Source organism: Planococcus citri, chromosome 4 (genome assembly GCF_950023065.1).
Source record: "Planococcus citri chromosome 4, ihPlaCitr1.1, whole genome shotgun sequence".
NCBI classification, from domain to species: domain Eukaryota; kingdom Metazoa; phylum Arthropoda; class Insecta; order Hemiptera; family Pseudococcidae; genus Planococcus; species Planococcus citri.
Window position 1 is genome coordinate 7,076,758 of NC_088680.1, and position 72,089 is coordinate 7,148,846.

Genomic DNA, 72,089 nt, shown 5'->3' on the forward strand with positions numbered 1-72,089 from the left:
TCTCACCTTTGGAAATTTTTCTCGAAGGGTACAGGGAGTGGCTTTTTTCTGGTAAAAAGGCCACCCTCTCGACACTTCGATGAAGAAACCAAAAATTCAAAACCTGAAAGGAGTTGAAAAAATTCACAAATATTTATTGTATTTAAGAAATCACATTAAATATGCATAGGGATGGAAAAATTTCGTACCTCAAACCCTCAACCCTCCAGATCAAAAATCAAGGAAGTTAGAGCAATTTTTGGGGAAAGTAAAAATCCAAAAATTTGACAAAAATTGGTATATGTTGAAATCACGAAACCTAGGGAAGAATGGAAAATATCCAATCCCTACATACCCCTATACTTGTAAAAAATCTAAAATTTTTTTGCAAAAACTCATTTTTCAAAAAATCAAAATTTAAAAAAAAAAAAAAAAAAAAAAAAATGAAAATATTCAAAATTGATCGAAACGTAGAAATTCATTACGATCCAACATAATGTGAACAGTCAGGAAGATAAAAAGCCTTCAAAACATTAAAATTTGAAAAATTGAAAATTTTTCCAAAAAATGAAAATTATAAAAAAGGGCTAAAATGGACGGATATGGGCTAAAAATTAAAAACGATCGACCATAAAGTTGAAGAAATAAATCCTCTTCGATTTCCTTTCCTCTACCCATACCAAAAATGCACTCTAAAGGGGTCAAAAAACCACTTTTTGCTTGTAAGCTCACCAAAAAATTGAACTTTCATGGGAAAATAATTACTTTAAAAATCTCCCCTGAAATTAACACCAATAGTCAATCATATTGACATTGCAAAAAGACACCTGCCTAAAAGCAAAATGAGAGGAAGAATCAAAAGTAGATTATCAATTTGTCTACTAGCCATCCGACGACAATGTTATCTGCAACGTCGCCGAGGCACGATAATTTCCTCGAATTTCGCAACATTCTAAGGCAGATATCTGAAGATAAGGAAAAAACTTAGCCAAAACCGGACGGGTTGAAACCTAATCACAATAAATAAAATAATAATACCCCCGACTGATACAATAATGAAAATAGATCTGAATGATTTCTGTTTGACGAACGTATGAGATTATTGTGCTACAGTGTATCTAATAAAGCAAATTTCTAAGCTACGAAACGCGTTTTGAAGTGAAAAAGGTGTATTTTCGAGTATTAAGCATAATTGTGAAGCATTTTTTACGTCATTGGTATCTTGAAGAATTTAATAGCATCCCTACTTCGCCGAGGATTGTTGTCATTGACATTTACTGTAAGTAACAATATCATTCATGCATCATGTATATTTTGACCTATACATTTATGTACTTTCATTTTGCATCTTATGTATATAAACGTGTATGTAATAGCATAGATAAGGTGGAGGATGAAAGAATCACAAGCCAGTTGGTAGTATTTGATCATCCTACTAAACCAAAATTGAATTCCATTCCTCTTGGCACTAGGTAATTTTTCTGTTCATTAACACGAACAGAAAGATTTTCAACAATTTAGAATTCTCAAAAAAGTTTCAAAAATGAAATTGAGAAACACTTCTAAAATGGGAAATTATGGTTGGTTTACCCCCCACCATAACAAAACATTTCCCAAGTACTCTACTGAAGTACAAAATTTCTGATATAATTTCGAAAAACGACATAAAAACCTAGTAGGTTCGATCAATAAAAATTAACCAATTTGGAAAAGTCGTCACTTAGCATTTACGACACAAAAGTGATATGGTCCCTAAAAGTATTCTAACAATTTCAAATTAGATCCAAATTCAACTTTTGTGTTTTGAAAATGATTCGGTTTAGTAAAAAACCATCTAAAAAGGCTATTGGCCAAAAATAAAAATGAAAATTTAGAAAAATAACTAAAAAATCAGTTGAATCTGAATAAATAGGTAGATACCTACCAAACCAAAATTATCTCTCAAAGTAGAAAATTTGTCTTCGAAAAAATAAATTAATCTAATCTCAATCAAATTTAGTATTAAATTACCCACAAATAATCCTATTTTGAACCTCAGAATAAAAACCAAAAATCCAAATAGGTACCTATCAAACAAATTTTGTGAAGATTTCGTAGAAATTCTCCTTTTCTTTGGCTTGAATACGACAAAAATACCTAATAGGTAAAGTTTTGAAATGAGAAACTCAAAAATTCACGCACAAATAGGTACCTACTAATTTACCCAAATTTTCTATTCAGTTTTCTTCAAATGAAATAAAAATTAGAATTTCCTTAAAAATGAAAATTCTACACGCACGAAGAAAATTTTTTAACAAGAGTTCTGAAATAAAGTAATTTTTCATCAGATAGGGACCTATCAGAATGAATTTTGAAACTGTTTCAAAACCATTATTTTCACACTAAAATGAAAATTCCCAATAATTCTGAGAAAACTTTATAACATAAATCCTAATCTAAATTTCAGTTTGGTAGGTATACCTATTTACATCAATAAAACTTTTTCTGTTTGTTTCATCGATCTAAATGATAAAATTTCGTGGAACATTTTTCAACAACATGAACTTTGGAAATTAAAATGATCTAAATAGATAAAAAACTGAAAAACCAAATAATAGGTACCTACTTACTATAAAAATTTCAATTTTTACGATTTTTTTTTGTGTTTTGTTTAATCCAAAACTGATGTTAAATTTGAACAAAATTCGATGACAAAAAATTATAATTTTTTCAGAATCAAAAGAAATAGGTATACGTACCTACCTATTTCTTAAATCAAAATTAAATATTCTTAAAATGAATAAAATGGGACCACAAAACTTTAAGTCAATAAAGTTAAAGTCATAATGAACTGACAACAATAATTAAAATCCCTCGATTTTTTCCCCTTTTTTGTCCTCCCTTCTGTCTGCAGATGCCGAAAGGAGATGAAAACTCGAAAAATCAAACGAGCGACTGGGAGGTGAGGGTAAACATACCGCCAACGAAGAAAAATCCGATAATGGTAAAGGGACGCCCTACCTCCAGATTCATGGGCCTCGTAATAGCCGGCTATTGGCTGTATGACTTGGGGAAAACATATTTAAGTACCAAAAGAGAAGACAAAAAAGAATAATTTCTTATATATTTTTTTTTTTTTTGTTTTTGTTTTTTGTTTCTCGATGACTTCGTACCATATCATGTACATTCGTATCTAGTACTTTTTCCTAAGTTAATATTAAAAATATGTTAAAGATGTAAAATGTGTCGCCTAATATTTTTTTTTATAAACTTAAAAGGTAACTCATAATATCATACATACACTCAGCGTAAAAAATAATGCCTATAGGCTAAATTACTCCAGACTACGAGAACATGGACAACGTATTTGGTCCACACTTGTGTAGGTATAAATCTGTCAAACTAAAACACTGTCGAAAATAAATCCTTCGACACCTCGAATATTCACACTGTAAAAATCGATAGGTACCAGACTTTCCAATACGAGAGTCTGGACCTTACAAAGATTAGCTCTTTGGGAAGAGAACTCAGGGAGTAAAAAACACATTCGGAATAAAAACTCGAAAATCGAAACTAAATTCAGTTCAAATCTTAGTTCGAAGGCAGCAACTTCTAAATTTTTACTTAATTGAAATTCTCATCCAGTTTAGTGATTTTAAAATTCGAACACCGTTGTTTCTAAAAGAATTTATGCATTGTGCGGGGATAAAGTTAACCCAAAGTGAGAAGTGCTTTTTATAATTCGATTTGTTCAAAACTACACCGATCTAAAAGTGTTTACTCGCTCCGTGAATAAAATATTACATAAAAAACTCAACCAAATAACTTTTCTTTCTTTTCGCGAAAAATAAATTAATTAAAAATTAACACGCGGCTAATTAATTAAAAAGAAAAGTTACCGTACGCCACCCACGGTGTGAATCGAACGTCAACTGGTTCGGTAAATTTTGAGTGAATCGAGCTGAACGCGATTGATAATTATTATCAATTTTCGATCAAAACAGTTGTATTTTTTACTTTCAAAACATTGTGTTTTTCGATTGCAAAAATTGAGCGAAACAATTATAAGTTATACCTGAAACGCCTAAACCTAGTATTGAAGAAAGTGGATTATTCCAAAAACTGGATGTACGAATTATTGGAAGATTTCTACAGAACCGAAGTAAGTACAAGTGCACTTAGCTCACTAATAAAGTATCCCGGTTCGAACAAGAAAAATCCCAAATACCATATGGATCAAAATTATTCAATGTTGAGTTAGTTCAAACACCACACAAAATTCTCAAACCCACATTAAAACGTTTAGAATGGAAAGTGCAACAAACTCTAATTTTGAAAACCGAACACCAGAAATGGTACTAAAACTAAAACTATTACCAAAATCTGTTTCAGAAAAATTTATAAACAGCAATCAAAATTCTACAGTCAAAAGTATACAAATCTCACTAAATGAACATGAAATTCAACGCTTTGTAAAGATTCGTGAAAAGAAAGAATTCCCTAAAAAACGAACAAATGTTCAGACAAATAGTTGAAAATAGTTTCGTGAAGTATTTTTCCTTCGAATACTTATTATCAACGCGCAATTTTAATGATCACTGTAAAACGGTGAAATTTTTGGACAATAATTTTGAAAAAACGGTCTTTTTGAAAATATTAAGAAAATGATTTTCTCAAAAAATTATACAAAACTGCTCAATGAACCGAACTCAGTGTTAATTTAGAAAGCCACAAAATATTATAGCAAATTCAGTGTCATTTCGAGTTCACCCCCATTTTTACTGACGATCAAAATTATCAAAACAAAAACCCTGAAAAATTGTACCAAATAATCAAATCTTGATCAGGTTAAAATTTTCTTTTAGAAAAAAGTTGATTTACTCAAAAATCACCTATAAATTTTCTAATTATACCCATAGACAAAGCTAAAGTACGAATTTAAAAATTCACCACTCAAGTTTGGTTTAATGCCTAGAATTTTCAATTCACAACACAAACTAAAAGTTTAAAAAATTCTACTCGAGCTTAGAACCCAAAAAACACCATACAATACTCAAAGTAAAAATCTTTTTGGAACTTTCTTCGCAAACTAAAAATGAGAGAATTGAAAAAAGTTAGCGCAGATCTGAAACCAAACTTCAAATTTTTTGAATACCCACCAAATCAGTCATGAAAATAGAAAAGCTGGTAATTTAATGAAAAATAACTCGATTCATGCCAAAGCAGAAGAAAATCGAATACTTAGAAATTAGCAAATTTGTCCCATAAAATTCACAAAAAATTGAACCATTTTCAATTTTTGTTAGAAAATAATTCAGCATTTCTGACAACATAGGATACAGGTCATTTCAAAATTTGGAAAATCATATCTCAACTAAACTGAGATTAAAAATTACATTTTTTCAAAACAATGTGAACCCCAACAAGTACTCTCAGGTACTAAAAACAAAAAATCATATCATTCTAGCATTTTTTCGCCTATCACCAAAACTCGAAATTGAATTAAGTACACGATAAAATTTTCAAAAATATTCTTCAGAAAAATAGCAATAAAATCTCTAACTTTTAACTTGACCAATCCTATGTACTTTGAGAATATTATTTTTTATCTTATAAGAAAAATAGAAAAATTTAACAAAAAACACCTAAGATAAAAATAAACCAACAAAAATGTTAAAACAATTTAAAAACATAAATCTTTGGCAATTAAATGACTAGAAAAAATGATAAAAACCGAAAAAATCACATTTTCAGAAAAAAGTAAAACATTTTTGGTAACTAAATAATAGCCTAAAAAACTAGAAAATTAATATTTTGATAAAAATAAAAATCTTTGGCTTAGTAAAACTAAAACTAACAAAAAATTGAAAAAATTATCGAAATAAATCACAGCTTTCAAAATAATTAATAAAAATTAAAAATTTGCAAAATATTTTACTCTTTGGCCAATCTTTTGAACATTCGAAACAAAATATAAATAATAACCCCTTACTGACCAAGTAACCCAAAAAATCACTAATTTCGACTGGTTTCGAATCGTTTAAAAAGTTTAAAACATTCCTAAAAGGAATAATTAAAACCCAATAAGCGGTATTTCAATCGAAAAAACTACAAGTTGAATACAACTTTTAGTTGTAGAATAAATTCATTTTTGAAAAAGATGAAAAAATAATTTTTCCTTAATAAATTACTAATTGTAAAAATTTCTTGTAAATTTTATTTTTTCAGACGGAAATGAAGATCTTATTGTGCGACGAGTGTACGGAACCGTTAGCTGAGCCAGGGGAGCACGCTCCAAAGGACGAGAATGGGGTGAAAAAGGAGGATCCACCATACGTAACGGTTTGTAAGCATGCGTACCATTGGGGATGTATCCACTATCTTTTCAACACGACTACGACCCCCTCTCGCATCATTTGCCGCCATCCCATGTGCAATCGAAGTCTAACTAACTTTGACTTTGTGCAGTTAGAATGTCCAACGAGGACACAGGTGATAAACCAACCTCCTAACAATGAGCACATAAGGCAAATGAGATCGACAATTGGACAGCTCCAAAAAGAAATGGAAGTTCTGAAAGAACTAATCAAAAACCTACAATCGAAAAATGAGAAACAGGCAGCCGAATTGAAAGAAAAAATCGATGCAAATGCCGTGCTTTCGAGTTCATTGACCGATTTAGAGCGACGATTCAATCTTCTAATGGAGCAAAAATTGAATCAATACGTTCAAGCTTCCGCCTCCTCGTCTTCAATTGCATCAGGCTCGTATACGAAGATTCCAGCTTTAATGGAACTAGGTACCTCATACGTGGGACCGCCGGAATACGATCTCACCCACGAACCCCAGCGTCAAATTCGATTCGACGCACCGGGCGTTGAACCTATGGATACGATGAGCTCGCAAATTTCGATTCCTCAAAAAATTGAGTACTCAACCCCCCTGAATCAACTTTACCCCACGCAAGAATACTATAGAGATCGAAGTTCCTCCCTCCCTTCAGCAAACCGAGCGAGACGCGGGATCAACGAACGGCGAATCTTCAGGATGCCGCGAGGTACGACGAAACGAGGCCCGTCACCGAGAGCGCAATCTCCGCGCAACAACGATGAAACCGAAGAACGCAAGGAGAAGATAAACCCATCGGCCGACCAGCCCCGGTACCATAAAAAATACCTGTCGCGTTTTGGCAGATCTTCAAACGAACTCGAGCCCTATTATCCAATGAACGCGTACCCCTTTTATTTCACCGCTGCGGGTAGACAAGACAAAGCTGGGAATATTCACATGGTACTTTTTATGAACCAAGCGATGATGATAGGGGACGGCCATGTTTATTCGATGGTGCAGTGTATGATTGATGAGCAAAAATATGGCCAATATCTCGATAATACCATCTATCGGCGAGACCTCTTAGCGTCTGATCTCTTTCGATTACTTGAATCAATGATAATATTACCGAAAAAACTATTTATCTCGATCGGTAATTTCGACGTAGTCTGCAACACCCCCTACGACGACTTCACCGAAGAAATGAAGAAAATTGCAGACCTCCTTAAAGAGAAGAAAGTCCAGGAGCTAATTTTGGCACCATTAGTCCACACTCCTCAGCACAACAACATTGCGTTCGACCATATTAAATTGGCGTTAGAAACAGACTGGGGACTGATAGCGGGCGCTAAAACGACGCGAGTAGATAAATTTTTCGAGCAATTGGATAAAATCCCACCGCCCAGAGATGAATTTGGTCCATATCACAACATCAAGCGTTACGAAGAAATTTTGGATCAATTGGCCGAAAAATTCATCCCCCTACCACTTTCTCTACAAGAAAAAATCAAAAAAGGGAAAGTACTTCAGCCACCGAGTAAAGATCGACGACGCATTGAAATGCTCCGAAAGGGCCTAATTTCAAAAGACACAGAATCGAAGCCGACCATGTCAGTCCAGCCAACCATCAAACAGGAAAAAATGGAAACTGACGATAAACCTTACACTCCGGATCAGTTGGCCGAATTAAAACGGATCGAAATAAGGAAAAAATTAATCGAACAACAAACAGCTGAAAATGCCCAATTAGGCAAATCCGATGAGCACCCTGTACGAACTTCGACCAACCCAGAATTGGCACCCGAAGATGCGCAAAATACGTCACCGCAAATGCCAATTTTGACCCCTCGTACCGATCTAAATTCGACCACGTTGAACATGTCATCGACCTCCGCTCAGGCTATTAACCTGCCAGAAGTGACGCTCACCACTATTAACGGTCAACAGGTGATACCACCCCTCACCTTCGGGATGAACTGGCAAACGCTATTTGACCAGCATGCGCAGAGTTGGACCCAGGAAATGGAACACCAAACCAGCGCAACAACAGACGACGCCGAAAAGGCACCAAAAACACCGAACGTGTCGCTCACTGAAGAGCCCATCGTCATCTCTAGTGACGAAGAGAAAAAAGAGGGCTAATGGCTCATATTTCAATGCTCTATCGACTCAAGGTAAATTGCACAGAGTTTTTTGAATTTTACATATCGCGTAAAAACACCCAAATATTTGAACTACTTTTTCAAAAAAAACTCAAATTTTGGAAAAAATACCATCCAAAAAATTACCTAGGTACAGATACGACTAAAAAACAAAAAATAAAAATAAAAACTCGAACTAAAGTACCAAAATCACCAGAAAAAACCCCAAAACATGTCGATACGAGCAAAACGACCCTCTTAAAAATGTAAAAATCAATCACGATATTTTTCCTCCAATTTTTGTTATTTTTTAATTTCACATCAGCTTCGAAAGCTTTTATTTATTTATTTTTTTTTAGTTTGAACAAAATTTCTCTGGAATAAACAGGAAAAAGTCAAAACTTATAATTTTTCGTTTTTTAGATTTTCTGAAGTTTTGAATAATTTTCTTTATCGTTTAAAAGTGATTGATTACTAAATTTACCCTCTAAATTCTTTTTTTGAAAAAATCAGAATGATTTTTTAATGGAAAAAGGTGTGAATTAAAATAAATGAAAACTCGAAATATTTACAAATTATCCACCGTTTGACTCAGTATAAAAAGCACAATTTTGGCTTTATAAGTGCTTAGGTAGTCTTCAAAAAATAAAAACACGTTGCAAAAAAGACCACCCAGCTGGAAGACAACATCCACCTTCCCACAATTGGTACCGTTACGTTCACGACCTTCACCAGTAACCTAGTAATACCGCCAAGCTGCCTAAAAACTGTGCCAACCCATATTCCATTTTTTCATTCATCGTTCCAACCATTAAAACAACCCGTAGAGCAGAGAAAATAAACAACCAAAAATGTAAATAAAATTAAGATGTAATGTATTAAATATTTATTGATATTTTTTTTTTCTTTATAAAAACTCTACGCATTAATTTTTTTTCTATTATGTTACAAAATAGCATAAAATTTTTTTTACAAAAATACAAAATTTGTACTCTAAAAACTACGATACAATAGTACATGTATGTATAAAATTTTTTTTTTTTTTACAAACTTAAAATAAATTCATTTATTTTTCAAATTTTTTTTACAATTTTTAACTTAAATAACGTAAAATACGTTTACAAAAACAAAAATTCAAACTCAAAAAGTTCTGTTCCAAAAAGTTTACAAAAATTTCGATTTTTTTTATTTTTTATTTTTAGAAATTTTTTTCTTTTAAGTAAAGATATTATATTCAGGGCACAGAAGGCCATGTTGACTCAGACCGTAGACGGATAACATTCCTTTCAAAAATCTAGCTGTTTTTGTCTTCCTGTGGAACAAAAATGGCATAAGTTTACTCAAATTTTATTTTTAAATTTTATTCTAAATTATTTTCTATGAAAAAATACAACCTGGAAAAGAAGTCCATGAGCCAAGAAAAAGGATCTGTGCATTATTATTTAAGGAAATCTTCTTTGTCTTCTTACTGGAACAAAAAGAATTAGGTTAGAATTTTCTAATTTTAAAATTAAAATTAAAATTATCATTTTAACCATCATTTTTTCCTATTATTTTTTATAATAACTAATTTTAAACTACGTAATAGTAAATACTCTATAAAATTAAGCCAAATTTTTAGATTTACTCACCTCATTGTAAATACGAAAAATATCCCAACAGACTGGTTCAACTTTGGCTCAATCGTATTTTAAGTTTCACCCATCTTTCTCAGAACTGGTCCTAAACAAAATCAACATTTTTTTATTTAATTTACAACATCAAAAAAATTTTTTTTAGAAATAAAAATTGTACAGATATTTTAAATCGATCATGTGTTTAAATTAGACTGATTATTCATAAGTAACAGAAATGCTCTTAAATTTTACACTATTTTAATAAAAATGTAAATATGTTTTTGTACTTATCTTTAGTTTTGATAAACAAAGCAATTCTCTTGTCATCGTCGTTGACCAAAATACACCTGTAAAAAAAGAAGAAAAAACTTGAAATTAATTATGAGAAATAAGACTGACTAGAAATTAATTTATTTATAATTAACTATAAAACAACGTTAAACACAAATAAAGAAGAACAACGTTGATTAGAATTAAGTGTGTTTAACTAGATTCCTATTTATTTCTATAATTTATCTGAAAATTTAATTTTTCTAAATTTTTTTAAAATTAATTTTTTTTACTGTTTTTCATCGAATAGTGGTGGTAAGTAGTTTCGCCTTCAACCGAACTCCGTGTACACAAAAAACAATCAAATAGAAAGATATTGTAATTTTTTCAAAAACTTAGCCCCCTATCATAAAACTCAAATTTTAAAATGAACATTTTTCCAATAGAAAAATAATTCATTTTTCTTCAATTTTTTTTACTTTTTCTTTCACCAATTTACCTAAATTTCTTTGAAGAAATGACAACTTTTCTAATAGAAAAATTATCTACTTTCTTCAAACTTTTTCAAATTTTTTTTATTATTCCTTATCAATGATTAGTTTTGAACATTTTAAAGTGCATCAAAAATTACATCAAACCTTGATAAAAATTTTTTTTTCTTTTGATTTTTTAATTTTTTTTTTTAACTTTTTCTTTTTTCAAATTTTTTTTTTTTTTAACTCTAAAAACTCTACCCAAATTATTCAATGAATGATTTTCCAATAGAAAATCATCCATTTTTTCAAAATTTTTAGTAAAAACAATAGCTATACTCAAGCCAACCGTACCAGCAATTTTTCTTCAAAAATTCTTGGTCAGACTATCCAAAGACAACAAAGCCAAACAACCACGAACTTCTTGAGCTTTTTCCATCTTCTCCTGAAAACACAAAATTGAGGAAGGGTACCTTTTAGATTTACCCTCCCCCTCAAAAATTAAATCGTACTTAAATACTTACCATTTCGGCCATGACCCTGCTGTGGAGTGACCAGATCAAAGGTAGCTTCTTGATTGATTTATTGACATATTGACTTCGGTCAAATATTGATGGTCAATTGTAGTTACTCTTTGTCAGTAAGAGTCAACTCACCAGCACACTCAAAATCCACCTCACTTTTGGAATTATAATAAAAACCAAAGAGTTTCAAAATTTATTTTGGGATTACTATTCCCCGCATCACTCAAGCAAAGTACGGGGGGCAATAGGGTCACATCCAGTGAAGCACAATGTCACCTTTTTTCAAAATTTCCGTGCTTTCCTCTACATTTCCTCAGGGGATACTTTAGAAGTAAACCCACGTTAGGGGCAAATGTAAGGGGACAATATGCCTTCACTGGCTAGACAGGGATATTCATCGTATCTCTCTCAGTGGGATTATAAATCTTTCATCATTAAAGGAAGTACTGGAGAATCCAATCAATAGTTCGATTCTACAGTACTTTACTTAGATGAAAGTATATATTCGATGCACTTAGGTAAGGTGTTAAGTACGTGGGAACCACCCAAGAGGTATTTTCACATCGTTCCATTAAGGGCAGATGTGAAAAGCTCACAAGTTCGTAAAGCTCAATTCCTTCTCAACTCGAGGCTAGAAGCCAAGTTGAAATGGAATTGATCTTCACTTGTCGATTCGCGCTTCGTCTGGTAGGTCTGACCGCGGAAAAGTAATAAGGCCACTCACTCCTACGTAAGAGTTGTGCTTGAGTCCCAGGTCCTCTGCCTTAACGTTCGTGTTTAAGGGAGAGTATTCGCGTTTAAACTTAAGTCTTCTAAATTCGCTACCCAACGCGGGCAATTTGATAGTTACACGTAGGTGGGTAAAAGCGATCCTACTTACGCCACTATTCGGTGGAATATTTATTGGTTATACGCGTAGAGTTTTAAATGTTTTAGACTTAAGTATCGTTTTATAATTTATTTCAAATTATAATACACAGTTCGTGTTTATCGTGTGTTCTTATTTCGCGTGCGGTTCGAATTAATACAAGGTAAACTCGACTAAATCTGTTTAAATTTATACATATTGGTGTTGAAAGAGCTGAGCTAGCAGCGGGTAAGTACTGTTTTAAAAGGTGATATATTACATCTCTTAGGGAGTTAGATTCATCCTGACCTATTAGGGAAATATTCTTATCCTCCCAACGTACGCAACGCCTCTACGTAGCTATTTAACACATCAGCTCCAAGTCTCGAAACAGCGCTACAATGAACGTACAAAAAATAGTTTACGTGTTTACACTCGTAGGGTTGGTCATATTGGCACTAAGTTCCGAAGTCCGATCAGGTGGAGACGAGCCAACCAATAAAGCTGCGCCAACAGAAGGAGGGTCATCAAGCGATACAGATCAAAAACCAACAACGAACCCGGATCCATCGAGCAACAGCGAAGAACGCAAGGAATATTATGATGGGTTAATAGGCGAAATCAACGCATTCGTTGAACAATATAAGGCCGAACACCCAGACAAAGCAGATGGTAGCACCCCCGCGACCGGCGGCAATGACACTTCCGGCAACAGTAACACCACCTCAACTCCTACCGAAATTTGAGCACTACAAGGCCAGTATAAGTCTGATAAAAAAGGTATGGATTTTTGATTTATGGAGGAAAAGTGCATAGTCTAGCTTTCCAAAATTCTAAAAATGAGTAAGCACAAGAGAGGGTTTTTCAGTCACTAAATCACTATTTTTCGAGTTAGATTTTGCTGCAAACATGCACTTGAAATTTTACCTGTGGAGAGTTGGGATAAAGAGCGTACGGGTTAGAAGGGCAAATAGCTCCCTGACGTGATTTTGAAATTATTAGGTAGAAATTAGTCCATACGGTGGGGTCCGAAACCCTCGTGATAGATTTTTCAGATCACTAGTTCATCTTCATAATCGCACCGAAAAGAGTAAAATTGGCATTTATGACACAAATTTCCATTTATTGGCAGTTTCCAACCGAATTTTTTCAAACTTGCGGGAATGCTAGATGTAACTTTAGCTTGGTACCATTTCAGAAAATATCTCTCGTTTATTTGTTGATTCAAACTTTTCACCTCCCTTCGTCCCCCTTTCCACTTTCGAACCATTTCGAGGAGCACTGTTTTCGTCAGAGTCGAGGTGACAATTTGAAAAAATTTAACAATATTTGATTACGATTCTTTAAGAATTTTCAGAGACATACTCGTAGGTATCCAGGTAAAATCATCATAAATACGGTGTCTAATCATTTTCTGGTTTTGTTCGAATTACAGCACTTCATTGAACACGGTGAAAAGTTCCACTTTCATTGCTATATATACTTCAACACGACGATTTATTAATAGGTACCCTAACACTTCAGAGCTGTTCTGCATTGGATCATACTAAAGCATACACATTAATTTAAAATTTTAAAACTTATATATTTTAATATATTATTAACAGGTTTTGAGTGGCGATAGTTTAGAAATTAATTTTAGTTACCTACTTAAGTATAACAGGTCATATTCTAAAGAAAACTCGCAGCTGCGCAAGTAAATTCCCCTCAACAAATTTTTCTTACGATATTATGCTGCAAATTCGTTACTCTAACCTTTTCTGCTTTTTCATGCACTATAATGCTCATACTAATTTTTTGTGGACGACGAACAGGGAATAAACTAGAAAGCTTTTTCGAGGGAGGAGGGGGATGCCCACCAGGGTGGGCAGTCTTTTACTTTTTTTGTTGGAAATTTGGTGAGACGGTTGACTATGGAAGTTGAGGGAGTGAGGGAGGCGAAGGGTCATTTCAACTCATATAGTGGCAAAAAGCATCCTATAGACTTCAAATAAAATAACAAATTTGTAAAAATCAAAATGAATCGCGAATTATCTTGAAAAATGGCTGTTTTTGCGTACCTTTCAATGTGAGATAAAATCTCCAACGAAGAAAAAAAATCGATCGAAAATTGCTTTTTACTTCTATGTAATTAGGCATAATGCGACCAATTACCATAAAAAAATCAAAAATACCTATTTTTTTTTAAAAAATTGATTTTTTCGAAAATTTTGAAATTTTGAACCCCGACTGCAAAGTGCTGGGTGGAGCCTGAGACGTTAAATGTTTCCTACAGTCTTTCGAGGTCCTCCCCCCACAACTTTTTATCTCCCTTTCTCACCAAATTTCCAACAAAAAAAAAAGTCAAAGACATCCCACCCTAGTGTCCACTGTCCAGTTAAAATTTTAATACGAATTTTGCTGTATAAAATAACAATGAATAAGAGATGGAATACCTAACAATTTTGCCAATTGATTCATGCATTCCCAGTCAAATAGCGGGAAAAAATGGGTGAACCCGGACATAATTGGGATCAAAGTTTTTTTTTGCGAATATTGTCTAGGATGGTGTAGTGAACAACATACTAAAAGCCCCCGCCCCTACCCCTAGAGCTAATCCCCCCACAGTGGATCAAAGCCCCCCAAAATCAGTTTTTTGTCAAAAAATTACTTTTGAGTAAAATGGGCACTGATTATTTAATCTCAAATTCAAATTCAAATTCAAATTCTTTATTTGGGATACATGCGGCATCATTGCTGCCATCGTATTGGTCAGTACTCCCATTGTGATCAACATATCCAAATTTCAGCTTCCTAGGTCATCCCCACTTCTTTTAAGGAGGAAAAACCCGAAAATAGGGGTAAAATGAGGGGGTTTCCACCTTAATTCCGCCTTAAATGGGGTGGGAATGACCTAGGAAGCTGAAATTTGGATATGTTGATCACAATGGGAGTACTGACCAATGATATGATTTTGGACCATTTTCATTCATTTGGGACCATATTATGGCCCTCCGAAAAAATGACCTTACCGTAATTTTCGAATTTGACCCTCCCCCACCCTAGGGGTCGACTTTAGGTCCCAAAGTAATCTCATTCCCCAAGTTTGACTTTATTTGATCGATTAGAACAGGTTTCAAGGCCCAAAGTCATGAAATTGAAATCACATCACTTTGAGGGGTCGTAGCGCCCCCCTTGGGGCTAGGGAGTTGGTTGATAGCTCATTTGATAGGTATTTGAGGAGAGATTAAATAATCAGTGCTCATTTTACTCAAAAGTAATTTTTTGACAAAAAACGGATTTTGGGGGGCTTTGATCCACTGTGGGGGGATTAGCTCTAGGGGTAGGGACGGGGGCTTTTAGTATGTTGTTCACTACACCATCCTAGACAATATTCGCAAAAAAAAAACCTTTGATCCCAATTATGTCCGGGTCAAATCGTGATTTGACTGGGCTAGCAGAAATAGAAAAATGGACAAAAGCTCTCAGAAGTGTATAACTAAGTTATTGGTAAATAAATGTCTCATAACCGATTTGCAAAATGTAAATTCTCGGATTTGAAATTTAAAAATGTTTCTTCGAATGTTTGGAACTGCGCAAGTTTTTTGGAACTTTGCAAAATATGCGAAACTAAGTAGGTAAGCCTTAGAATATGGCCTGAAGTACAGTACCTAAGTATATTGTGTATTAATCCTAATTTGTGTATCTTCAATAAAGGACTACTGCAATATAAAATCGTTTCATTTACCCAAAAACAGTTATTTACATATAATTTTATTACGAGATGAAATTCAACTTTTCCATCTATTGCTTCTGAAATACGTTGAAAATTTCACCAGTTTTCTTATCAGCATAATCCAGCTCCTCTGATTTGAAAGCTGGGCGAATATTCCTACTTGTGCTTGGCCTACACTTACCGAATACAAATGGAGGGAGTAACTTACCTTCCTTTGAATCATAATTATATCAGAAAAAAATAATACAGCAAAGTTCTACGATTCCATTGCGAGCCTCTCTTTTTTTTTTTTTTTTTTTGGATAACTCGAAACCTTACAGGTAAAACACAGCAAAGGTTATCTTAGTAAATTTTTTGAATAGTAAAAGTATTTCATGAAGTATATTCCTCCTGTTATTCATACACTATCTGGGCTTGTATGATGACAACAACATTTTATCATGTTTCAGTAGCTGCACCCATCACAAATGTAGTTTTTTTAATTTAATTGGTATTTTTTAAAAAAGTGATTGCATTTTTTTTTTTCAATTTCATGATTTTTTTGTGGCTTACTTCTGCAAATTTATGAAAATGTTCATACCTATCAGTAGGGATAGGATTTTCTTTGCGATTCATTCCATTCTGAGGCAAATGGTGAAAGTTCATAGTGCTTTTCTTTTGCTTTTTTGGGACGTGTTAATGTTTTAAAACGTCTATTTTTGTTCAAAAAGGCAGAAATTTTGCTTATTTTGTGTTTCTTTTTTCATTGTTAACACTTTTTTGGATAAAAAATTGGTAAATATTGCAGCGATTTTACTTCCAAAAATACTAAAATTTTTCAACTTTTACTTTTTGCACATTTTTGAAAAAAAAATCTGAATGAATTATTTCAAACAAACAAGAGAAGAAAAACTGAAAAATAAAAATTTTAATTGGTTTTCAATTGTCAGTTTGTATAATTTTTTTTAAACTTTGAGTTTTAGTTTCAGTTTCAGTTTTTCTTCATTTTTTTCCATTTTCTTCTTCTTAGTTTATTTTGGTTCAAGTTGTGCATATATTTAAGGGAGGTATTTTACTGGGTTTGAAAATAAAACCTTCATTTCGATATGAAACATAGTAAAGATTTAAAAGCAGCTTTCTTTTTGCTTTTTTCTTGCATTTTTCTTGCATTTTTATAGCGCTTGAAACGTGTCTAATGGCGCTTTAAAATCCTATAGCCCTACCTATCACCCACATTCTACTACCAAATAAATAGAATTGATTGATTCATTCATTCATTTTCTGTAAAATAAATGAATAATAAGAAGGGAGAATCTGCTGACATTAAGAACTGATAAGAACTGGTAGTTGAAAAGTAACAACTAGTAGTGATCCAGCACGAACTAGTAATCAGTACTGATAAATCAGCAGTGACTCAGTATGAACTAGTAGTGATTCAGTATTAATTAGTAGTAAATACTGATCAATTAGTAGTGAACCAGTATGAACTGGTAGCGATGTAGTACACACTAGTAATAAATACTGATAAACTATCAGTTAACCAGTATGCACTAGTGGTAAAGCAGTACTTACTAGTAATAACTGGTAAGAAACTAGTAGTATTTTCACCTACTACTAGTATTTTTTCTATTAGGGTAACTTTTAATTTTTGAAGATAGAAATCCAGTGAGCAGTTTTTTTTGTTGTTGAAAAAATGCATTCTAAACCCAACTCAAAAATTCAAACCAGACACCTGTTTGTGGCAAAGTTTAGACAAATTATGACGTAAGGAAATGCATCGTGGCTGAAGAGTACCCCCCCCCCCCTCCTTCACTATTAATATAGGCGAAATGACCTCAACCTCGGATTTCGATATTGCTCACAGGATATGTTTAGCCTCAAAAAAATTCGTTTGGGCCCAAAGCCAACCCCCACTTCAGCCCCTCAGTCAGGGTGGCCAGAAACGCTTTTTTCAGGGGAAAAATTCTGTAATGTATTATCTCATCCTCATTCTAGGTACTGAGATTATCTGACTTCATGTTTGTCATCAGCATGGTCGTTCAGCCCTACCTAAAGATATTATCTTCAATGAAGAGGGGGAACGAGAAGTGCTGTATCAATGTTCTATACTTTAAGTAACTATGATTTTGGCTGCTTTTGACTGTGTAGGAAGGCTACCATTTCGCCAACTCGCCAGACCGTTATTTTTAAAAAATGGATGAAGGGGGGCTGTTCTAAATGTCGAGACCTGATGCTATAACTCGCTCTAACCATGCTCCATCCCTTCAAGGGGGTCCCCCTCGCCTTTTGCTGACAGGCTGGTGAAATCTATCTAGACAACGCTTTTGATTGAAGTTTTTCTTTTTTTGTTGTTGTTGTTTTTTTAAAAATAATCCAACAATGTATACTCTTCCCCAAGTAGTAAAAACCAATACACGTGCCCATATCATCGAAATATTTGGTGAATTTTTACTTCAGCCATAAATTTCAACGCAATAATGTAAAAAAATACTTCGACTTAAATATTTCGCAAACGTTCGGTAAGTAGATTAGGATTTTTGAGGAAAATTACGAAATTTCTTGACAAAAGTTACGAATAACGTGATAGGTTATCTGACAGCAGCGTAAATCACAATTTCTGGCCATATAAGGTAAACAGAACGGTATCGTTGAAGCACAGTACAAAAGTGTGCATGGCAAGCAAACATTGCATCAGCTACAAGTCTCGAAACAGCACTACAATGACCGTACAAAAAATAGTTTATGTTCAACTCATAGGGTTGGTCATATTGGCACTAAATTCCGATGTCCGATCAGCTGAAGACGACCCACCCAATAATGTAGAGCCAACAAAAGAAGAGTCATCGAGCGATACGCCAACAGATAAAGACTTATTCCAAGAACAAGACTCCACGTATCAAGACCCAGAAACGGATTCATCGAACAGCAGAGCTGACTTGAGCGATTTTGGAGGTTTCAAAGCTATATTAAACAAGATCAAAGAAACAGGTGTAATTAATTACCCCGATACTGACTACCCCGGCACCGAATCTATGTAGCACCAGCGGAAGTAACAGATCACAGCACCAAATAGTGGCCAAAACAAAGGTGACGACGAAAGCAGTGCTGAAAATAGTTGTGAGTGGAACTCATTATTTTACTATGCAATTACCTAATAAATACACTTACAAATAAGTATATTTTTCCTCAACCGTGATTCCCTGGATTTGGGGAATCGGATACTTTATGATGTAAATTTCCCAACTTCAGCATGAAACAGAATCTGTTACGATTCCGCTTATCTCACGATCCTTTTCGCGATTCCAATTTTTTTTTCATTTTTCTTCTGTAGAATAAAAAACGTTGTATTTTCCTACTCATTTCATACGAGTGTCTCCAAAACATCAATACAAGTTCCTAAGCAAGTGAAAAATCTAGTTTGAGCACTACAAGGGCAAAAAAAGTTTGATGAAAAATGTATGGATTTAAGATTCATGGAGGAAAGGTGCACAGTGAGAGGTGAGAGATTCTATAGCGTTCCAAAATTCCAAAATTTTAAAAATGGGTAAGTACAGAAAAGGTTTTTTGATCAGTTTTTCGAGTAGATTTCGTTCCAAACTTGAAAATTGAGTCCTATGTAGAAGTGAAAAAGAGAGTATGTAATCTAATGATTTTCAAAAATATGGATTTGACTTCTGGAGGGTCCTCTGCTGGGATTTTGAAATTGAAATGTACGAACGATTTATCAATACTTTAATACATCACAACAACTGCTCCGAATTGGATCATATTTATACTTACCTATGCACATATTTCAAATTTTAAAACTTATATTTCAACATTTTTAACAGGTGTTGTTGCGTGATGACTGATGATGGTTTAGAAATTAATTGTCGTTACTTAAGTATACGTAATTACGTATAGTAATTAGTAGGTATGTGTATCAACCATAATTTGTGTATAGTACATAGTACATACTTCAATGAAGGACTACTGCAATATAAAATCGTTTCATTTAACCAAAAACAGATATTGAACTGTAGGTACAATACAAACATTAATTTTATAGTGAGATGAAATTCAACGTTTCCATCCATTGCTTCTGAAATACGTAACTACGTTTAAAATTGCACTATTTTTCATATCAGCATAACCCAGCTCATCTTTAATTCGAAACCTAGGCGAATATTCCAGCTTGTGCTTGGCCTACTCATCAGATAAAAATGGAGAGAGTAAGTTACCTACCATTGAACCATCTATCAGAAAGAAATAATGCAACAAAGTTCTACGATTTTATTGCAAGCCCCCCCCTTTTTTTGGGATCAATCGAAATCTTTCAACGAGCACTTTTGACAAGTAAACACACAACCATACAAGGTGAAATTTTAATTTTCAGAAAGTCTTGTTTTTTTCCACCAAAAATCTGTTAACCATAATTATATTCTCCAAAATTGCGAAAAATCCTGTTTTTGTACCGAAATTTTCCAGAGAAAATCTGCAGTTTGTAGTAAACACTGTCAAAATGATTGGTTATTTTCTGGTCAAAATTACCAAATATTCTAGTTACCTACTTGTTTTTCGTCAAAATTGCAGAAAAAACTTCCATTTTCCATGCAATCTTTTTTTTTTTGGGTCAAAGAAATGTGTTTTTTTTTCCTGAAAAATTATACCTGTTTTTTTCATTAATTTTTTTAACCATTAAATTCTCAAATTCAATTTCCCAAATCAACGTTCCCCAAATAACTATTCGTCGAATAAATTCACCTTGAAACTTGACTTCAAAATGTAAGAATTTTTTGAAATTTTACTAGGTACCTACTTAACAATATTAGAAAATTTGAGCTATCTACTTCGACAAAAAACGAATCTTCCCTTCAGCGAATGAAAAGTCAGACTTTTACGGGAATCGCGACAATTTGAGAGGGAGAGGGGATTTGACAATAGACTTCCCTGGCAAATTTTAAAAAAGTGATTTTTTTATAGTTTCTACAAAATAAGTAGGACGTTTTGCAATTCTGAGAAAATTAGGATTTTTTAGTAATTTTGATAGAAAACTTTTTTTTTTTGCAATTTATACTTACAGAACAAATATTTTTTTGAGGACATAAAAAACCAAGAATAAACAAGGCTGTTGACAAATAATGGAGATTTTCAACAATTTTTACAAAAAACCCTGATTTTTCTGAATTTTGGGAAAAAAGCAAGATTTTTTGGTAGGCAATGTTTGATGAAAAAAAATTTCTTTTATAGTAAATTTAACAGCAAAATAGACTTTTTGTGATCACAAACAAGACATTCAGAGAACTTTGAATTAAAAGAAGAAAATCTCCGAATTTTCGGTGAAAAGCAAGAACTTTTTATTCGCTTTTTTATACAAACAAACAGATTTTTCTTTTGAATTTTGATATACAAGTAGAATTGTTGTGCAATTGGAAAAAATAAGACTTATTGGCAATTCTAATGAAAAAAAGATACATTTTTACAGAGTTTTCTGTAATATTGGCCAGAAAATTGAGATTTTTTTTGGTAATTTTGGTTTTGAAGTTTTGAAGAAAAAAAAAACAAGATTTTTCTGTAGTTTCGACTAAAAAAAAAATTTTACAACAAAAAAGTAAGGATTTTTGGAAAAATTTTTGCAATGGGGAAAAAAAGACTTTTTGCCAAAAATGACCATTAATTTTGTTGGCTAAAAAGTTTTTTTTATGGTGTTGCTGTTTTTGTCACAAAAAACTGTTTTGTTGTCAATTTTTTTTATAATGTGTTTAATTACCGAATTACTTACTTATGCAAAAAAAATCGCTTTAAAATATTTTCTTTTTTAAAAATTACATACAAAAAATCCAACTTTTTAATTATTATTATATTTTTTTTTGTGATTATTTACATCTCTGATGAAAATTACCGAAAGTACCCATGGACACTTCTATAATGTACGTAGATTTTGCTCACAGAAGATACTCGACTACTCGTTCGAAAATTCCCTACACAAATAACCCATGGTAGGATGTCTAAGTCATTTCAAGTTATGTGAATTATATATCTACATTAATTTTCAATATTTATGTAAGTAGATAAAAAAAAAATCTACGAACACTTTCCACATACGTAAATATTGTGTAATCATTTCAAGTCAACAAAAATTTCATTACAACAGAAGTGTTGAAATCTGACGTACCTGCCTAAATATTTCGCAAACAATTTGTTTACTTGAATTTTCGACATGAAAAATCACAAAATTTGATGAAAATACGAAAATAAAGCGACAACTTGACAGCAGTTTTATCACAATTTCTTAATATATAAGCCGCCAAATATCGTTATAAATTCACAGTAAACGAGTCGAGAAGATTGCGCGACGAAAACAAATACCTACTGCAGCAGCGCGGAGTCGCAGGGCAGCTCAAAGATGAAACCAATTCATTTATTATTGATGCTTTTAGCAGCTGGGATATTTGCGTTGAGTTCCGCCCAGGATGACGAAGAGGGATCCGAACCCGAAGATTCCTCCGAGGAATCCAAAGGAGAGCCGGAAGATTTGGTGAAAGAAGTTGTCAAGGGTGTCCCAGGAGTCAACGTCGAAAAGGAAGGTGACACCCCACCCCCTGACGAAAGTGGCGCCCCACCTCCTGACGAACGTTGAGCACTACAAGAAGTGCAAAACAAATCTGATAAAAAAGGTATGGATTTTTCATTTAGGTACCTATGGAGGGCAAAGGTGCATAATGAGAGGTGAGAAATTCTAGCTTTCCAAAATTCTGAAAATTAGTAAGCATAAGAGAGGTTTTTTGAGTCACTATGAATCAATTTTTCGAGTTGATTTCGCTGTAAACTTGAAAATGAAGTCCTAAAAGTGAAGAGGGAGGGCTCTAAAGATTTTCAAAAATATAGTGCGTGAGGTGTCCGAATATACGAAATTAAACCTCCTAAAGAAATTTCTTATGTTTTTTTTTTTTTACAAAAATATGCACTTGAAATTTGATCTGTGGAGAGTTGGGATGAAGAGCAAATCCGGGTTAGAAGGGCAAATGGGCCCCCTTGCCGGTATTTCGAAATTAACAGGTATTGAAATTAGTCCAGTGTGTAGGGTCCAAAGTCCTCGTGAAGAATGTTTCATAACTTTAGCTACCATTCCAGATAATATTTCTTGTTCATTTGATGGTTCGAATTTTTCACCATATCTCCCCTTCATCTACCCTTATCACTTTTGAACCATTTAGAAGAACTGTTTTCATCAAAGTGGAAGTGACAATTTGGAAAAATATAATGAAATCAACAGGGATCCTTCTTTTCAGAATTTTGATGTAAAATTCTCTCGAAAATGTGTTACTACTGACAGGTTGTTTTCAAAACATTAGAACACCAAATAGGAAATTAGTATTTAACCTAAGTAAACATGTTTGCCTTACTGATTTAGAGAGATAGGTATATGCAAAAATCATCATAAATACGGTACCTATAATCATTTTCTGGTTTTGTTCGAATTACAGCATTCGTTAATTCCACTTCATTAAGCATAATGAAACAATATTTCACCTTCATTGCAACATTTCAACACCACGATTTATTTTACACCTCAGGACTGCTCTATATTGGATCATATTTTTACACATTTTCAATTTTAACACTTGGACTAATATTTTAACATTTTTAACCGGTGTTGGGGGTGGTGATGGTTGAGAAATTAATTTTCATTAGGTACTTAAGTATAATAGATAATTGTATTAAGGACAATTTGTGCACATTGCTTCAATAAAGGACTACTGCAATATAAAATTGTTTCATTGAACCACAAACGGTTATTGAACTGTACACAATTTCACGACGAGACAAAATTCAAATTTTCCATTGCGTCTGAAATACGTTGAAAATTTCACTACATGTTGAAGAAAAATTCGACAAAAATTGTTTTAAAATTACTTGTTCTACTTATTATCTTTTCGATAAAAATCGCAAACCAGCTTATAGTAGGGGTACCAAAGAGAAAATTATCAAAACAATGGCATCGGAAAGATATACAATTTTTGCGATATTCCTTCGAAAGGGGACCATTTCCCGACCCCGAAACCACCATTACATTTTTGAGATCGAATTGCAAAACCGATCCAGGGGTTCCCAAAGTTGTGAAAATTGGGCACCTCCGTTGTCATCTGTTTTGGCCAATAAATCCTAACCAAAAGGGGGTAGAGGGGTGCTTGTGGTCTCAAATAACTCGTATTGAATCACTCTTGAAATATTTACCCATGACCGTTCTCATTTAGTAATACCCAACATTTCAGTGGTTCCCAAAGTTGAATTTTTGTATTCCAAGTTTTTGAAGTCACGCATTCAAACGAATATTGTCAGTAAATGAATTTTGCAATCAAAAAATGTTTCAGATGAAAAATTTGAAAAATTGTATGACGATTTCAAAAATGTGTCATTTTTTTCCTTAGCATTGATAGGGGCCGAGGTGAGGGGGCTGGAACGTCAAAAAACGTGATCTAACAAAGTTGCATCCAACCCTGAATTTGAATTTCTCACGAGGTCTTACCGTTGAACTGTTTTTTTTCAGTTGAACTTAAGATTGATCTCGATACACGCAACCACAATCCACTCCCCCACGCCTCACCCCCCTCGCTAGAGCTTCAATACCTACTAAAAGTGCACTCTGAACCCGAAATAGCTTCACTTATGAGGTTTATGTTGCTAAAGTGTTGACTCTAATCAATAAACTTTACATATTTTCCGATGCACGCATCCACAATCAACCCCCACACTCCCACTTAAGCCTCCATAATCACTTGAAGTCCACTTTTGACCCCAAGATTGCATTTTACGCCAGAAATTGATAGAAAACATATACCAATGGCTACTAGTGATTTAAAAGATATAAAATTTACGCGATATTTCCTCGAAAGGGGACCATTTCCTGACCTCGAAACCACCATTAAATTTTTGAGATCGAATTGCAAAACCGATCCAGAGGTTCCCAAAGTTGTGAAAATTGATGTCCAGCGTGATTTTTTTCTGTAAATGTGAATTTCAATTTTCGATTTTGGAGTTGCAGAATAAAGTTTGAAAAAAAAATAGAAATCGATTAAAAATTCTATTTTTAAAGACATCTCATCCATCTTTTATTTTTGAGGTAAAGTGAGTACCGGAGCTTATTTTGTGAGGGAGTGCGGTGGAGGGACGCAGTGAAGCAGTTTTCCCAAAAGAAAAGTTCGATGAAAATATCGAAAAATTGTCATACATCATACAACACTAAAAAAATGAAAGAATTGAAAAAAAATTCTGGTAACTTTTTCAAAAAATTTTGAATTTTTTTTAGGTCAAAATTATCCAAATACAAAATCTATCAAGTTTGCCGAATTGAAAATTTCGATTTATGGAATATTATTACCGGAAGAGAAAAAAAAGTGACCAAAATTTTTCATTTCCAAAAGCTTATAATTACCTATGCACCTACTTGGTACTTAATTTTTTTCTCAAAATAGTGCTAGCCACCAGGCGGGGTTATGAAAATTGCGGAATTACAACTTCAATTTACGATTTAGCATCCCCTAAAGAAGGAAATACAAATAAGGCCAGATTGTCCTGTCACTATACATGTATATTTTATTTCAGTTTTCAACCCCTAATCCTATCCTATAATTATAGTTTTTCTTTTTTCATTTTATTTAATAGAATAATTTTGTTGTAAAAATATTACAACTTTCAAGTTCAAAAATGTACTTTTATTGATAATGGAGCAGTAACAGAAGGAGGAGGGGGGTATCATGGTCAAATGCATCGAGAGGTATCTTAAGCTCATTTGGAGTCCATACTTTCAGCAACATAACCTCATAAGTGAAGCTATTTCGGGTTCAGAGTGCACTTTTAGTAGGTATTGAAGCTCTAGCGAGGGGGGTGAGGCGTGGGGGAGTGGATTGTGGTTGCGTGTATCGAGATCAATCTTAAGTTCAACTGAAAAAAAACAGTTCAACGGTAAGACCTCGTGAGAAATTCAAATTCAGGGTTGGATGCAACTTTGTTAGATCACGTTTTTTGACGTTCCAGCCCCCTCACCTCGGCCCCTATCAATGCTAAGGAAAAAAATGACACATTTTTGAAATCGTCATACAATTTTTCAAATTTTTCATCTGAAACATTTTTTGATTGCAAAATTCATTTACTGACAATATTCGTTTGAATGCGTGACTTCAAAAACTTGGAATACAAAAATTCAACTTTGGGAACCACTGAAATGTTGGGTATTACTAAATGAGAACGGTCATGGGTAAATATTTCAAGAGTGATCCAATACGAGTTATTTGAGACCACAAGCACCCCTCTACCCCCTTTTGGTTAGGATTTATTGGCCAAAACAGATGACAACGGAGGTGCCCAATTTTCACAACTTTGGGAACCCCTGGATCGGTTTTGCAATTCGATCTCAAAAATGTAATGGTGGTTTCGGGGTCGGGAAATGGTCCCCTTTCGAAGGAATATCGCAAAAATTTTATATATTTCCGATGCCACTCTTTTGCGATTTTAAAACGATGAGCCGACATGGTACCCCTACTATTACTCAATGTTAAAAAACGAGTTTTGGTGCCTATTACAGTTCTCGGGTACTTATAGGTAATCATAAAGGTAAAAATTAAAATCGACGGGCAAATTAAATTCTGTAGTACAGAGCAAAAAGAATGGAAGTTCATTTTTTTCGATTTTGAGATTTTCACATCATTTTGGAAAGAGGTTTGCATAAGCTTTTTAATGATGTAAGAATCTCAAAATCCCCCCCCCCCCCAAATGGGCATTCGTCCTTTTTGCTCAGTAGTAGAGAATGGAGAGTTAACATTTTTCGTATCCCAGTACTATAACCCAGCACCTCTAATTCGAAAGGTAGGCAAATATTTCTACTTGTGGTTGGCCTATTTACCAGATGAACACGGAGGGAGTCAGTTATCAACCTGTGAACCATCTATCATGAACAAATACATACCTAAGTACATACAACAAGATTCTACGATTTCATCGCGATCATCTCCTTTTTTGGGGGGGGGGACGCAGCAAAGGTTAACTACAGATTTTTTGGGATCAGAAATCTGGTAGACATAGTTTTTCAAAAGTTGCATTCTAAACCCAACTCGAAAATTCGAACCAAAGTCTTGGGTTTTTGCCGAAATTGCAAGAAAAAAACTTTTTTGGTCAAAATTTTCAGAAAATCTTGCCTTTTTCCACCAAAAATCTGTCAATTTTATTTCCCAATATTGCGAAACATCCTATTTTTGTACCGAAATTCCCAAGAAAAAATCTGTTTATTGTCAACACCGTCAAAATGACTGGTTGTTATTTTCTTGTCAAAATTATCGAATAGTCTAATGCTTGTTTTTCGTCAAAATTGCAGAAAAAATTTTCATTTTCTTTGGTCGAAGAAATGTGTTTTTTTTTCTGCAAAATGATACCTGTTTTTTTCATTATTTTTTTCAAGCATTGAATTCTCGAATTCGATTTCCCAAATTAATTTTCCCTGAATAACTATTCCTCGAATAAATTTTCCCAGAAACTTGACTTTGACCTGCCATGGGTGACATGGGGGATTTATACGGGAGTAGTACCATTTTGTAGCTCTCGTCGAGGCGAACACAGCGTGCTACCTACAAGCCCCTTGTTCCCCGTGATGAGAGCTACAAGATGGTACTAGGTATTCCCGTATAAATCTGCCATGTCACCCATGACAGGTTGAAATATAAGAATTTCTGAACATTTGAGTAGGTACTAGGTACCTTACCTACTTAACAAAAAGAAGTATTGAACTACTTCGACAAAGAACGAATCATTCCCTTCAGCGAATAAAAAGTCAGACTTTTAAGAGAATCGTGACAATCAGGAAAAACGCAGCTTTTTTGAAAGAGGGGGGGGATTCTGTCAATAGATTTCCCTGGAAATTTTGATAAAAAAATCATTTTTTATGGTTTCTATGAAAAAGTGGGGCTTTTTTCAATTCTGAGAAAAATAAGATTTTTTTTGGTAATTTTGATAGAAAATTTTTTTTCCTTGCAATTTAGTTATTACAGAACAGATAATTTTTTAGGACATTAAAAACCAAAAATTTCCGGAAATTTCAACATAAAAACCGTGATTTTCAGCAGTTCTGGTCAAAAAAAAAAAAAACGAAGCTGCTTCCAAAAGATAAAGATTTTCAACAGTTTTTACAAGAAACCCTGATTTTACTGAATTTTGGGAAACAAGTAAGATTCTTAATACGCATGTTTCACGAAAAAAAAACGTTTTTTTTTATCTGTTTTTGTAAGTTTAACAGAAAAACAGACCTTTTTGTGACAAAAAACAAGACTTTCAGATAAAATTGAAATAATTTTTTAAAAAAATCATCGAATTTTTTATTTGGTAAAAAAAAACTTTTTTCGCCATTTTAACTGAGAAGATGCGGTCATTTTGATAGTTTCAATGACAAACAGATTTTTCTTAAAAATTTTGAAAAATAAGTAGAAATTGTGTGTAATTATTGAAAAAAAGAAGCCTTTTGACAGTATTGATGAAAAAAACATAACTTTCACAGAGTCTTCTATACCTATTGGCAAAAAAATAGTATTTTTTAGGAGATTTCAGAAAAAAGTGTATCTTTTCAACATTTTTTTCTAAAAAGTAGAATTTTTCGAAATTTTGGCAAAAAAGTGTAATTCTTTTTTTGGGTAATTTTGGTTTGGAAGTTTTGAAGAAAAAAAAACAGATTTTTCTGTACTATTAGCTAAAAAAATTTTACAACAAAAAAACTAAAGATTTTTTAGAAATTTTTTTGCAATGGGCAAACTAAAAGGATTTTTGACAAAAAGGACCAGCAATTTTGTTGACTAAAAAAGTTTTATGTAGATTTTGCTAACAAAAGACACTCGACTACTCGTTCGAAAATTCCCAGCACAAATACGAGTAACCCATGGCAGGATGTTCCATGTCTATTCAAGTTTTGTGAATTGTACACCTGCTACATTTATTTTCAATATTCATGTAGATAAAAAAAAATCCACGAGCAATTTTCACATAAATATTGTGTAAGCATTTTACGTCAACGAAAAATTTCACCACAACAAAAGTGTGGAAAACTGACGCACCTGCCAAAGTATTTCGCAAACATTTTATTTACTTGAATTTTCGAGTTGAAAAATCACAAAACTTGAAGACAAAGTTGAAAATAAAGCGACAATTTGACAGCAGTGTTATCACAATTTCTTACTATATAAGTAGCCAAATATCGCTATATGCACAGTAAACGAGTCGAGAACATTGTGCGACGAAATCAAATAACTACATACAGTAGCAGCGCGGAGTCTCAGAGCAGCACAAAGATGAAACCAATTCACTTATTATTGATGCTTTTAGCAGCGGGGATATTTGCGTTTAGTTCTGCCCAGGACGACCAAGAGGGATCCGAGGATTCCGAAAAACCCGAGGATTCCTCCGGGGGATCCAAAGAAGAGCCGCAAAATTTGATGGAAGAAGTTGTCAAGGGAATCCCAGGATCCAAAGTCGACGACAGTCGCTAATCTGGCGACCAAGGCACCCCGCCTCCTGAAGGAAGTTGAGTACTACAAGTGCAAAACAAATCTGATAAAAAAGGTATGGATTTTTGTTTAACCTATGGAGGAAAGGTGCACAATGAAAGGTGAGAAATTCTAGCTTTCCAAAATTCTAAAAATGAGTAAGCATAACAGAGGGTTTTTGAGTCTCTATACTTATTATATCGATTTTTCGTGTTGATTTCGCTGCAAACTTAAAAATGAAGTCTTAAATGTGAAAGCGGAGGGTTCTAAAGATTTTCGAAAATATGGCGTAAGGTGTCCGAATATACGATATTAAACCTCCTAAACAAGTTTCTTATGTTTTTTTTTTTTTTTTTTTTTTTTTTTACAAAAATATGCACTTGAAATTTGACCTGTGGAGAGTTTGGATACAGAGCATATCCGGGTTAGAAAGGCAGTTGGGCTCCCTGCTGGAATTTTTGAATTAATAGGTAGAAATTAGTCCATATTGGGTCCCAAAACCCTCGTGAAAAATTTTTCAGATCGCTAGTTCATCCCTTAATCTCACCGAAAAGAGTAAAATTGGCGTTAATGATACGAATTTCGTTTTTTTTTTTTTGGCTGTTTCCAACCGAAATTATTCAAACCTGCCGGAATGCTGAATCTAACTTTAGCTAGGTAGTAGGTACCATTTCAGAAAATATTTCTCGTTCATTTCATGATTCGAACTTTCCACCCTATCTCTCCTTCATCCACCCTTATAACTTTTGAACCATTTTGAAGAATAGTTTTCATCAAAAAGTGGAGGCGACGATTTGAAAAAAATATAACAAAATCCATAACTGGGATTCTTCTGCGATTTCGATATAAAATTTTCTCGAAAATGTGTTGCTGCTGACAGGTTGTTTTCAAAATTTTCGATGGTGTAACATTAGAAAACCAATTAGCTTTCATGGTCAGCGGTAACATGGACGCCGGATCGAGCGATTACCATATTATCGAAGCTGCCATTTCAAAAGTAAATAACTTCGGTCATGTGTTTTTGTGGGTTATTCTATGTCAATTCGATCTAGGTTTCGTTGGATTTGATGGTCAGCAAATTGCTAATTTAATGTCTTTAAATTTGTATCAATTTAACCTAAACGTGTTTACACTGTCTACCTTACTTATTTAGAGAGATAGGTATGCAAAATCATTATAAATATGGTACCTACCTACCTGTATTCATTTTCTGGTTTTGTTCGAATTACAGCATTCGTTAATTCCACTTCATTATTAAGCACAATGAAACAATATTTCACCTTCGTTGCTACATTTCAACTCCACGATTTATCTACACTTCAGAACTGCTCTGCGTCGGATCACATTGATAAAAACTTTTAATTTTAACACTTAGACGTAATATTTCAACATTTTTAACCGGTGTTGGGTGGTGATGGTTTAGAAATTAATTATCATTAGGTACTTAGATATAGGTAATCGTATTAAGGAACAATTTGTGCACATTTTACTTCAATAAAGGACTACACTGCAATATAAAATCGTCTCATTGAACCACAAACGCTTATTGAACTGTACATAATTTCACGACGAGATAAAATTCAAAGGGTATTGCCAGGTAAGATTAGGGGTCATTCCACATCAATTCGACCAAGAAGTTATAAGGGGTGTCGACGATTATCCATTTCAGCAGTGGATTATTTATCAATTATCATCAAGAAAATCAAAATTCGAAAAAATTCAAAAAATAAACGAATTTTAATTTTTTTGCTATGAGTGGATTTTTCTCAACTTTTTAATGAAATACGTCAGAAAGAGGTCAAAATAAGACGACCGAATAAATTTCAAGTTTTTCTGATGTTTGCGGAATTGAAAACTGAATTTTTCGTATTTTGTTTTTTTTGTGATGAGTTCATTTCATCGAGTGAAGGGGGTTTTCAACTTTTTCAACGGATACGTAAAAATAGGGGTCAAATGGGTCAACTTCACCAGTCAAAACTTTCCTTCATGTTTCAAATCAAAAAATTGCATTTTTTTGCAAACTTTCAATTTTTTCAAATCGCCTTCACGAAATAATGACATCTCAATTTTGTAATAATTATGTTGTTCAGCATAAAAAGATGTCCATAGTAGGTATGTTTTTTTCAGAGTTTTTGGGAGTCGGTACAATACAAATGATAACGTAAAAAAAATGTATTATTTTAATTTTGGCAAAAAAACAGAACTTTTTTTGGCTTTTTTGAAAAAAGTGATTTTTGATAGTTTCTACAAAAAAGTAGGATTCTTTCAACAGTTCTTACAAAAAAACATAGTTTTTTGGCATTTTGGGAAAAAACCAAAATTTTTTGGTTGATGTGTTTGACAAAAAAAAAACAGTTTTTTTGGTGTAAATGTAACAGGAAAGTAGACTTTTTGTGACAACAAACAAGACTTCAGAGAAGTTCGAATTAAGAATTTTTGGTGAAAAACAGGGATTTTTCGCTTTTTTAACAGAAAAGATGCGGTCATTTTGATAGTTTTAATAACAACAAAATTTTGTAATTGGAAAACATGCTTTTTTGGGAATTTTGATGAAAAGAAACACACTAAATTTTACAGAGTTTTTTCTGCAATATTGGCAAAATAATAAGTTTTTTGGAGATTTCTATAAAAAGTGGGCCTTTTCAAAAACTTTTCCTTAAAAGTGGTTTTTTTGCAAGTGAAATTTCTAATTTAGGTTTTGAAGGGAAAACAGATTTTTCTGTCGTTTTGTTTACAAAAAAATTTACAACATAAATAGGAAGGACTTTTGGAAAATGTGTTGCTATGTATATGGAAAAAAAGACTTTTAGCCAAAAAATACCAGTAATTTTGTTAGCTAAATTACAAAGTAGTTAGATTTTGTGACGGTACCATGTATTTCTAACTGCCAGTATGCAGAAAAAATTCGTTTAAAAAGCATCAAAGTTACCAAAAAATCATACCTCTTAATTTTCACCAAAAGTACTAATGAAAACTTCAATGATAAATACAGATTTTGCTAAGAACATACTCGACTACTCGTTCGAAAATTCCCTGCACAAATAATCCATGGCAGGATGTATGTACTAGTCTTTCCAGGTTACATGAATTGTATAAATTTATTTTCACTATATTACGTAATATATAGGTACGTAAGTACAAAAAATCCACGAGCACTTTGCGCATAAATATTTTGTAAGCATTTTACGTCAACGAAAAATTTCATCACAACAAAGTGTTAAAAATTTCACATATTATGTACCTGAATATTTCGCAACCATTTTCATTTCAAGTTGAAAAATTACAAAATTTGGTGACAAAGTCGAAAATAAAGCGATAATTTGACAGCTAGTGTGGTCGTAATTTCTTAATATAAGTATAAGGGTAGCCAAATATCGCTGTATGCACACTAAACGAGTCGAGAACACTGTGCGACGAAAACAAATACCTACTGTAGCAGCGCGGAGTCGCAGAGCAACACAAAGATGAAACCAATTCACATATTAGTAATGCTTTTAGCAGCGGAGATATTTGCGCTGAGTTCCGCCGAGGGTGAGAAAAAGGAATCCGATGACTGCAAACCCGGGGAATCCGAGAAATCCGAGGAGGGATCCGAGGAATCCGCGGAGGGATACGACAAACCCGACGGACCCGACGTAAAACCGCTAAATTTGGTGGGCAAACTTACGGAGTAAAAAAAGGTATGGATTTTTGCTTTATGGGGGAAAAGCGCAAAGTGAGAGGTGAGACATTCTAGCTTTCCAAAATTCTTAAAAAGGGCAAGTACAGGAAAGGTTTTTTGAGTCACTAAATCTATTTTTCTAGTTGATTTTGCTGCTACCTTGAAAATGGAAACCTAAAAGTGAAAAGGGACAGTGTAACCTGAAGATTTTCAGAAATGTAGTGTGAGGTTTCCGAATATACCCTACGATATTATTAAACCGCCTAAACAAGTTTCTCATGTTTTTTTTGTTTTTTTTTTACAATATTTGCAGTTGTTGAAATTTGACTTTTGGAGAGTTGGGGATAAAGAGCATATCCGGGTTAGAAGGGCAAATGGTGTCCTGCTGATATTTTGAAATTATTAGGTAGAAATTAGTCCATGATGGGGTCCAAAACCCTCGCGACAAAATTTCCAGATAGCCTGATCATCCTTTATCCCACCGAAAAGAGTAAGATTATGACGTTTATGATACTAATTTCGATTTTTTCGCTTTTTTCAACCGAATTCATTCAAAATTGCAGGAATGCTAGATCTAACTTTATCTAGGTAGGATCATTCCAGAAAATATTTCTTCTTCATTTGATGATTCGAACTTTTCACCTCAGCTCTCCATCATCCACCCTTATTACACTTGAACCATTTTGAAAAACTGTTTTCATCAAAGTGAAGATGACAATTTGAAAAAGTAAGTAGGTATAACAAAATCCAACTGGGATTCCTTTAGAATTTCAGTACCTATCGAATTTTCTCGAAAATTCCTTGTTGCTGGCGGGTTGTTTTCAATTTTTTCGGAGATGTAACATCAGAAAACCAAATTGGAAATTTATTGTGCCTAAATTTGTATCTACGAGTATTTAACTCACACATGTTCACTTATTTAGTCGAGAGATACGTAAAATCATTATAAATACTGTACTTAATTATTTTGTGGTTTTGTTCGAATTACAGCATATTCGTTTCCACTTCATTAAGCACTAGAAACATTTCACCTTCATTGCTATATTTCAACACGACAACTTATTAATATGTACCCCAACACTTCAGAACTGCTCTGCATTGGATCATATTCAAGTATACACATTTTCAATTTTAGACCTAAGGTAATATTTTAACTATTTTTAACTGTTGTTGGGCGGTGATGGATTCGAAAATTAATTTTCATTACTCAAGTCTTGAGTATATAGTATCTATAGGTATTCATATGTAACCATAATTTCTGTGCATTACTTCAATAAAGGACTACTGCAATACAAAATCGTTTCATTGAAACACAAACGGCCATTGAACTGCACTCTTACGTACCTACATACTTATTTGTAATTTCACGACGAGATAAAAATTCAACTTTTCCATTGCATCTGAAATATGTATGTTGAAAAATTCACCATCTGTTAAAGAACAATTCGACAAAAATTGCTATCGAAAACTCGTTCTAGTTACATATAAACTTTTTTGGTTGACATTTCCAGAAAGTCTAAAAAAAAAAAAACATGGCCCTACTCACAGAATGGCGGCCATTTTGATTGACAGGTCAGCTGAAATTGCAGATTTTGCGTTCCAACATAGGACTAGCACACAACTTTTTTAACCATACAAAGATAGATCGAAAAAGCAGGCGAAAATGTATCACCTCACAAAATTTAAATTGTTAAGGTGCCTTTTTTGATTTTTGGTGAATTTTTTAAAATCAAATATTTTGGGCCAAAAATGAGGGGAAAATCAAAATCTTACCAAATTGACCTAGAAAGCTGAAATTTGGAATATACATAACTTCTTTTCGACCTGCCAAATCGATTGGAAACCGTTTCAGACCGTTTTGAGTAGTTCTGGAGCCTCCAGCAGATTTTTGAAACTTGAAATTCCCACAAAATTTCAACGAATGGAGTTGAAAAGCCAAATTTCATTCTGCAAAATAATTTCGATAGGCCACGAAGTCGACTGCAGGTGGATTTCAAGTCGTTTTGGAGTCTCCAGCGATTTTTTGAAAATTACTGGAGCCTCCACTACATTTCTGGAAGTTAAAATTTCAATTAATGGAACTGACAAGCCGAAAACCTTGCACCCCAATTTTAGCACTATCTGAAGATGATTTCAGGCGAGTTCAAGTCATGCTGGAGCCTCCAGAAACTTTTTGATGATTCCTGGAGCCTCCAGCAGATTTTTGAAACTTAATATTTCATCAAAATGGAATTGAAAAGCTGAAATTCACTCTGCACAGTAGGTACGTGCTAAAGTTACACATTTTGGACGAATTTTTCAAAAAATTGAAGTTTTTCAAAAGGCGCAGGAGGCTCCAAAATGGATTGAAACTTCGTGCAATCTACTTCGGAATAATGCCAAAAATAAGGTGTCATTTGAATCCCATCCTACCTCAAGTGGAGGCGAAAGGATGAATTTTTTTAATCTTCAAGTAAGTATGAAATCGACGCACAAAAATATGTTTCGAGCTGGAATAGAGGACTCTATCCTAAGATGGCGCACGTTTTTTCCCGGAAACCTGATACTTCTAATCTATCTAACCAAAATAGACAAATATTTGATGGAAGGTCACTCAGACAATCTACTACTTACTACCAAAGTCTTAGGCCATTTGGTTTCAAACTCTTGTGTAAATAAGGTCAAATGCGCCTTCTTAGGAATGAGTGGGTGTTACTATTGGAATGAATAGTAAATTTCGGCTTTTCACTTCCACTTGATGAAATTTTGTGAAAATTTAAAGTTTCAGAAATCTACTGGAGGCTTCAGTAATTTTCAAAAAGTCGCAGGAGACTCCAAAACGACTTGAAATCCACCTGCAGTCGACTTCATATCGTATTGAAATCAGTTCGCAGAATGAATTTCGGAACATGATTTTTCTTTGAAAGCTCAACTTTTTTGTGATTTGGTCAATTGGGCAGGGTACGCTATTACATCCATTAAAGCAATTTGTTTCAAGAACATGGAAACCTAGAGAACCTCCAATGAGTTAAATTTCAGGGATGTGAAAACTTCGAGCGTTTTCTTCAATTTTTAATTGGGGAGGGGGGGGGGTGGGTCCATGGCTGAATTTGTTTTTTTTTCAAACTTGATGATACCGCATAACCATAATTTTCCCGAGATCTCAAAGGGGGAAGAGGATATGTAACATGGTCAAAGAAAAAAAATAAAGTTTGAAAAAAACCACTAAAATTCTCTCAACATTTTCGACAGATTTTCCCACCTTTTTACCCTTGCCGACCCCACCCACCACCGAGCAAGATTTTAAAGCTGATTAGACAGATGTGGTTCGAACGAATTTTGGAAGAGGGAATTGAGAACAAGATTGTGAAATAATGTTTTAGATAGATAGCTTTTATTAATATTCGGTTCAGCGCAATTGCGCTATTCACGAATTTTACAAATAGAATACTTAAAAAATAACTTAAGAAAGAAAAGAGTTAGGGCTAAGAAACCTAAAAGAAATTTTGAGGAAGTTTTGGTTTGAGTCTTGAAGGACGATTTTGCCGATATCGAAGCAGCAGGCCAAGGGTGTTAAATGTTCAAAATTCAAAAACAGTGTATGTATTATACGGATTGGTAGGTAGCAGGTACTCGTATTGTTTTTTTGCAAGGTTGTTGGTAACTGAAATGCAAAACTGAAAATTCGAAATTTTTCGTATTTTTGTCGTATTTTTTTGTTTTTTAGCTTTTCCGTCTTTGAAAATCAAATTCTAAACGAGAACATAAGATTTTCGATTCTGTCCAAGCGGAAGCTTTAGAAAATTTACAATACTTGAGATTGTAAGAGGGTAAAATGACTTAGGGCATGATAGGATAGGGTACCTATAATGTTGTGTTGTTTCCTGGAAGTATCCCTTAGAGTATTTCTAATAAATACTTACCAGAATATCACATGCGCGGCTAGGGCGTGAGTAGGAAAGGTTGTTTTTACACTCTTAACAGATGTTCACACATACCATAAATAACAACAAGATATACAAGTAGAAATATATAATGAGTGTGATATTAACAACACTGTTACATGAACTATACAATTACATCAAAGTATGTATTAGTATAGGTTAACATGACACTTTCTTAAAACTAATAATACACTCGAGAGGTGTAGGGTGGCAAAGGTATCCTTCAGCGAGGATTCCAGATAGTACTCTATGATACAGTCTTACCTTGATGGCGATGAGTAGATCACTAATCCTTCTCACCTACTTGCCTCGAACCTAATCTCAGCACATCGGACCTTAATAATATCTAAACACTAACTAGAAATAACTGAAGAATTAATATAAACACGTAACACTCGAGAGGTAAAAACTTATACTTAAATGACTGCATTAACCGATTAACTGTGAATAACATACCCATGTGCACTCGGATACGCTACTGGCATTCCGTACTCTCGTTGCTTGGCTCATACGGCTAAAGCTTTTTAATACAAGTATGGAAATAGATTATACTCTTAAGAAAGTCATAGGATTTTACGTAAGTTTTACATACTGCGCAGTGTGCGAGCAAGCATCAAATCAGCTGTTCACGTACAACGTTGCACCCCATTGGTTGCTCCACCCACCTCCACTGCGTGACGACACCAACCTGCCATGCGCAGTACGTAACACATACGTAAAATGCTATGACTTTCTTAAGAGCATAATCTTTTTCCATACTTGTATTAAAGAGCTTTAATACGGCTAGCTGACGAGAATACAACGCAGTGTTGCCTTAGTGCAACGCAGTGTTACCATGTGGGCGCGCCCTAAACATACCACGTACGGCATAGTAGCATATCACAAGATTGACAAAAAAAAATTACTTTCGATATAAGATGTTTCCAACGCCAAAATGTTGTGCTTTTTGGTACTTTTGAATGAAATTTCGCGCCTTTTTTCGTTTTTTTGCATTTTGATTCGGTCGTGTTTCTTGAATTTATGAAGTTAGGTAATTTTTTAAATCTGGCTGAGTGAAGCGAGAGCTAATTTGAAAGCAAAATACATAACTGATGCGAAAAGTTGATTTTCATACGCTTTGTTTTATTGAAAATTCAAGTAGGTCTACCTGATTTTGTTAACACATAGGTATCAAAAAACTTGGACGTGAAAAGAATATGATAAAAAACCGATCCACACGTGTATTTTCCGCATAAATAAGTATTGGGTAAGCATTTACAGTACGTAAGGTAATGACAAATTTTCACCGCAGTAGGTAAAGTTGTTAGATAGTCGATGTGTTGATTATCCTATACATATTCGTAGCTACGTTGGTATGTACGTATGTACGTAAGATAAACTCATGCAGAGTTTTTCAACTTGCACTTGTACTCGATATACACTCTATTGTATCTGACATGAAACATATTATTATTTCGTTCTGTTTGTTACTATGTGAATGTTGATTGTGTCTCTCAATAGTTTGACAAAAGTAAAAAATTTCACGTAAATATTTCGCCAGCGATCCGTTTATGCGGATTTTCAAGTAAAATTACGAAATTTTGTGACAATAGTCGAAAACAGTGCGACAGTTTGATACCACCGCAGCAGCGTAATCAAAATTTCTCGGGTAAATAAGTAACTACCTATCTACCAAATACGTCTTTAATTCAAGTACCTACACCAAAAATTAAGCAAATTCCTACTGTAGTACCTCCAAGTCGGAGCCTAGTTACTGCACGAAAAAATGAAACAAATTTTTGCATTGGGGCTTTTTGCATTAGTGACATACGCACTGAGTGCGCCGGCACCAGCACCACTTTTATACGAACAGAATTATGTTGATCCTCGAGATTCCCAAGTTAACTTTGATCCGAATACTGAACGTGATCTTGAACGTGCTTCAGTGAAAGTTGGAAGAGACACCATCCCCGGCACTGGGAGTGCGCCGGAATCAGCACCAGTTTTATTATGCGAACAGAATGGTCCAGAAATTTATGATCCCGCTAACTTTAATCCGGATGCTAATGAACGAGAACTTGAACGTGCTTCAGCGGAAGTTGGAAGAGACACCATCCCCTGTAAGGAGAGTGCGCCGCCATCAGCGCCAGTTTTGTCCGATCCGTATACTCGTCCTGCTCTTCCAAGTGATTTAAATAAACTTCTCAAAGTTTTCTATGATCCGAATACTGAACTTGCTCTTAAAGGTGCTTTAGAGAAAGTTGGAAGAGACCCATTCCCTGGTATTGGATTTCGTGGCATCAATTGCAACTGTGACCAAAGCACTCAAGCTTGCGGATGCTGCTCCGGGCTCAATATTAGCAGATTTAATTTTGAGCGAAATGCCTGCACTAACGTCACCTTTTATCCTAATGACTTAAAAATACGTTTACTTCTCATAATGAATGATAGAGAAGTTCTAACAAATGGAAATTCAAACCCCAAGGTACCGTATACTCGTGTTTTCAAAGTTTTGTATGATCGGAATACTCGTCGTGCTCTTAAAGGTGCTTTAGAGAAAGTTGTAAGAGACCCCTTCCCTGGTATTGAATTTCGTGACATCAATTGCAACGGTGACCGAAGCACTCGTCACATTAATTGCGGATACTGCTCCGGGCTCGATATTAAAAATGTTTATTTCGAGCGAAGTGCCTGCACTAACATCACCTTTTATCCTGATGAACAAAAAATACGTTTACGTCTCATAATGAATGATAGAGAAGTTCTAACAAATGGAAATTTGAACTCCAAAAAATCCTAAAAGACTGTCTCTTCTCCAGCATTGTAATGTACCTAATCATAGCACATACTTAATTCTTTTATTTGTATGAAATTCAGTTTTACTAATCATTTTTGGAATTTTTTCTGCACTAAATTACAAAAGGTTTCATTAATTATTTATAACAAGGTTACAAAAACTTTGTAATATGTATTGTCTTTCTCGTAATAATTACATTCTACATACATAATTTGAAAGACCACATAGTTACTTATCCTCCGTTGAGTAGATTCCAAAAATTAATCAAAATTCGAAGCAGAAATAATTATGGAACAAATGCTCGAAAAAAGTTTTGTTAGAAACTTTTATTTTTTTTTTTATTATTTTTCTCCTCAGATAGTGGCTTATCTACCCATTTTAAAAATCTGGAAAAAACATGACCCAAGTTTGCACGAAAAATGCGAATTAAAGGCGCCCGAAAAAAAATTTCAATAGGAATTTTGAATGGTCTGCCAAAAGTTCAATAAGTACATTTTGATATGTTGCATATGACACCTTTTTCGAAAATCCCAAAAATCAAGATCCAATTATTTTGGCTTAAAATTCTCGACTACCTAATGCTTAAAAATACTTCGGTCGAAATACGCTGAATTTCTCGTTTATTTTTAACCTACCTACTTTGATTCGCCGGTCCTTCCTTCTTCAGGAGCACAGAAGGGGCCCTCTTGAGAGGAAAGAGCATCGTTGGATTGGAGCAAGTTACAACACCCAGTCCTGACGTGCTATAGCAACCCTTTTCCCCTCTCCTTTTTTCAAAAAAACCTCTTTGGTAGGGCTGGCGAAACACTAGATATTATATGAAATTTTAGAATTAGAATTTTGGCATAGGTAGGTCCAGGTATACCTAATCGCATTTGTAAAAAATTGTATTTCAAGCATTGGTATTTAACTAATTTACTAAGTACATAGTTTAAATAGGCATTCGGCTAGTTTATGAATAACGAGTAAGTATTATTAATGTATAGAATTGCTGGAAAATAAAATCATTTTGTACCGGGAGGGGTTGCGCCCGCAGCTTCCACCTAAAGGGAAGATGTGTTCCCTCGGAGTGGCAGCACTGACGAAGTAGTGCACTCTGTCGGATTAGTTCGAGCTGAGCCACTCCGCCATTAGAGACGTTACAAAACGTTGAGTATATTTTCACTGGTGTTCCTATTCGGATGCATTTCAGAGCTTCCACTTGCAATCGATATTGCAAGTGCTTTTTTTAATAATGTTTGTGCTTTTTATGTGTAATAATCTATGTCGGTTTTATATCAGAGATGTTTACAATAAAATTGTCACATCATTTGCGGTCTATGATCATTTAGCGGTGTCTCGTCACCTTTGCTGTTCGATACTCTTTCGTAAGGATATCAGTCAAGTTTAGGTTCCCTGGGCTTTATTATATGTGGCACAGGACTGGGCTCTCCCCTGAATACCAAGGACCGTCCCAGCCACCACAATTTTTTTAAATTTGGAGTTTGATTTTTTTTCTCTCTCTCAAGTCTTACGTAAATCCGGCGGCAAATTGCAATTTTTTGGAGTATGATGAACTGTATTTAATGATACCAACATGATGCACTGGACTCTTTAATGAAATTTTTAGGTGCAGGAGCCATTCGCCAAACTCCATAGGAAGGGCATTGACGAATGGCGAGGATGGTTCAAAGGGGGGATCGAACTCTTATTTATCCAAAATTTTGTCAATTCTTGGGGACATTTTCATAACATTCAACCTCGCTGCATACTGAGATATGTTGTCGATTTTACAATTTGAGTGATCGATGAGCGGAGGGGGAGGGGGTTGAAATATTTACGAAAAATCTGTATGAATATTGAAATTATATGGTATTCGAAGACCCTGGTTTCGAATACGTTGATGGATTTTACTATCGAAGCAAACGTGAAAGCAGAGTTCTGGAGGAGAAGATGAATGGGGTGAATGTTTTGCCCTTCCGTAGCTACCCGGAGCTCCACAATTGCTCAAATTGTAAAAATTATAACGTATTCAAAACCAGCATCCTCAAAAACCATCATTTCGATATGTATATAGATTTTTCGTGAGAATGTCCTCCTCTAACGCTTCCAAGAACGGCAAGGTAACCAAATTTTGAAAAATAGGGAGGGCGATCTTTCCTGCATCCTTTCTATGGAATTTATTTAAATTAGGCACCGACTATATATTGAAACACCTTACTCATGATGACAAGATGAAATCCACGTGTGAGTATAACTCTTTAATTTTATCTAATTTCTGTTGAAAATTATTACAATTCAACGAAAATGGTTTTAATATTAACGTTTCCGATGAGGTATGCATTTTTATTTCAACAATATTTACAAAATTTTACGAAATCTTTTAAAATAATGCATAAAAATTACGATCGTCGTACAATCAAAATTCTCGGTACCTCTTATTGAATTTATAAGCTCGAGTAAGTAAAGTGCACGAATACCGCAACGATACCAAACTTGTACGTAGAACTGGGTAAATCATTACGAATAAATAGGTAGCTAGATACATTGTTATTTTCAGTCTTCTTATCGTGTACACTAGTGAAATTAAACATCAAAGCTAAAACATGAAATTCATCAACGTATTCGGAGTCACTATTTTGGCGATATTCGCTATAAATACTGAAGTTAGATCACAGCAAGATGTACCAAGTTCACCGCCAGATGCAAATCCGATTCCTGACGATAAAGGATTTCCACTGACGATTGGAGGAAAACCGCTAGATAATGGAAACCCACCAGATAAACAAGGACCACCGGGTGATGATAAATCACCTGATGGTGGAAGCCCACCAGCTGGTCAAGGATCACCGGATGAAGGAAATCCGCCGGAAAATGGAGGATCGTCGAGTGAAAGATGGTGGCATATTTGATATTTTATCATCATTCCTGTCTCCCTCTCCCTCGAATCCTTCAACCAAGACTTAAAAGCTGCACATCACAAAGGTATACTTATCTAAATACCTACATATATCAGCACATTTCACGAAAATATCTGATGAATTAATTTTTTTTCTCGATATTGTACATTTTCCTCAATTTCCACCATCCATGAAATACTTTGTCACATTTTTTCAATAAAAAATTGCCTGAACTTCTTCGAGATCAATTATACAAAAAATCTAAAAGTACATATCAGAGGCTAAAATTAAAGACGACAGCTCGCCACCTAGTTTTTATCAAATTATAATCGCAATTAAATTATTCGTAGTCGGTAAATTAGTAGGTAATGAAAACATGTGTTGATAATTTTTACAAAAAAAAATGCACTTTGAGCTTTTTTTTTGAAAGCACAATTTTCAAAGTTCAGATCCAGGTAGAAGGACAATAATCTCATAAATAATACTTCGTGCTTGAAATACCTTGGCAAAAATTAGAGAAATGAAAAGGAAGAAAGAGAAAACTCTTATTTTTATAAAAATAAATTCAACGTACAAAGTCCAACTTTTTTATCACAACGTTTTCATATCAAAAGGTATTGCGTAAAACCAGGTTCATCGAAAAAGCAACGAAATAAAAACTTGACATTTGAGTTGAGCAATCACACACTTCGTAATTTAAACCAAAATGATATCAAATAACCAGCATGACTTTTAAAAACCATGTCATTATTCTCTCTTTATCATGAATACTCTTCACTTCAGCTAATCACTTTCAGCTAAAAACACCACGCAGTTGTAAGTGAATTACCTAATCTCCTCGTGCACAAATACCTACACGTGTCACGACAACTACTCCGCAAGCATGCGAAAGTAAGTCTTACATATGTATAAAGAGACCTCGCGAAAATGAAACCTGCTCACATAATACTAATTATCACCATCAGTCTGTTCATTGTTCTTGTACCTGATGCAATGGTCCAATCACAAGACTTGCCGATTTCAGATTTGGGTCTCGGAGGCGACGACGACGATTCGAAAAAAAGTGATGCCAGTACAAGTAGTAGTAGTCGTAGTGCTACTACGACAGGAGAAACTTCTAGCCAATCCGAGAAAGATGAGTCATGAATTATCTAAGACTAAAAGTATCGATATTAATAAATGAGGAGTATTTTTGGGATAAGAAAACAGATCTTTGCTCAATTGGATTGATTGTATTCTGAAAAACATACCCATAATACAGTATTTCATTCACAATACACAATCTCGTTTGATTTTTTTCCGTATTTGTTAGTATAGAACTACAAAATTTGCCCCTCAAGGTGCCCCTCGAGTGGAGATACGGGCCCTCAGAGAGGAGGTATTTTCAACAAAATCATAGTTTTTTCGTTCTATAGCCCCTTACCAAACCTGTTTTAGGAAAAATAGCTCAGTTCCAAATGAAACTATTGGAAATTTTGCGTAGAATTGGTGCCAATCTTTTGGACAGTCATTGCCAATTTCAAAAGATTGAAACAATTTCCCAAATTTTTGGCCATTTTTATCGAATTTTTGAAATTGGTAATACATAATGAATAAAAAGTTGGCACCACTGCGTTACATTTTTCGTCATAAATGAACCTCAATGTTATACCTGTCATTTACCCGAAAATTACCAACATTTTAACCAAAAATTACCCGTAACTTACCCAAAAAATATCCACAATTTATCAAAAACAATACCAGTAAGCTACCTGAAATTACCAGAAATTAATCCAAGAATTACTAGAAATTTTCCCGAAAATTAACGGTAATTTACTTATACTCAAAAATTACGTGTGATTTACTCAAAATCCGAAAGTTGTTGTAATTTTTCCAAAATGAAAAATTACTGGTTAATCAACCCAAAATTACCTCTGTAACTTACCCAAAAAATATAGAATTTTACTAAGAAATGCCAGTAATTTATCCGGAAATTACCCGTAATTTACCCGGAAATTGCCCGTAATTTACCCGGAAATTGCCCGTAATTTACCCGGAAATTGCCCGTAATTTAACCGGAAATTACCCGTCATTTACCTAAAAATTACCCGTAATTTACCCGGAAATTACCCGTAATTTACCCGGAAATTATCCGTAATTTTCCGGAAATTACCCGTGATTTACCCAAAAAATTACCCGTGATTTACTCGAAAATTACCCGTAATTTACCTGTAATTTACCCGGAAATTACCTGTAATTTACCCGGAAATTACCTGTAATTTACCCGGAAATTACCTGTAATTTACCCGGAAATTACCTGTAATTTACCCGGAAATTACCTGTGATTTACCCGAAATTACCTGTAATTTACCCGGAAATTACCTGTAATTTACCGAGAAATTATCTGTAATTTACCTGTGATTTACACGAAAATTACCTGTAATTTACCCAGAAATTACCTGTAATTTACCCGGAAATTACCTGTAATTTCACCCGTAAATTACCTGTAATTTACTCAAAAATTTCCTGTAAGTTACCCAAAAATTACCTCTAATTTACCCAAAAATTACCTGTAATTTACCCAAAAATTACAAGTAATCTACCAAAAATCATCAGTAATTGACTGAATTTACCATAATTTTTAACAAAAATTACCAGTAATTCACCCGAAAATTACCCGTGATTTACCCAAAAATTACCCGTGATTTACCCGAAAATTACCCGTGATTTACCCGAAAATTACCCGTAATTTACCTGTAATTTACCCGGAAATTACCTGTAAGTTACCCGGAAATTACCTGTAATTTACACGAAAATTACCTGTCATTTACCCGAAAATTACCTGTAATTTACACGAAAATTACCTGTAATTTACCCAAAAATTACCTCTAATTTACCCAAAAATTACCTCTAATTTACCCAAAAATTATCTGTAATTTACCCAAAAATTACAAGTAATCTACCAAAAATCATCAGTAATCGACTGAATTTACCATAATTTTTAACAAAAATTACCAGTAATTCACCAAAAAGTACCAGTAATTTACCAAAAATTACCAGTAATTTACCAAAAATTATCAGTAATTTACCAAAAATTACCAGTAATTACCCTAAAATTACCAGTTACTTGTAGCTATTTATCAAAATATCATCAGAAATTTACAGAACAAAATCACTAGTAATTTAAAAGTAAGTACGTAATTACCATTTTTGGGACTTTTGATCTTCAAGTCTATTTTCCACCTCGTCATTCGAATTCAAAAAAAAAAAAAAAAGAATTTCAACGCATTTTCTGACGACTTAAAATTTTGTGCCATTGTTAAAGCACTGAACATTTTTAATTTTAAAAAATTTACGAAAAGAGACTCCTATTATCCCGTTTATAAGTTAGGAATATGGGTGAATTGAAAGGAAATGAATCAAATTCAAACTAATGAGGGATGAGTACCTAGTTCGAATTCAAAAAAAAAAAAAAAAAATTTAAGTAATAAAATCTAACTTTGTACACACTCTCTCTCTTTCTTTTCACACATTTCAAACAATTCGATAGGTAGCTAATTAGCTACATAGCTAAAAAACATGAGTTGGTAGATTGGCATATGATTCAGACAGGTCAAACATCAACCTCAAAATTATCTACCTACATACAAGCAGGTGGTTACCACATATTTCATGTTATAAAACTCTTATCAACGAGAATTATTCCATCGTTACTACATACTCGTACGTGTATATTACCTATTGCATTTAATTACGCAAGTAAAAATAAAAAATGAAAATAAAACTTAAAAAAACTCACAACCTTATCAATTAAATACGCCACCAGCAAACGAATATTTATGACAAGAAATTATTACGAAATCGCGTTTTATTTTTTCAATGCATTATTCTAGGCCATCGCAAGGGAAATAACTCGTACTTAAATTCTAGTATTCAAAAATACCTATAGGTAGGACAAGTATAAAAGAAGTTCGCTGCGATATAAAATTTCCAAACGAAATTTTGAAGAAAAGTTGGCAGTAGCAAGTCGTCCAATTACAACATAAATTAATTATTCAAAATGAATCGAATTCACTTGTTCGGTATGATCTTATTGGTTACTTTGGTGATGAGCATCGGAGTGAAATCGCTTCCGGCTGAAAAAACAACTCCAGACGAAACAGATAGCGGAAAATCAGATAAAGATTCGGATTCAGGAAAGAAAGATGGCGACGATTCCAGCTCATCTAAAGATAAGAAGAATAATGGATATAATTTTCCCAACTTTAATAACAATAACAATAGAAGATAATGCAGAAATGGTGAATGCACAATATGTCAATCGAATTGAAGAAATGGCAAGTTGCAAATCGACATTATTTCAGCAGGTCATTGTATTTTTATAATATTTTTTTTAAAATTAGTGTACCTTTGTACTATAAGATGTACTATGTATACTTCAGTTATATAGGTACAGATACATAACATAGGTACTTAAGTTTATTTATTACTTAAATCTATAGCATTCATCTTTCACGTATCATTTTCACACGATCACTTAGAATGCTACCTATTAGATTGTTAGGTACTTTCTACAATTCCACATACGAATTTCTCAAATAATTTCCGGTGTTTCCAACTTATTTTTTAGATGAATAAAAAGAGTTTCACATTCATCAAAAATTTTTCAAAAAATGGGTAAAATCGAGAGAAAATTGAAAATTCTTGATTGTATTATTTTAATTATCATATCCAATAATAAATACATACAGTTCAATACGTATTTAAACAAGAAATCACTGCGGAACTTTTTCCGACGTCTGTACTGATGAAAAATACCAAATAAATTGTATTTTTTTTTTAACATGGAAAATTCAAACCTTTTGCGAAAACATTTCTTAGAATTAGTGAAGTTATCACAAATGTGAATTCGATCCATAGATCGTTTCTTAACATTTCCACCACCAGATATGAACCTCGTCATCATATCCTCGAGAAACGTTTCCAAAACGCTCGAAAAAAAAGTTGAGAGAATTTCGCAAAAATGTAATAAAACCTGTTGAAAGTAAGGATTTCCTTAAAGTTCACAGCAATGTTCTTGACTTCTCAAAAACCTCAAGAAAATTTGTCTAAAAGTTCACGAAAAAATCATTTAAGCAGTCAAAAGATTTCATAAAAGTTCTTCAAAGTAAGTACATATCATCTGCTTTAAAATCAAAATACTTTTTAGTAACTGTACAATATTCGAATATGTAGGTAGGTGTGTTTCACGAACTATACCAAAAATTATTAGTTTATTGATGCTCTTCATATTCGATAAACTCTGAAAAAACTCAATACGATGAGGCCTATCATAAGCAGGTATTAGGGTGGATTGCCCCCCCCCCAAAGTGGTCGGATTTTGAGGAAAAAAATCAGACTTTCGTTTTGAGTTGAATGACTCAAAAAAAATTTAGTTCCAGAGGTGCCATGCCACTGGAGGCGAGAAATGTGCTCTCAAGTGGGGGGAGGCATTTTCAAAAAAATCACTGGCAATAAATTACCAAAAAAATTGGCACTACTGCGCTTCAAAATATTTTTATAGTTTGACAGAATCAATTCGAAATAATATTTTCGAAGAAAACATTTTTCAAAAGACGAACTCATTCAAAAATGAGCAATTTGCAATTTCTTAATCGTTTAGTAGAACCCTAAAAGTATTCTTGAATTTCAACATGTAGAAATACATACCTACTTGCTTATAGCATAGATAGACTCAAAATTTTAAATAGGTATCGAAAATTTCCCCTTCGAGAGCGCATTTCTTACCTGCAGGGGCACCTCCGAAACTAAAAATTTTTCGAAGTAACTCTCAACTCGAAATGAAAATCTCTGCCAGATTTGATCAAAATCCGGCGACATTGAGGGGGGAAAGAGATGATCGAATCGAATAAATCAAACATCATTTTGGTACTTGGCACCAATTTACCAGAAATTACTAGTAAATTACCCAGAAATTACCTGTAATTCACCGAACAATTACCTGTAATTTACCCAGAAATTACCCAAAAATTACCTGTAATTTACCCAGAAATTACCCAAAAATTACCTGTAATTCACCCGGAAATGACCCGGAATTTACCCAGAAATTACCCGTAATTTACCCAAACATCACCTGTAATTTACCCAAAAATTACCTATCATTTACCCGGGAATTACCTGCAACTTACCCGAAAATTACCTGTTATTTACCCAGAAATTGCCTGTAATTTACCCAGAAATTGCCTGTAATTTACCAAAAAAAACAACCCGTATTTTACTCAAAAATTACCTGTATTTCACCCAGAAATTACCCGTATTTCACCCGAAAATTACCTGTAATTTACCCAAAGATTACCTGTAATTTACCCAAGAATTACCTGTAATTTACCCACAAGTTAGGTACCTGTAATTTCCCCAAAGAATAACTGTAATTTACCCAAAGAATAACTGTAATTTACCCAAAGAATAACTGTAATTTACCCGGAAATTACCTGTAATTTACCCAAAGAATAACTGTAATTTACACGGAAATTACCTGTAATTTACCCGGAAATTACTTGTAATTTACCCGGAAATGACCTGTTATTTACCTAACAATTACCTGTAATTTACCCAAAAATTACATGTAATTCACCTGGAAATTACTTGTAATTTAACCGGAAATCTGCTACATTCGATCAAAATTTGGCGACTTTGAGGAGGAAAAGAGATGATCGAATCGAAAAAATCAAACATCATTATGGTACTTGGCACAAATTTATCAGAAATTACCTGTAATTTACCCGGAAATTACCCGTAATTTACCCAAACATCACCTGTAATTTACCCAAAAATTACTTATAATTTACCCAAAAATTACCTATAGTTCACCCGGGAATTACCTGCAACTTACCCCAAAATTACCTGTTATTTCCCAGAAATTACCTGTAATTTACCAAAAAAACTACCCGTATTTTACTCGAAAATTACCGGTATTTCACCCGAAAATTACCTGTAATTTACCCAAAAATTACCTGTAATTTGCCCAAAAATTACCTGTAATTTGCCCAAAAATTACCTGTAATTTGCCCAAAAATTACCTGTGATTTACCCAAAAGTTACCTGTAATTTACCCGGAAATTACCTGTAATTTACCCGGAAATTACCTGTAATTTACCCAAAAATTACCATGTAATTTACCCAAAAGTTACCTGTAATTTACCCAAAAGTTACCTGTAATTTACCCAAAAGTTACCTTTAATTTACCCAAAGATTACCGGTAATTTACTTGGAAATTACCTGTAATTTACCCGGAAATTACCTGTAATTCACCCGGAAACTACCTGTAATTTACCCGGAAATCACTTCTAATTTTCCCAAAAATTATCTGAAATTTACCCAGAAATTACCTGTAATTTACCCAAAAATTACCTGTAATTTACCCGTAATTTGCCCATTTCCGGTAATTTCCAAAAACTTATCAAAAATGGCAAAATAATTTACACGAAATTTGGAGTTATTTTTCCATAATTTACTAGTAATTACCAGAAACTTATTAGAAAATGGAAATTTTCAGTTAATTTACAAGAAAAGACCAGCAAACTACCAGAAATTTTCACTGTGGTACATACCTAAATTACCAAAAAAAATACTGGTAATTTACCAGGAATGTGTGTAAAATCTTTCGCAAGGAAATTTTTTTCTGAACCACTCTGAACGTTTTAAAAATATGGCATGGCATAAGTGAGTATGAAGGATTCAACACCTGATCTCAAAATTTTCACCTATTTTACTCCCAAAAATAACGTAAGGATGCCTCTTCCAATCGATCAAACGGCCAATTTAGAAAACAGAAACACTTAGAATTGTAATTCATTAAAATAAAACACACGATTTTTCACACTTCACAACTAATTAAAAATAATCTCAGCCACTCGTGCATTCGCAGGTTGATTTTTCGAGTGAAATAGAATCCATTACTTTCAAAGTAGTTCACCTTGTGACCTCATTAGCCACCTTATCTTCATCACGAGAATGCACCCAGGTAATTTTCCTACATTAGTGCCTACTACACTACGAATCATCACTCAACACTTCGTCACATACATACAAGCAATTAACAAAAATAGCAAACTAAATGGACATGGACATTTATCTCGAATGAAATTTTGAAATAAAATAATACAAGCCAAGAAAAAAGAACCACGTCATTTTTTCATACATGCACCGAAAGGCATTCCGACTATAAAAGCAGAACAGATCGTCAATTTTACACTAGTTTCCACTCAGCACATCTTTCGATCGTTGTGTTTTTAGTTCACTTACAAAAAAATAAATCACTTTTTTGCAAATAAGCGGAAAAACAAAAATTCGTATCAAAAATGAAATTTGTTTTCGTGTTCGGTATCACTTTGTTCGTCGTGTTCGCTTTCAGCCAAGTAACACAGGCTAACCACCAATGCGAAGGAGAAGAAGAACGAGAGCAAGAAGGGCAACAAAATGAACAATATGGTGAAGGAGAGCAGAGATCGGGAGAACAGCAAGAAGGTTGTGAAAATCGAGAAGGCGAAGAAGATCAACAACAACAACAAGAAACCCCGGAAGAAGGAGAAAACCAAGAAGATGAAGGTGGCAGTGGAGGTTTGCCCATGGGCAGAAAATAAAACGCGATAAAAATATTTCTGGAACGTAAGATGATTTTTTTTCTTCTCTTCATCACAATTGGTACACTTGACCACAGAAGTATGTAGTACACCCATCAATGATTTTTTTAAATTTATTTTCTCCAATTTTAAATATGCCACATAACGAGAAATAATTTGTATGTATGTTAGAAAATATTGAATTGAAAAATATTTAAATATAACTCTGTGAATATTGCTTTCTCCTCAGTTATACCTGATTTTTATGAGCATGCCTATCGATAATTTTTCTTAAATACAATCACTCGTTCGTTTGGAATCGTTCAATTTATTTTTACCATTCTCTCCCATCCAAAAAAAAAAACACCATACAATCGAAAGATTTCAACAAATCGTTCTAAAATGTTTCATTTTTTATCAAAGTGAGGTTTGAATGTTCAGTGTAACGTCAATTTTACAGATTTTACAGAATTTTTGATCACTGTTAGTACTTAACAATTCAAACTTGGTTTAAAATAATCACACTCACTCATGCACACAAATAATTTGATTTCTCAGGTAACATTGAACCCATGATTTACTCTCAAAATAGGTCACGACATGACCTCATTGAATAATCACTTAATGTGTATTTTCATAACAAATGCACTTAAGTAGATAGCTCAAATCCTCACTTAATATATTTCGTCACACGAGGGCAATTAGCAAGACTTTTAACTAAATGGGCATTCATCATCTAAAATAAACCTTTTAAATTAAGATATGGATAGGTACTTTTAAAAATGAAATCAGGGATAAGGAACCACTTTATTTTTAGATAAGTATAACCATTTACCGAAAGCATTCTACTGACTATAAAATCAGAGTACATCGTGAGGTGTCTTTTAGTCTTCACTCAGTACATAATTCGATCGTATGTGTTTCGTCTAGTCGAAAAAAAACAGTTCATCTTTGCGAAACAAACAATTATATTTCTGAAAAAATTGTATACCCAAAAATGAAATTCGTTCACTTATTCGGCATAACGCTGTTGATTGTGTTAATGTTCAGACCATCCCAAGAGCAGCAAATATCGCAAGAAGAAAAACCAGAAGATGGCCAATCAGGACAAGTAAACCCGAAACAAGACGAAGCATTCGGAGGAAATCCAGCAGGCCTTGGTTCTGTAGCAGATTCTGTACATGGTGATAAAAAATAAAAATCCATTGAAAATCCATCCTTCTTGAATGTAAGACAAAAAATTCTAATGTTTTTCTTCTTTTTTTCTGGAGTACACTTACTCCTTTTAGTTCATTCTGTCATTAATAGGTATAAAATAATCTAATACGTGTTTCTTTTTTCTTAAATACATTGATTCTTCTCTCCCTTAAATCGTTCATTTATTTTCTTTTAATTCTAAAAATCACGCAGCACAAAAAGAGTTCAGCAGTATTGCATTAAAAAAAAAAAAAATTGCTCAAAAATGATAAAAGAGTGTATCTAGGCACTTGGTGTTTTATTCGCATTATTCGATCCTAAAAGAAAATTTCTCCAGATCCTTATATTAGGTAAGTATACTCAAAATATGTTATAAACCAAGATAGTGAAAATTATTCCCTAATCAACAGAGGCGGAATTCCTTTTGCAAGATCAAGAGAGTATCCTGACTGGCGAAAAAATGTTTGAACCGAACACTGCCAAATCAAAAGAACATACAAAAATACTCGATTAGTCAAAATTTCAAGAGCCAAAGTGGATTTTTCGATATTTGATAAATTTTTAAAAATGAAATTTGAGCCAAAAATGCAAAAAAACTCAAAATGCCATGAAATTGGTCTAGAACGCTGAAATTTGATTTTAAAAAATTCGAAATCGTTTCCAATAAATTCAGTGGGTCCAAAATAAGGTACAATACCAAATTTAAAATTTCTATGATTCTAGAGGCCAATTTGGCGATTTTCTCCCATACAAACTGGATTTTCAAAAATTCGCCAGAAACCAAGAAAATTCATTTCAACGATTGAATTTCGATCGACGACGACTTACTCTATCACGCTCCTACGACTTGATTTTGTCAAATGCCCCCTCCCCTTCATTACAGAAAAATTTAGGCAAAAATTGAGAATTTTGGGGAAAATTGGGTGTTGGAAAAACTTGGAAAATTTGAGAACTGAGAAAGTTGCGAAAAAATTGTGTAAGCGGGATAAATCAAATTATTACCAAAAACCATCTCGAATAATAAATTTTCAATGTTTTCGCCCTCGCTCAGGTAATTTTCCTTTTCATTTCTTCAACCAAAATCGGACAGTAGAAAAATTCATTTTTGCATTAAAAGTAATGTTGTGTTATTCCCCCCCCCCCCCATCAAAAGGTCTCTCCAATATTGCGGTTTTTGAAGGGAGGGGCTGGATGGTGTCGATTGAAAATTTGTCGACTGATGTGGGAGAAAAACATCAATTTTACCAATTAATATATTGTTCGTACGACTTCTGAAAATTTTAATTTTTGGAGGCCTCGAATGTGAAATTTGTTTATCATAAAACGCGAAACAAAATTGGCCCAAGCGAAGCGAGGACGAAAACTTTTGGAAATTTTAATTTCGAGATGCCTAAAAATGAGTTTTTTTTTCGATGCGAGGAGTTTTTTGGGGGGTTTCAAAATTTAAGAATTTGAATGATTTTTTAGTTTTTTGTTAGGAAGTTGATTTTGAAAAAGAAAAGCGATGATAAACTCGAGCGAGAGCGAAAGCTTTTGAAAATTTGTGTTTCGATGGACATGAAAATTATGTTTTTTTGGGAGCTTAGTTTTTGGCGTTAAAACTTGATTTTTTTAGAAATTTCCATCTTGATCTTGTTCGCTTGGGCAAAAACTTTGGAAAATTTGTATTTCGAGAAGTAAAACATAACGTTTTTCTTTCATCATAGGCCCTTATTTTGCCGGGACCTTCAAGGATCACATACCCGAGACAAACTGCTCCCACCTTTAACCACCCCCTCCTCTCGACGGATCTGTCCATGATTTAAAACTTTTCTCGAAGAGGAGAGACTTTACACCCATTTTTCTTCAATATTTCATCAATTATTCCTCTTTTATTTCTTTCTGTGGGCATTTCAAAAACGTTTTGGAAGATTTTGATCAAATTTAGAGGTTTTATTTTACGTAAGTTTTGACTTTTCAAATTGTTTTTATAAAATAAAAAAAAAATATCGAATGGCAGAAAATGTTTAAATTTTGAATTTTTGAAAGCTCTCCAAAAATAAATTTGTACCAAAATGTCGATGTACGATTTTCATTGCTTACATTTCGCATTCGCATTCATTCCATAGAAGGGGCTGACGAAGGCTGCAAGGTTCTTTTTATAAGCACGGTTCAAATCCACGTTGTGAAAATTTTGCCATCGATTCTCTTACTTTGTTTCCCAAAACTTTCGCTCCCCCCATTCTTTTTTGAAAAATCGATCGAATGTTTTGAAATTAACGTTGCCAAACCTAGGCAAAAGTAAGACCGAAGTCATTCAACAAATCAAGAACAAAATGGACCATTGATTTTGACCACCCTTTCTTGAAATAAGTAGGTACGAGTAAGTATACCAACGTTTTTCGGCCACCAATCTAATCAAAATTTTAATCAAATATACTTAAGGGACACCACTTCAATTTTTGTTCCCCAAACGAAAGAAAACTTTTTGAGATAAAATACTCCAGATTCAAACGAAACTAAGCTCGGTTGAAAAATGTGCTCTAAAAGGCTAAAATCTTCATGGCCAAAATTTTAAATGCTCAAGTTGATTCGAAATTTATCAAAGTCAGATTTTATTCAATTTGGAAAGCAAACAAAAAAAATGTTTTAAGGAAAAAGTGAATGGAGAACTTCACAGTTTGATCAAAAAAATTAAAGAGACTTCCTGGTAAGAAGCACCATAATTATACTCTCTAAATTTAAAGCAGTCAAATTTCACTGCTTAGCAGTCACGACATTTTGCCTTTTTAAAGCAGTAGTTTTTTTTACTGCAAAACAGTGAAAAATTACTGAATTGGTCAGTCAAAATGATTTTTTACTGACCAATTCAGTAATTTTTCACTGTTTTGCAGTAAAAAAAACTACTGCTTTAAAAAGGCAAAATGTCGTGACTGCTAAGCAGTGAAATTGACTGTTTCAAATTTAGAGAGTACTTTTTTCAATTTTCACAAAAAAATATGATTATTTTTTCAGTTTTGTCAACGGAGAGGAATCTTTGAAAATTTAAGCAAAGAAACAAGATTTTTCGGCAAAAAAAGCCTAAGTATTGGAAAAGAAAAAAATAATTTTTTTTCTCAATTTTGCCAGAAATTCATGACTTTTTGGTAATTTTAGCAAAGAAGCAAGTTTTTTAGCTATTTTTGCAAAAAAAGAACTCTTTTGCAATTAAATTAAAAAAAAACAAGTTTTTTTGGTAATTAAAACAAAAAATTAGAACTTCTTGACTATTTTGGTAAGGAAGAGGATTTTTTGACTATTTTTTTTTAAAAGCAAACCCTGCATAAAGTAGAAATTTTCTGGGTATTTTGATAGACAAACCTATTTGTTTGACAAATATATTTTGTCAAATAGTATAGAGAATTATAAATTTTTGCGAAAAAACAAAATTCTACATCTTCAGCGAGTTTTACAAAAAAAGTCAGGATTTTTGGTAGGTTAAAAAAAACAAAACTTTTTTACAATGAGGTCAATGAGACAGTTTTTTTACAGCTTTAAATTGAGGAGTTGGCCTGCAAAGTGACCTAACTGCAAAAAAATGATTTTTGAGATAGCAACGCTATCTGATAGTTTAGGACATGCCCTACAAAAGGAATATATCACCTTTATCCAATTTCACTCGTAACACACCTTCCCCTCCCCTTGAAAATGATAAAATTAAAAGCATGGCCTGCAAAGTGAGGTATTTTTACGATTTTCCGAAAATGTGTTTCATAGGGTACCGTTTGTTGAAATCAAAATTAATTTTAACCCCTTCTGAAGAAATTCAAAAATTTTGGAGACATCTAAAATCGCACTGGAGGCTCCAGAGTGATTCGAAATGGTAAAATCGTAAGTTGAGAATAAGCCACAACTCCAGTTTTAGCTACCCAGCTTCCTGTACATAAAAAAATCTTGAATGAATGAATAAATCTTTGCTTTCATAAAAAATAACATACGCAATGAAAAACCGGAGAAAATTGCGGACATATCACTAAAAAACAAAAAAAAAACGTATGTGCGGCCTGCAAAGTGACCTAACTGCAGCATTTTTCATTTTTGTTGCACCCTGTAGCGAACCCGTGTTCATATTTTTCAGAAACGAAAAGGTGATTAAGTGAGTGAGGGTTGACCCTTTCGATTTCCGAAAACAGATTTCGAAAATGTGACTTCATTTTCCTAGGACACGTTTTTCTCATTTATCTCGAAATCAATTTTTTGCAGTTAGGTCACTTTGCAGGCCGACTCCTCAATTTTGAAATGGCATGAAAACAACACGTTTTGACAATTCAATCACAAAAAAAACAAACATTTTTTATATTATGCTAAAACTTGGGAGTTGATTTTTTCAGGGTGGGGGGAGGGCTGAGGTAAAATCTTGAGACGTTTGGAGAAAAAGTAGATCTTTCAATACCTACTTTTGGAAGTACACACGAGTAAATTTGGAATTTCAGGAAATTTCGGCAGAAAATCACGATTTTTTCCTAGAGTTTTTTGCAGTTTTACCAAAAGATTAGGATTTTTGGCACCCTTGGCAGAAAATCAGGAAGAAAAATTTTAGGACTTCTGGCAGAAAAAAACACTAAGTTTTGCAGCAATTTTGACAAAAGAGCTAGACTTTTTGGTAATTTTGGAAAAAAAGTATCTAGGTAGGTAAAATTTTGACAAAAAAACAAGATTATTTAAAATCCTGTTTGTTTTTTTTTTAATTTGATATTTTTCTGAAAATCGATATCCTGTGATTAATTTATGAATAGATAATAATTTGAATTTGAAAGTCACCAAGTGAAAATTATACGTACGAACGTTGAAATACCTTCGTAAAATCATGTGTCGAAATTCGAATACGTTTTCTCTTTTCTCCAATGTCAAACTCGAACGTCTGATTTCATTTTTAAAAAAATGAACAGGAACACCAGGCACTTTTATCTCATCGCAAAAATTTCCACCTCAGCACCACCTGAAAATCTAAATGTAAATTCTGAAACGTACCATACCCCTCCCTTCCCTTCTCAATTCCATCGAATGATTCTCTATACACGAATAAGTATTTCACCATACTGATGTACAAAACAGAAAGAAAATCTTATTTGAAAGCTCGACTATATAAAAATATACCAGTAATAATAATAATACGAAGGATAGTGCGAGGTTGAAATTTGAATACGTTCAACTGTTGAATCAACAGACACCCTCATACCCTTCTGAAATCCTTTCATATATACTACATATAAGCAGACACCCATAAGAGCGTTAAAAAATGACGTGAAATTTACTTCGTACACGCCATAGGATAATACTCCGGATATGTATTCGAGGTACGAGTATATAGTACGAGTAGGTACGACGTTATCGAAATAATATTAACGACGCGTCGTCCATTTCGTGTCGCACCTGTTCGAAATCGGTGGTCGTTCTTTATTGTGGCACCTTTCACGAGCCACCGTTTTTCTTTCCATAAAATCACCTCCTCGGTCCAGCCAGTTGAGCATACAGAGAGCCTCATCCTCTATCCTGCTTCACGACCGTCTCTAGCTAGGATCAAGTGTTCAAGAAAAAAAAGGTAGCCACGATGAAAAAAGATGCAAAGTGAGAAAAACACTGGCTCAGAGAGAGAGAGTGAGAGAAATATATATATAGGTACGTAATATAAAAATACGAGTACGAGACGACGTCGTCGTTCGAGAACGTGTTACGTGTGAGGAAGGAAAAAAAAATTGAACGAGCGAACCAAGCACACACAGGGAACACAGAGAAGAAGAAGAAAAAAGTTGGGCTAATATTTCGTCATGTCATCGCAATACTCGCGTCCTTTTACGATATAACGCAGTGATATAAAAATGGAATGTGGATTTAAATTTAATGCATTAAACAAAAAAAAAAAAGAAAAAAAAATGGAGAAGAAAAAAAAATCGGGGTAAAAACACGCTCCAGCTTCTCCTTCGTCGTGCCATCTTATATGTACGTATTTCGAGCTCTGTATGGGCGCGCGATGGATTATCGAGAAATACATTTTAAGGAGGGGGTAAGGTGAAGGGGACACGTATGGAGCCAAATCCACATACTCGTGTACTTATTTGAGAATCCCTGCCTTATACGATTTTTTTTCAAGACCCCCCCCCCCCCCGTTACAGTAAAGAGGGATTCAGAAGGGGAAATCACCATCACACGCGTCTGCTCGTATTTCGTTTAATATTTTTACTCGTCGGTGTGCTCGTGTATTTGTACTCGCGAAAGCGCTGCTGCTGTTGCTGCTGCTGCTGCTGCGGCGTGTCGTCGTCGTCGTCGAGAAATTTTATTAAAATCAGCTCGCTTTTCGCGACACAAATTGAACCGTCATACATATGTAAATTGCTTTTACATTTCGGCACGTTTCAAAAGTCAAAATGTCACATCCAATCCGAGGCTTACAGCATGACAAAAGTAAACGCATTAAAGGAAGTAAAATTTGATTTTTGCGCGCCTTATACACATGTTTCACTATACCCCCCTCGCACTCTCTCACCATTAAGTTTAGCGTGCGAAGACGACGAAAACGAGACGACGACGACGAAAGCTGAAGAAAAAAAAATCCGCGAACGAATAAAATTCCCTGCTCTATGTGTGGTTGTGTGCGTTAATGGGTCGAATTCGAGCCGCCTGTTGCCTCCCCCGTGTCCCAAATTCTCGAAAAATTACTTCACTCAACCACGTGACGACAGTCTCCTACAGGTTTTCACATCACAGGTATCGATATCGTCGCAGCTCGCGTCGTTCACTCGTTGGCGTTATCGCGAGACTTTGCTCCTGGCGCAGAACCCCCCTGGGTCTGTAGACGAACATAGGATCGGAACAAAGGCGAAATAAAAGCGTAGCGAGGTCCGAGATAACGTGGAATAATAATAAAAAAAATACAGAAGCGGAGAACAATTGGCCTTCGTCGACATTATTACCTGTCCTGGTTATACGAGTATACGAAGGCGTTGATGGCTGATAAAACGTGCTTCGTTTCTTAAAAATATACCGCTGCTCGTTTCTTATCATCGTCGTTAGCATCGCCACCGTGTGGACGAGGGGGCAAGTCGAGGTACGAAAATACAACAGCAATGCGGAGCACGGTGAGGCAGCACCCTATTTACCCCTTGTTGTCGTCATCGTCGACGTGAGCTACTAATTCAATTATTCAGAGCACGAAAAGCGATGCGGCGTTTTAAAATTTTCATAAGAAATTCGTTTAAATTCGCGGAATTTTCTAATGAATGAGATGCGTTGTTGCGTTCCACACCCACGAAGGGCACACGCAGCATACAGGATGGGTGGAAATTGGCGTTAGAGGGGGAGGAGGGGGGGTGCACGATGAAAAAAACAAGGCGAGTATAATCGAGATTTAAATTAATAACTTCACTCGGCTATATACGCTTTGCTTGCTTGCTGTAGTTGTAATCCCTTCTACGTACCGGATGCCATCGTATCATCATCAAGGTCCGAGTTTCACTTTCACCGCATGTTCGACGAAGCGTGTGCCGCATATAACCTGTAGAACGAGCGAAATATTTACCACTCTTCGTTCCCTGTCTAATTTGGCACCCTTTGCTCGTCGTCGCCGTCGTATCAATTACTCAACCCCATTTTTTTCCCTCGCAATTTTACCCATTACCCTGTAGGTACAACAGACTGATATCTGTTGGTTGTAGAAGTCGGTTCAGTGTTCGAACCAATGTCAAAAATCGTATACTTTATTCGTAATTCAACTAGTTGTGGCGTTTAAACGATATTCTAGATGGAGGTGTTTAACAAGATGCACGATAACATGGTATAAAGCGGGGCTAAAGCAGAACTTCTGGTAGGAAAATTGTCAAATTCGAGAGAGAAGAGAAGCGTGTGTAAATTTATTCGAGTCAGAAAATTTTATACCTATGTCAAAATGTGTGATTTTTTCAATATTTTGGATCTGGAGTTTTGGATTCAGTACTGGAGGGTGGGGGATAATCAAATACCACATTTTCAGTTGTTCAAATCAATTTTTACATTTTTGGATGAATTTGTATAATTCTTGAAAAATACTAAAATCTTGCTTGAGGTCCTGTGCCTATGTATAATCTAGATAATGATGAAATTTTGTTCTAACAGGGTGTTCCGGATATCACCCGCCAAAATTCAACAGTTTGGCCAATAATTGCCAAAAATTCATGCTCATCGTCAGTTTTGCTTCTTGCTTAACATGGTCATATTTCGTAAAAAATTCTAGAAAGTTTTATTTTTCCCCAAAAATTGTCCCTATTGCTGAAAATTCTAGATTTTTTGCAGTTGAGATGAAAAGTCTCGATTTTTTACGTAAAATTGCCATAAGTTGCAAAATGAAAAATCTTACTTTTCGAAAAAAAAAAAATTGCGAAAAGATGTTGGAATTAGGTAATTTCTTATTCTCAAAAATTACTGATTTTTACTAAAATTACTTATCAAATTTTTGCTTAAAAATTATTCAAAAGCTTGGCTAAGGGGTCATTCCACGTCAATTCGACCAAGAAGTAGCAAGGAGGGTCGGCGATTTTTTTGAAATTTTTTCTGTGGAAAGACCTTTCAAAGGGGTGACCAATGGCGCAAATTGCAGCCCTCTAGCCTTTTTTCAAAGGCTGCTAGGGGGTGTCAACTTTTTCAGTGAACTCGGAATATCATCCATTTTTCAGCAGTGGATTACTCGATAACTGCGATAGGTACCTACCAAAATGGAACTTTTCCCAATAGTTGGGGGTTTTGAAAGGCTTTTTGGTGATATCATAAAAATCAGCGTTGTCACTTTTTTTCGTTCGAAAAATCAGCTTGAAAAGTTTCAAAACGTAGTTTTCATATCGTTTCAACTCTCAAAAAATTCTGAAAAAAATATATCATGGACAACTTTTCATGCTGAACAACATATTAAAAAATTGGAATGGCATTATTTCGTAGAGTCGATTTAAAAAAATTGAAAGTTTGCAAAAAAAATCGATTTTTTGATTCAAAACGTGGATAAAAGTTTTGAGTGGTGATTGGTGAAGTTGACCCATTTGACCCCTATTTTACGTATCTGTTGAAAAAGTTGAAAACCCCCTTTCACTCAATGAAATAAACTCTTCACAAAAAAATCAAAATTTGAAAAAATTCAAAAAATAAACGAATTTTGATTATTTTGCTGATTGTGAGTGTAATTTTTATCAACTTTTTCATGAAATACGTCAGAAAGAGGTCAAAATAAGACAGCTGAATAAATTTAAACATTTTTTGATGCTTGGAATTGAAAATTGAATTTTTTCGAATTTTGATTTTTTTTGCTGATTTTTTTGCGATGAGTTCATTTCATCGAGTGAAAGAGTTTTTTCAACCTTTTCAACGGATACGTAAAAGTAGGAGTCAAATGGGTCAACTCTACCAGTCAAAACTTTTTTCCATGATTTAAATCAAAAAATCGCTTTTTTTTGCGAACTTTCAATTTTTTTAAAATCGGCTTTACGAGATAATGCCATCGCAATTTTTAATAAGTTGTTCAGCATGAAAAGTTGTCCATAATTAATTTTTTTCAGAATTTTTTAGAGCCGGAACGATATGAAAACTACGTTTTGAAGCTTTTCTGATTTTTCGTACGAAAAAAAGTGGCAACACTGATTTTTATGATATCACCGAAAAGCCTTTCAAAACCCCTAACTATGCTCTCTAAATTCCATTTTGGTAGGCATCGCGGTTATATCCAGTAATCCACTGCTGAAATGGGTGATATACGATATATTTTAAGTTCACTGAAAACTTTGACACCCCCTACCAGCCTTCAAAAAAAGGCTAGAGGACTTCGATTTGCGCCATTGGTCATCCCTTCGCAAGGTCTTTCAACACAGGAAAAATTTCAAAAAAATCGCCAACCCCCCCCCCACCTCAATTAAAAACCTGAATACAGCTTTAGCTTCAGAAATATGGGGCCCGATATGATAGGTATTTCCCACGGACCCACATCGGTTCTCGACAACTATGTCTTTGCTCTGATCATTTAGATATGTTTTTTGCTTTTTCAAAGTTTTTGAAAGTCTGACATAGGTACCTCAATATTGAAATTTCAGAAATTTGGTCCCTGTTTTCAATGTTTTTAAAACACTTACAAAATTTTAAAAAGCAGAACGAAGTTTCATGGACTTATAAGAACGAAGAAAGGTCTCATTTGGGAAGAATTTTCAATAATTAACTCGATAGTCTCTTTCCGGAAAACACCTCCGAAAATTAAGTAATTTAGTTTCTTCCAGGAGGACCTTTTTCCTAAAAAATTGCACTACGTGTCATGTAAAAATTGTGAAATTATCTTAAAAATCACAAAATTTTAAATATCGAGAAAACATTTTCAAATGGCATACAACCGATCTAAAGTAACTAAAAGTAGATAAAATATCTCAAAAATTTGAACAAAATCGCATAAAAGTTAGATATCTAAACGCATTAAAAATTGACCAAATACCATCAAAGCTGCATAAAAGACTTCACTCAGAATTTCTACTGGCAAATTCAGCGGCGAAATAGACCTTAAATACAGAATTTTTCGATTAAAAATAACACAGATGGTCGATCTTGAGTAGGTTACCAAAATTTGATAAGTTGAAATCCAGAGCATTATTTACACTGTACGTACATGTAGAGGTGTGCTGAAGGGAGGGTGTCTCACATCACCTTTGATTTTCGAACCACGTTTTAGCTATTTAGTTGAAAAAAAAAAAATCCAGGAGCGAAGTGGAGATCTGGGGTGAAAAAAACGTGGGAAAGTCTGGCGGAAAAAGTCTGGAAAATTTCAGTTTTCACCCCCCCCCCAACACACACACACCCGGTCACTACACATTACACTTCGCCACGCTTCGGCACACGTATGGTATTTCGGTGAGATGAAGTATTTATCAAAACAGCAAAAATCCAACCATCAATATCTATAAGTTCTTAAAAATGACCCTAATGTGTTAATACGAACGTCCTTTTTTCAGATTCGAAGTAAATCGAGTGACACAAAAAGGGCATATATTTTACCGAACTTTTTTCTCCAATATTTACGTGATTATTATCTGAATGTGAGCTCTTGATAGCAATAGCAAATGTCACATGCAGCCTGCAGATACCTTGTATGAGTATAATACAATAATATACTTAATTAGAAAAATGACAAGTTATTACCTGTAGCTCTGCAATCAGTGGTTGTCAAAATTCATCGTACGAGTAACTTATTCGTAAGCTTATTTATACGAACGCAGAACGCAAATCAGAACAACGCTTTAAAAAATCATCCGACGAGATGAATCCACGAAAACAAAAGCACACTCGATTCGATTGTAAATACGTACTACGTAGTACGTACGTAGGTACTTACGAGTATATTTAATTCAAAAATCAAATCGAACGATCGAAAAATACCCCCAAGTTATGCACCTCGAAAAAGTAAACGCGTAAAAACGGTTGTCAAATTTGATCATAATCACACGAATACCGGAACACGCGAATGCGAAACAAACACTACCAACGCAAAAAAAAATATCACCCACGCGATAATCACGAACCGATTGCGAAATTAAAATGTCACACGTAGTCGTAATCCCGAAATCTAGCTGTAAACCGAATCGAACCGAACTACCGAACCGAAACTATATAAAATGCCAACGCACCCTTCTAACGAACACGTTATCAAATGCGATAAGCGGAATATAATAATGCCCATTTCGGAGTCTAGCAAGGTGACGTCACAATAAGATAATATTTAATCGTAGGTATCATTCGTTATCGATGATGTCACCTTTGTCGCTTTCTTACACATTGTCAACGCCGCGCCGAGCCGGACCGGGCCGTCTTCGTTCTCGAGCAAGAAATAATCTGAATAGGTACCTGAAAATTGAAAAAAAGCATCAATCACGTTTCTGTGTGTGTACTGCAGTTTTTTTCCGCATTACTAATTAATTGTATGTACTTATGTACTTATATGTACTTGAATAGATATTAAAAATTAAACTTCGTCAATTGTATATTCAATATTCATAATTACCGAATTTCGATCTACGTATTTTGAGGATCAATTATACCTACCTCAATCATGCATCAAGTAAGTATTTACTTGCTTACGCGAGTAACACTCATTAATTTCAGTAAAATTTCGTCATCATAATCTGACTCTCGTATCACGACCGATCAATTCTTTTTTCGATACAAACCAAGTCCTAGGACGAGACCAGGGTGGCCAAGTTGTGAAATTTTGAAAAAGTTGCCAAATGTTCGGCAAAGTTGGCAAATTTTGACAAAATTGGCAAATTTGAAATTTTTTTTTGCCGAATTTTTTGGAATTTTGATAACTCATTTTTGAAAGCTTTTGCCCTGGTATCGCTCGAGCTTCTTAAATACGTACCTAAGTAGTAATTAGCATTTCTGTTTCTGAATTTCTGATCATGGAAAATGTCTGTCCTAGGTATTCAGTACTCACTCACTTAAGTAAGTGGCTTTCAAATATGCCAAATGAGGAGAAAAATTGTCTTCTTGTAAAAAAAATACCCAATCATTTAGGTACTTCTTGAAGTATAAATTTTTGAAAACTTTGTCCCTCGTCACTTCACTCACGCCTGTTAGTTTTCTTTTTCGAAATCCAACTTTCTAAAAATCTATTACATATTCACACTCAAAAAATGTTTAAATCAAAAAAAGAACTTCTCAGTTAAAAAATAAACGTTTTTTACTTCTCGAAACTAAAATTTTTGAAAGCTTTTGCTCTCATGTCGTTCGGGTCTGTTTGCTTTTTTTTTCGAAGTTGGAATTTCTAAGAAAAAAAAACATCATTCTAATTCTAAAATTTTGAAAAGAAAAAAATCAACAATTTTCAAAAACTTTTGTTCTGATTTCGTTCGAGTCAGTTTGCTTTAGTTTCGAAGTTGAAATTTCTATTAAAAAAAACATAATTGAAGTTCGAAAATTTTGAAACCGTGAAAATCAAACTTCTCGCTATCTCGCATAAAAAGCATTGTGTTTTTCGCCTATCAAAATACCTACGAACTTTTGAGAGCTCTAGTCCTCGTTACGTTCGAGCTAATTCGTGTCTCTTTTACAGAATGAAAAATTCCCAGTTTGAGCCTTAAAGCTTCTAAAAATTGAACAGTGAAAACGAAAACTTTTTATAAGTCAAGATAATAATGAGACCTACCCTACCTGTACCTATAAGTAATACTCATCAACTGGCAGAATTGTTTTCTCATCTTTTGTTTTAGGTACCTATTTGGAAAAATTGGATTTTTTTTCAGATATTATTCGGCAAATTTTCGGTTCTTCATGCTTGAAATCTTATCGTAAAATCGAATGGAAAAGTTGTATTTCACGAAGTCACAAACTTGAGTATGAAGAGATTTTAGAAGTTGACATACATTTATCCAAAACTAGAAATTTATTTTCAAATATTAAAAAAAAAAACTGTCGAGAGACTGCATAAAAATGACCCAGAATTTTTTGTCAACGTTACCCTCTACTCATTCCAAAAACATGAATAACCCTCCTTCCCCCCAACAAAAAAATTGAAAAATGAGTCAGCTTATTAGACATTGGACAACCTGCCAATTTCTGAAAAAATAAAACCAAAACTTCAAGTCAATCAAAATGAATTTATAGTAGAAAAAAAATTCAAAAAGTTGACATTTCGAATTTGAAATGGTTTATAAAAAAATAAATTAAAAAAATACGAGACCTGCGATAAAAAAAACAAAAACATAAAAAAATTAATCGAATGAATTATTGTAGGGAAAAAATATTACGAATCAATGAAAAAAATGTATCAATAAAGCATGAAATTTTTATAAAAAACTCAACTTCAAATTTCAAATGATAGCTACTAAAAAAATTATATTTGCAATAAAAAAAATTAGGTAGGTAGGTGTGTAGTAGGTACTCGTATTTTAGAAAATCAATATGTATGTACAATATATTTTTTTACAAAAGGTTACCTATAAAAATTGAGCATGCAATTTAAAAAGTTTAAATTTCAAATTCAAGATGTTCCAGATTAAAAAAAAAATTGAATCTGCTATGAAAAAATTAATATTTTGGAAAATCAGTCGACGCAGTTGAAACAAAATTATAGAAAACATCACGAATTGATTTTCAAAAAGTTGAAACAAATGAAATTCAAGGAAACAGTTTGAAAATTAACAATTGAAATGGCCCAACCATCTCGAATCAGTAAAAAATAAAATAAATCAACAGGCAATTGGAAAAAATGAAATTTCAAATTTAAACGGTCCAAAAAAAAAATTGAAAAATTGAAATTTTGAATAATCAATCAAAATGAATTATGGAAAAATAAATGAAAAATGTTGTAATTTTGAATTAAACTAAAAAATCAGAATCAAAATTGTTTTTTTTCTTCTTGTTTCCAGTATCAAAAATTCATGATTGATGTTCTTTTACGTTTCGAATTAGGTAAGTTGGTATTAATTAATTTTTCACAGCTTTCGCCTTCGCTTCGCTAGTGCTAGATTATTTTTCCTTTTCTTTCCTCTAATCACAGTTGGAAGGCTGAAAAATTCATTTCTCAAATCGAAAATAATGTAGTTTTACTTTTGAAAAATTATTATAATTTTCGAAAGGTTTTGCCCTCACGCCACTCGAGCCTTTATTCCTATTTTTGGAAATACATAATTCATAATTTCCTGAAATCTATTCTTAAAATTTTTCAATGTCGATGATATATAAAAATCAACTTTTTGCATCAGTTATTTTACTTCTCGAATTATCAATTTTTTCAAAGCTTTTATCTGTACTCTCGTTTCACTTGAGCAAATGTGAATTCATTCTGTGCAATTTTTCAAAAATTTTCAAGGATGAAAAATTACCTTCAGAAATTCAAGAAACCTAACCAAATTACTAGATACCTACTGCAGGGTTGGTATTGGTGTAAAAAAGTGCAAAATAATGAAAAATGATGCGAAATTTTATTCGAAAATACCAAAAAGAAGAAAATTTTGGCGTTATTGAAACTTTTTATAGGACAAAATTGAAATTATTCTATTCTGTTTTTGTATTTGACTTTCAAAGACCAAAAGACTACAAAAAAAATTACGAAAAAGTTGCGAATTTTCGATTTTTGATTTCAGTACTAACCTTGCAACATCTAGAATACTTCGATTTTTTTTTCAAATATCAATGCATCATTTTTGAACATTTAAAAGTAGGTATTTAACTCGAACCAAATCTGGCCAATTAGCATGAAAAAAATTGGTGGGCGGGGAAGGGGGATCTGGGGTAAAAAGTTGTAAAAATTTGGTGAAGAAAGTTGTAAAAATTTCAGTCGCACCCCCTCACAACATGATCACTTCATCAGACCACCGAAAATAACAAATACTAAACCTTCATTATAATCACCAATTCCACCCGAATTCCCACCACTATCGAGTCGCATTCATTAACGAACGTTTCGATTTCAAAAATAATCTCGGCCCAATACTCTCTTCCAAGTACTTACCATTTTCGCATACTTAAATCCAGGCATAGGCGACGACCACCGTTAGGTCGTTACGATTACGACAACGACATACCTACAACCTACACCATACAACAACAAAATACACAAAAATAGGCTACACAGCACGTTAAAATGGCTAAAGTAGTTTGTCGTTAATACAAAAAAGGGTGCCGGTCATTATCGACGAAGGGATTAAATCTGTTTAGGGTGTGTAGTGATATGTTCATTGCAAATTGGAATGAAAAGTATGCGGCGTACGTGCGTTCGAGACTTTGCTCCCTCTTCATCGTCTCATCGTCCTCGTGCCTCGTGGTTTCTCCCTTATACTCATACGAGTATAGCTCCTACTCCTACGTATGCTTACGTGTATAGTTATCTACCCTGGTACACGAGGGTGTACTACTTCGGTACGATGATGCTGATGCTGTGCGATGGTGTTTTAAAAATTACCCAAGGGTTTTAAGCCTATTAGCTTTAACGTTTGTTTTTGACTTTCTATGCTAATATGATTTTCTCTCTTACTATACGCAGGATAACCCAGTATAGAACCCTTCTTATATACTCAATACTGCGAGCTCTACTCTACGTCTCTATCTCAACCATTTCAGGCTAATTTCTAATCATCGAGTAACCCGAGAGTTTTCTTCCAACACATTTTTTTACCAACTAGATAGCTACCTCTTTAGACCCATACGTCGTCATCAATATGCGAATATCGTCGTATCTTGGATTTTGTGTGAGTCCTTTTAAACAACACACGAGGACAGAAACACTCGCCATCGGTAATTTGGGTCACGATATCAGATACGTACATTCGTTCGCTAACAATTAGAGAGAAAGATTCGTTCAAATGTTCCCGTATCAATTTACCAGCTACACTGATGATGGGTCCAGAGGAGCAGGCGAGGAGAGAATGATTTATAAGGTTTGATGAAAAAGCCCGCACATGTTTTTGGCCCCGGTCGCTTTGGCAAATATCGACACCCCTCACACGTACCTCCTTTCTCATTTTATTTCACTCTTTCGCCCGGCAATATATATCGTCTTCTATACGATATTTTTATACCATCAACAACATTCAAATACTAATAAATTACGACGTCCGAGCCTACAAGTTTTGGAGAGAATGCTAGAAAACGAACAAGACGACGACGACGACGACACACACAAACAGAGAGAGAGAGAGAGAGAGAAAGAAAGAAAGAAAAAAATATATATACGACGAGAAATGGAAGAAAAGCTTGACAAATGTTCAACAGTTATCTCGTATATATTGCAAAAATATTCGCCCCGAGGGAAAACTCGATGCAAAAAGAGCGAGACAAACGTATAGAGAGCAACGCAGACAGAAAGATAGCCGAAAAAAAAGTAGATAGCAATAACGCAAAAACGGGGCAAAAGAGTTAGTAAATCGTGAAGACGAGGAGATGTACGGACAAAATGGGTGTTAATGGAGCATCCAAGAAAAGATAACGACGCCAGGCGGCGTCCGGCATCAATTTGTAGTCCGACTACAAAAAGGGAAAGAGAACCCTTCTCTCTCGCCTTTTCTCCTCTCTTTCTCATGCCTTTGCTTTGCTTTGCTTGCTGCACGTACGTGCACATTCGCCTTCGCCGCACTCTACACTATATAGCTAAATTCGCCTTATATACGAGCAAAATGTTTGTTGATATTTGCTCCAGCATCGCTAAGTGCTTCGGTCAATACGAAAACTCTTCAAATACAAACTACAAATATTTTCAAGCCGAACAAAAATTTCTATATAAACGCGCACAGATTGCCCGAGCTTTTTATCATATTCGGCGTCGCGCATCTGCGTACCATACGAATATAAGTTATATGGTACTCCATCGTCTTATCAATATGGTCCTTCGCGGGCCAGATAAGGGGCCAGTGACCAAGTCAGACTCTCCAGCATAGCAAATTATTATACTCGTGCATATTGTCCGCAAGTTCAAGTTCCCCTGCCCCTCCCCCAACCCTACAACCGCTTTATTGTACCAGTACCTCGAAATCCGTAAAGTAAATAAGAAAAGGCGTTCGAGTTTATTTGCATTTCGCATAAATCTTGAAAAATATTTATTTCTGTTTTCTTATACTTACTATTGTGTCGTATGTACGTCGTCGTACAGCACAGCGCAGCAGGCACAACCTCACCACCCTACCTCATCAACAAATAACCACCAGTGCACCTCGCTCGACGCCTCGTCTCGCCCCCTAGTAGCCAAAATTTATTAACTTTATACTTCAAAAAATACACCACCAGCGAAAGCTGCGATGTAAGCTACAGGCCTATATTACCTAGCTCCCCCCATGTATACCTACATAAACCATTCGCGTATTATTCAACATTCGCATGGCGATGGGGCGCGTGTGCCCTTCCTCCTATACGTACCCCTGTATAGGTATACAGTTTACCGCCTTGTCTCGAGAAATAAAAAATTATACCGGTAATTACCGCGCCATTACCCCAAAGCTTTATTTGGCTAAATTACATACAAATTTTTTCGTCATAGTGTTTTTGGTCGGGTTTTTTTTTCAGCGAAAAATAATCACTATTGTGGTGGTGAGCTTATACTTTTAAGATGGAAAATTAAAAGGAAATTAATTTTTTTCAGATCTAGAAATGCAAATATTTGGGTGTTTTCAAGGGAGAGGAGGAAGGGAAGGAGGGAGGAGGAGAATGCAGGATTTTGATGCATTTACAGACGTTAAATTCTCAAGTTTGGTCGACGACATTTTAAAAATCCACTCATTGTACTATAAATAATTATTAAAAAACACTGCAAACATGCGGACTTGCAGTCATCCAAACATGCAGTCGTTCAAACGTGCAGTCATGCGAACGAGCGGTCGTGCGAACATGCGGTCATGCGGTTCGTGCAGTCGTGCAGTTAGTGCAGTCGTGCGGTTCGTGCGGTTCGCGCGGTCGTGCGGTTCGTGCGGTCGTGCGAACGTGCGGTCGTGCGAACGTGCGGTCGTGCGAACGTGCGGTCGTGCGAACGTGCAAAATTGCGAATCCAATCTATGAAACAATGAAACTATCGAGAAAACAAACAAGTAATGTATGCATAATATAATATAACTATCCACCTAATAGGTACTCACATTATTCTTTTTATTCACCTAATCACTGCAAATACAAACTCATTTTGAAATTAGCTTGTAAAAACCAAAGAAATCAATTCAATATGAAAACAATTTAGAAATGCACTCATTGTACTATAAATAATTATTAAAAAACACAGCAAACGTGCAGTCGTGAGAAGGTGCAGTCATGCAAACGTTCAGTCGTGCAAACGTGCAGGCGTGCAAACGTGCAGTAGTGCAAACGTGCAGTCGTGCAAACGTGCAGTCGTGCAGTCGTGCAAACGTGCAGTCGTGCAAATGTGCAGTCGTGCAAACGTGCAGTCGTGCAAACGTGCAGTCGTGAAAATGTGCAGTCGTGAAAATGTGCAGTCGTGCAAATGCGCAGTCGTGCAAACATGCAATCCTGCAAAAGTGCTCCACCTATGTGCTAGAATTGCCATTGGTTATAGGCTTAAATATTTATGAATCTTCACATATATAGTCTAAATGTGCCACTATTTATTGGTTCTTTATTATAAAAACAAAAAATCATGGTAAACCCAAATTAAAATAAAATTGAGCAATAACAAGAACCAAAAGGTAAAAATTGTACACATCGATATTATTCTCAAACTTAATTCTGCATAAAAAATACAAATAAAATTGCGAATCCAATCTATGAAACAATGAAACTATTGAGAAAACAAACAAGTAATGCATGCATAATATAATATAACTATCCACCTAATAGGTACTCACATTATTCTTTTTATTCACCTAATCACTGCAAATACAAACTCATTCTGAAATTAGCCTGTAAAAAAATTAATTTAAAATGATTACAATTAAGAAATGCACTCATTGTACTATAAAAACGTGCAGTAGTGCAGACATAAACGAAATAGAGCAATGACAAGAACCAAAAGGTGAAAAACATGTACACATTGATAATATACACAAGCCTACATCTGCATAAAAAATACAAATAAAATTGCAAATCCAATCTATGAAACTAGTGAGAAACCAAACAAGTAAAAAATACATAATATAATATGATTGTATCCTAATAGGTACTCACATGATCTTATTTTATTCACCTAATCACTGCAAATACAAACCCATCTTGAAATTAGCTTGTAAAAACCAAAGAAATTAATTCAATTGTGAG

General features: G+C 34.2%; 3 long non-coding RNA genes across 4 annotated transcripts; 2 read left to right on the plus strand and 1 right to left on the minus strand.

Annotated features, from left to right (window-relative positions):
* The first annotated feature begins 20,074 nt into the window (after positions 1 to 20,074).
* On the plus strand, positions 20,075 to 23,605 carry LOC135843746 (uncharacterized). The gene is made up of 2 exons (XR_010558378.1): positions 20,075 to 22,509; positions 23,320 to 23,605. It is a non-coding gene; the product is annotated as an uncharacterized LOC135843746 (long non-coding RNA).
* An 8,952-nt stretch (positions 23,606 to 32,557) lies between these two features.
* Positions 32,558 to 34,313, plus strand: LOC135843813 (uncharacterized). Its single transcript, XR_010558386.1, has 2 exons — positions 32,558 to 33,035; positions 34,007 to 34,313. It is a non-coding gene; the product is annotated as an uncharacterized LOC135843813 (long non-coding RNA).
* Positions 34,314 to 46,423: 12,110 nt separating this feature from the next.
* On the minus strand, positions 46,424 to 52,559 carry LOC135845966 (uncharacterized). 2 transcript variants are annotated; one of them, XR_010558866.1, is made up of 2 exons: positions 50,216 to 52,559; positions 46,424 to 46,799 (listed from the first exon to the last, which is right to left on the minus strand). It is a non-coding gene; the product is annotated as an uncharacterized LOC135845966 (long non-coding RNA). The 2 variants fall into 2 exon arrangements; XR_010558865.1 differs by having other exon boundaries at positions 50,184 to 52,559.
* Between the last annotated feature and the right edge of the window lie 19,530 nt (positions 52,560 to 72,089).